At 38.6% G+C, this 72,089-nt stretch overlaps 2 protein-coding genes across 6 annotated transcripts in view; both read left to right on the top strand.

The window, feature by feature from the left end:
- The first annotated feature begins 11,926 nt into the window (after positions 1–11,926).
- DSC2 (desmocollin 2) lies at positions 11,927–45,825 on the top strand. 5 transcript variants are annotated; one of them, XM_021686279.2, is made up of 17 exons: positions 11,927–12,314; positions 19,762–19,846; positions 20,953–21,152; positions 22,099–22,218; positions 23,482–23,637; positions 27,023–27,167; positions 28,109–28,275; positions 32,087–32,221; positions 32,469–32,654; positions 34,166–34,422; positions 34,774–34,916; positions 39,253–39,480; positions 41,464–41,700; positions 42,051–42,175; positions 43,432–43,689; positions 44,359–44,404; positions 44,491–44,581. In XM_021686279.2, the coding sequence occupies exons 1-16, from the start codon at positions 12,246–12,248 to the stop codon at positions 44,392–44,394; spliced, it is 2,547 nt and encodes an 848-aa protein (XP_021541954.1). In that variant the 5' UTR covers positions 11,927–12,245; the 3' UTR covers positions 44,395–44,404; positions 44,491–44,581. The 5 variants fall into 5 exon arrangements, with proteins under 5 accessions (XP_021541954.1, XP_021541955.1, XP_021541951.1 ...); XM_021686280.2 differs by having other exon boundaries at positions 22,108–22,218; XM_021686276.2 differs by lacking the exon at positions 44,359–44,404 and having other exon boundaries at positions 44,491–45,825.
- A 17,126-nt stretch (positions 45,826–62,951) lies between these two features.
- Positions 62,952–72,089, top strand: part of DSC3 (desmocollin 3) — a 48,520-nt gene continuing 39,382 nt past the window's right edge. The window contains 1 exon segment of the mRNA XM_021686075.2: positions 62,952–63,205. Coding sequence (XP_021541750.2) covers positions 63,140–63,205 — 66 coding nt within the window. The 5' untranslated portion in view covers positions 62,952–63,139.

Consider the following 72,089-nt stretch of genomic DNA (forward strand, 5'->3'; position numbering starts at 1 on the left):
CTTGTGCTACATGAGTTTCAATATAAAATGAATTATTTTGCCATTTGGCATACAATCTACTTGACTTCTTCCCTGTGTTCATTGTTTATTGTTTTCTCTCTTCTCCCCACATTGGAGTGTAAGCTCCATCAGAATGGTGCACAGCACATAAAGGGAACTCAATAAATGTTTTTTGAAGAAATTTATTGAGTGCCTACTATGAGCAAGCATTCCAGAACGCTCTTTTCACAAATATTATCTCATTGAAAATATTAACAACATTACTTCCAATTTAAGCATTATTATTCCTATTTACTAATAAGAAAACTGACGCAGATAGAGGTTAGCTGACTCAAATAAGCTCAGACTGCTAGGTTTCCAGAGAGCCAGGATTTAAATGCAAGTCTGAACAATGATTGCACCCTGAACATTCCTCTTCAAATGTCTTTCCATATCCGTAATACAATGGAAAAAAATGTTTAGGACTTCTTAATCCTAAAAGAAAGTTATGCATCCTGTGAATCTAGGTTGCTTATTCAGGACCTTCTCTGACGTAAATTTCAATCCTCAGCTGGTAAATTTCCATGAGAAGGAGGATGGCAAAACACAGTCTTTCTTACATCAGAGCAATCCTCTCCACACCAGCATCTATGGGTTAAGTAGATGAATTGTTTCCACTTAGAGTTGTCCTAGTTGTGTGTATATTGATAACAATCAAGTTTGCATCTCCAGATTGGATGTCTCTTGAATTCCACATCCATATTCTTTACTAATTATTTCCAGCTTTATGGTTCACAGAAATAGCAAACTCAGTATCTTCAAAAGTGAATACTTAATGCCTTCACAAATGAGCACTTCGCTGCTGTCCTTATCTTTGTTACTAATAGTAACATCCACTCATTGTCCAAATATATATCAAATCCAGAATTCTGCAATTATCTGGGCATGTGAAGAATAGAAAATTAATGCACTCCCAGAGGAGACAGATTTATAAATCAAGTAATTACAATACTTGGGTCAGATAACAAATAACAGAGGCACATGTCAAAACCTGTATGCACACAGAAGACTTGGAAGTGCTTTTCCCTACACAGGGAAGTGAGGGAAGGCTCCATGAGCACTGTGGAAGGAGGCATTCTAATAGAAGTGGAAGTAAGCATTCTCAAACCAAACTAAGCCAAAAACAGACAACTAAAAGCAAAAGAAAACAAGCAAAAAACAAGAATGACTGGAGTTTCAAAAAACACAATTTGAAAACCACTATCATGGAGGATGGATTGGAAGGCTCTTAGAGCTGGAAGACCAATGGAGATGGTCCAGATGAGTGATGTGGAATCAGATATAGCAATTAACCCAGAGACAGATGGATGTGAGCGTGAGGCAGAGACAGTGTCTAGGATGACTCCCTGGTTTCTTACTTGAGTAAGTGGGAGGATCATGAAACCATTAACTCCAAGGGAGAGAAAAGCAAAGTTTTGTTATGGAAAGACAATGGTTTTGGTTTGAGACATTTTAAACTTTAAGTATCTGTGGGAGTTCCAGGGAGGTATGTCCTGTCTCAAAGTCGCAAAGGACATGATTGATGCTCCCCACCCCCACCTCCCACTCTTTATTACTTAACATCCAGGTCATCCATCCCCAAATATCGGAATTTCATTTAGGGCAGGGACCACATTCTAAATTGCTTTTTATCTAAGTAACTCATGGTATAAATACCTTTTTTTCTTGTATGAATATTCAAAGCATCTTCTCTTTCCTCTGCTCAGCAAGGACTGCCTAGGCATTTCCCCCTTACACCTCTTTTCTCCCTCCCTTCTAGCATCCCTTCACCCCTACCCTAAACTCTAGGATTTGTTGTGAAAATCAAGCCAACCAGCCATATGCTAGTGAGGATTACTATTAAGTGAAGTAAGATGTATGTGAGAAACAAGGATGTGAATTGTATCTCAATAAATTTGTTCTAAAAAAGGAAAGGAAAAAAAGAGGAGGTGAGAAAAAAAGAAGAGCTCAGAGAATGAGGAGGTAGTTTAATTTATCTTGTGATAGTTGTTGTTGAGAAATAGAAAGAAGGAAAAAATTAAATTCACATTTTCAGGAAGCAACATTACACTGAATACAGGACATCTGGAAGGAAGAAAAGATTGTAAAGATGGTTGCAGGGTATTAAGAATACCTCTTGAGAAGGCTAGAAAAGACTGGAAGTATTTGAACAGGTTGGTGTTTGACTGTGTTTCCTGGAAGGCCCGTTGGGCTGAGACTGGGACTGGTGGGGGGGGGGTAGGAGTGCTGTCACAGTCACTGGTCAGGCAAAGGTCAGGGGAATGATGGCATTGGTGTTTGGTTTTGCTCTTAAATTTATTGAGGTATAATTGACAAATAAAATTTTTTTTAAAAGATTTTATTTATTTATTTGACAGAGAAAGACACAGCGAGAGAGGGAACACAAACGGGGAGTGAGAGAGGGAGAAGCAGGCTCCCCGCCGAGCAGGGAGCCCGATGCGGGACTCGATCCCGGGACTCCAGGATCATGACCTGAGCCGAAGGCAGTCGCCCAACCAACTGAGCCACCCAGGCGCCCAATTGACAAATAAAATTTAAATATACAAAGCGTACAATGTGATGATTTACTATACATAATAATTTATGAAATGATCATCAGAATCACGTTAATTAGCAAATCCACCAGTTCTTATAGTTACCTTGTTTGGTTTGCATGTATGGTAAGAATGCTTTGGGGTCTACCTACCTGCTTAGCAAATTGCAAGTACACAATACAGTGTTGTTACCTATAGTCACCAGGCTGTACGTGAGATCTCCAAAGCTTATTCATTTCATAACTGAAGGCTTGTACATTTTGACTGGCATTTTCGTCTCCCCCTTACCTCTCGGGCCCTGATAATCACACTTTAATCTTCATCAGGTTATCTATCTATATCTATAGCCCTATCTATCTCTCTATCTATCCAATATTGACTAGCTGGCTTCCCCGAAACTGATCAGATGAAAAACCCAACCATAGTTAAATACATGAATCCCCGCTATTACTTTCTCTGGAGCAAGCTCCATAGAATTGTCTATATGGAATACATCTCTGTTGCAAACCAATGCTTGTAATTAAGAATCCTGGGACTTTTTATTTTTGGTTTGAGCCTCATGTTTATGACCACTGTTTATTGATGTTTTTTCATATGCTTTCTACAACTGGAAATTACATAAATCTCTCATGCCTCATTTTCAGTTGTTTTGAAGGATCACAGCCTCTATATGGGGTGACTTCTCAGATGCCCGAGTATAAATTTCAGGTTTGCTTATAGCCAGCATTTTACCTATGCGTATTTCAGAGTAACATCATAACTTGTTAATAATTAGTCTATGGATTACAGGTAGTTTGGTAGTTTGATAGCATATGTATTTGTTCAACACATATTTACCAAGGGCCCACATTGTGACAGGCACAAGTTGTAGCCACTGAAAGTGGAGAGGAATATAAGACCTCATGAAAATGACATTCTTTTTTTTTTTTTTTAAAGATTTTATTTATTTATTTGACAGAGAGAGATAGCAAGAGCAGGAACACAAGCAGGGGGAGTGGGAGAGGGAGAAGCAGGCTTCCCGCCAATCAGGGAGCCCGATGTGGGACTCGATCCCAGGACCCTGGGATCATGACCTGAGCCGAAGGCAGACGCTTAACGACTGAGCCACCCAGGTGCCCTGAAAATGACATTCTAATAGACAGAGATAGACCAAGAAAGCAAAATAAGTAAAATATGAGAGACAGATAGATGGTAGGATGGAGTAGTATATGGAAGACCAAAACTCCCACCAAAGCCAACCAAGAAACCTGGATAAAATACAAAAATTTATCTGTTTTGATATATCAGAAAGTTGCAGAATCAACAAGAGCAAGAGAAGCTGATCTTCCAGAGGGGACAGCACCAGAGAAAGGGGAGTTTATCCCCTGTAAGATAACTTCACTTTTTCCCGAGGGAGCATTTGAAGCTGCTGGACACGGGCTAGCAGCTAAGAACCCAGCCTTGGCCAAAGCAGAAGGCCACTGCCTAGGAAGAGAGAAACGGGGAGCTTTTGGCAATTGCTCAGGGCTAGAGCGACAAAGACACTTGACGGATTGCACCTACCTCCGGCTCTCCCTTTGAGACATTTGCTGGGTTCTAAACCTTCATGGGGTGGGAAGCTAATAAAAGCAAAACCCTCAAAAAAAAAAAAAAAAAGGCAAAACCCTCCAATAAACAGAAAGCCATTTCCACAGTCTCGTAGCTCAAGAGACAAAGACCTGCCCGGGGCAGGAGTCACAGTGAACCCACCAGGCTCTTAGTTAAAATCCACAGGAAGTAATCAGAGGTTTGAAGTTTCAATTAGGGTGGACAGGGAAGGCCCCAAAGAGAAGGGGGCACAAGGGTCAAAAGCTGAAGGAGGTGAGAGAGCTGTCTGAGGGAGGAGTGTTGAGTGCAGAAGTGAAAGCCTGAGGAGGAATATGCCCGGCACGTTCAAGGAACAGCCGAGGGCCCCCACCCCAGCAGAGCACGTGATCGGGGAGTAAGAGTTGGAATCTGAGAGACACATGGTGGAATGTGTCAGCGCCCGTGGACCACTGGACAAACTCTGGATTTGATCTAAATGAGATAACAAGCCTCAGAGGGACTTTTTGTTTTTAATCTTTTAACTTTGGAATCCTTCTAGAGGAGGTTGGGTAGAGAAATGTCATAATCTGACCTATTTATTACCAGGGACAGTCTGGCTGCTGGATTGAAAAGAGACTGAAGTGAGGCATATTGGAAGCAGAAAGACCAGTTAGGAGGTTTTTCAAATAACCCAGGTGGGAGACGATAGTGATCTGGACAAGAATGGACATGGTGGGAAGGGGGAGATGCAGGGTATATTTTAAAGGTAGAGTTCATAGAATTTACTGACAGAATGGATTTCTTGTATAAGAGAAAAAGAGGAAGTCTGCAAGATGTTTTGACAGAAATAATTGGAAAGGATAGAATCACCCACCATTCACTGAAAGGGGAGAGACCGTGAGCATCGTCAATGGGGAAGATCAGGAACTCGGAATTGGAAAGATTAACTCTGCAGTGCCTTCTGGACAACTAAGCTAAAGTGTCACATGGATAGTTAGAGCCTGGAGTTTAAGGGAAAGGTGGGGGATAGAGCTTTCCGTTTACCAATCATCAGCACGGAGATGGTATTTCAAGTCAGAAGCCTGGGTGAGACCAACAAGGGAGTGAGCAGGGATAGAACCAGAAGAAAGGTCTAATCACCGAGTCCTGGGCATTTGACTAGTTAGAGGTCATGCAGGGAAAACGGAATCAATCAGTGAGGCACCGAAGGAAAAAGAGAAAGCAAGTGAAGAATGTGTTTCAAGGACGGTGTGCAAACTCTCTGCAATAAAGACAGTAATGTGAAGCTGAAAAATGACTAGTATAGAAATCTGAAAGTCCCCCCAACCTTTGTAAAAACACTTTTGGTGAAGCAGTAGGTGAGAAAATCTGATTGGAAAGAGCTCAAGAGATAATGAGGAAAGAAATTGAAGACAGTAAATATAAAACATCTTTTCCTAGAATTGTTTTCTGTAAAGAAGAGCTGAGAAATGGGGTGTGATCGCTGGACAGAGAGATGGGACTTAGAAAGGCAGAGACTCCTGCTGTTTTTGTTTTTGTTTTTTTTAGGTTTAGTTGATCTGCTACAAAGGAGGATAGTGATCTGCTACAAAGGAGGATAGTGATGGATTAAATTGATGCTGTTGGAGACAAGGAGCAGAACTACCAGAGCAATGCCTTTGAGTAGGGGGGAGGAGAGGAGAATGGATGCACCAAGGGAGGTGACCTTAGCTGTGAACAGAGGCCGGTCATCCATAGCACAGAAGAAAAGGCCACGTGGATGGTACAGATGCAGGCAGGTGGTAGGTGTGGGGAAGCTTGTAGAAGTTCTTCACAGTTTCTTTTTTCTCTGTGAAATGGAAAGCTAAGTCAGAATGGAAAGTGAGAATCGAGGGGGATATACAGGAGGTTTGAGCAGAGAAAAGGAGGTTTTTATTTATTTATTTATTTATTTATTTATTTATTAAGATTTTATTTATTTGAGAGACAGTGAAAGAGCACAAGCAGGGGGACGGGCAAAAGGAGAGGGAGAAGCAGGCTCCCCGCTGAGCAGGGACCTGGCGTGGGGCTCCATCCCAGGACCCTGGGATCATGACCGGAGCCAAAGGAAAGCAGATGCTTAACTGACTGAGCCACCCAAGCACCCCAGAAAAGGAGATTTTGGGGAAAAAAATGCCAAGGAGAATGGGGAGTGGTTGGGTAGACTAGGCAGATACAGTAAGGCAGCGGGCAGCATTAACTCCAACTTAAGACACTGATCATGACCTTAAAGTGAAACTCCTGAACTTGGGTATGAGTTCATCTTCAGCCACATTCAGAGTATGTGGGAAGAGTAGCTGGGAAGCTAGAGAGTTAGATTTAATTGGGGAGTAACTTTGACCAGAGAGAATCATCTTCTGATTTTGTCTGTTCAACGGGTGTAAAAGGATATTTTACGATTTTAACATGCAGTTTCCTAATTTTTAAAAAATATACTTTGTAAGCTTTGAGATTCCTCTATTGTAAAATACCTGGTCATGCTCTGCCCATTTTTTTTTCTATTGAGGTTTCTGTCATGTTCCCATTGATGTGTGGGAGTTCCTTGCATGTTCTGGATATCATTCCTTTGTCTGTGTTAGTCATAACTAATGTCTTTCCCAATCTATCACCCACGTCTTACCTTTATTCATGGTGTCCTTTGTTGAATTGAAAGCCTGACTTTAATGTAATCAAATATATCTTATTTTATTATTATTCCTATGTGATACATGCTTTTGGGGTATCATTTCAAAAATCTTCCTCTACCTCTGGGTCACATAGATATTCTCCCATATCATCTTCTGTGGACTTTATGTCTTGTCATCACGGGAAAGTTTAAACCATCTGGAGGCCGCTTTTTATGTGGTACTTAGTAGGGAATCAGTTTTGTTTTTCTCCAATAATGATTCAGTTTTCCTAATGCCACCATGAAATAATTTCTCCTCTTCTCAATGGTGTGTGCTGTCCCCATTTTATCAGATATTAAGTTCCCACTTATGCACTGGTCTCTTTCTGAGTTCTATATTAAAATTTAGTAGCATATTTATCTGTTTTTGTGCCAAAAAAACACACCAGAAATTCTTGATAGGCCCATCTCACATTTTAACAAATATGCTAATACATGTCCATCATGCATGAGATCAGATTAGGAACTCTGATCCTGCTAAATTTGATCCAAGACATCACTTTAATAGGCCAATAAATATTAAAAATAGAGAAAGGAAAACAAAGAATTACTGATCAAAAAAGTGCTTTGGCATTACTCATTTATTCATTCATTTACTCGCTCACTCAACAAATACTTACTAGGGGTCTATGGGCGGGGATTCATCATGGATAGAGCTGGAGATGCAAGGTTGAGCCAGAAAAAGCAAGTCACTGAAGTCATGAAACCCTACCGTCTTTGATGAGAAACAAACATTAGTCAAATAATTATTCAAACAAATTTAACGTTGTAGTTGTGACAAGTACTCTAAACAAGAGGAGCTGTTTCATGAGGAAGGCTTGACTTCATAGAGAGAATTTGACCTGGTAGAGAAGAAAATAAAAGGTAATATTTGTAGGGTGGATGGGAGGTAACCAGGCTGGAGAGATGGAAGAAAGTTCCAGGTAGAGGAAAGAGCATGTACAGAGTACTTATGGTAGAAAGGCCCTGAGTGCAAAGGTCTGAAAAAAGCACAGATGTGTTTGTGTCAATATTTAGGAGTCAGAGTAGAAGGAGCTAGCCACGGAGAATGCATGGGCACAGCCAGCAAGGGAAGAAGAAAACAGGACACGTTGCTGTCAAAGAAGCCAAGAGCAAGTATGCTCTAGGCTAGGCTATCTCACGGAACAGTGCATTTCTTGTCTCTAGGTCCTTTTAAGAAGTAGGTAACATTTCATAAACCATGAACAGATTTAACACATGATGTTTATATCGGAGATTTTTTCATCCTTATAGAATGCTGTTTATACATCATTTTGTACTTAACTTGAGACTAATCTTCTCTTTTGTTTTACAAAGGAGTCAGCAGGATGTATATCTCGATGGAGCATGTTTCTTGTCCTACCCAGTTATCTTATTTTTCCCTATGTGTTACCCTTGAGCATGGGCCCTGTCTTGTTCACCACAGCATTCCCAATGCTGAGAACAATGCCTGAGACATAGCAGGTTCTCAATAAATACTTGTCAAATGAGTTAATTAGTAAGGCAAACAAATGAACATTTTGTAGTTTTACATTTTTGTATTATTTGTTCATAGCACTCCTGGGGGCCATATATCAATGGCATCTATTAAAGCTGAAGCAGGTGTCATGGACTGTCTCTGGTCATGTTCAACACGATTGCCTCAAAATTCTTTCATTGGCTTGTTTTTATTGAGGGTTTATTAAGTCAAAAGTACTGTAATAAGAATTGATTTGTGATTTGTTTCACACTTTATCCCTTATTTAGTTCAAAAATATACTTAGAAATGTCATGGAAATTGAGTTTGATTAGTACACTATGCTTTATTGAGACCAATTTTGAAAAGAGAACATCAAAGAAATATGGACAGCATTAAAAAATAAAAATTTTATTTATTGGACAATAAACAACATTAAAAAACTTTCTCCCATTATATAAAAGGATTCTTTTTAAGAAAAAATGGTCTAAATTTTCAGAAACTGCACAACTAGTACGAACTCTGGCAGCTGGCCTTAATGCAGCAGACTTGCTCCATTTGGGTCAGAGAAGGTCTGGGGGTCATGTGGAGGGGAAGGGGGTTGAAGGATTTCTGTGTGATGAGTGCCTTAACCCTGGGGTTCAGCCCTAGACGAGCGTCTGAGGTGAGTACTGGAAGAACAGGAACCAGGGAGCTGTGGTAGAGATGAGGTTGAGTGGGGGTAGGAGTGGGTTGCAAGGATATGGTAGCACAGGAGGGATACCCAAACTAAGTAGCACTTAGGGAGCACTTAGAACATCCTAAGTGTTTCATTTGCTTCTGGGTTCCATTTTGTGCCCTATACCATCCCAAGAGAGATTTGCCCCCAGGCTTATTTTACTAGCAAAGGTGCAATGATAAATTTTGTGGCTATAGAATGTGCATGTCGACCTGCTTCCCTCCAGTAGTGGGAAGACTGGCAGAAATCGTACAGCTCAGGTACTCTATGTACACTTCAGTGAGTAACTGAGATTTTTTTTGGCCACCATTAACATGCTTGCTTTCTGGTTTCTGAAATTAGAAAACTGTGAAGCTAGGCACCATACATGTGCCCCTCTGGACCTGGGGCTGCTGTTTGCTCATCTCTTTCAGGACAACGCTGATTCTGATTTTCCATGTGGAAATAAACATCCATTTCCAGCTAACCTTTTCCAAAAAGCAGCCACAAGAAGTCTAAGTAGTTTAATCTTGGAAGTGGAAGTTACCATATAGACAGCATTCAGTATTACTTTAATTATCTTCCTTAACTGCGACTTCTTTAAGTTGTTCCTGACTTTTGGTCTGGTGCACGCCTTGCTATAGCACACTGGAAAACCAGTTCAGTCAGCAGAGTCATCTTCACAGCCAAAAGACATTCTTCTTCTTTTTTTTTAGATTATTTATTTATTTATTTGAGAGAGAGAATGGGAGAGCACAGGTGGGGGGGGCAGATGGAGAGGCAGACTCCCCGCTGAGCAGGGAGTTCTAAGACACGGGGCTGGATCCCAGGACCCTGAGATCATGACCTGAGCTGAAGGTAGATGCTTAACCAACTCAGTCACCCAGGCACCCCCCCCAAAGACATTCTTACAAAAAATTCTTCTACACCCATTTCATTGTCTTTTCAAATTTATACCTGAACTTTCAAAATTGTTTTATAGAGGAATCCATTTCAGTGACCATAAAGTCTAATCTAAATACATTAAATAAATCGGGCCACTTGTTTAGAGGAAGTTCCTTATATTTCATTCCTTTGTTTAAAAAAAAGTCAAAAAACCCTCTCCCGTCACCATTTTAAGAGCCTCAATTAGGTAATGTGAAAGATGAAAATAAATATCTAAGATGAATTCTTTTCAGATTGCTCTTCCACCCTTTTTTGGAATGAGGAAAAATGTAAGCTACCCTTAAGGCATTAGGGGTTGAAGTGTAGGTAAGAGTTTGGAAATGTCCTATTGTCAAGGACTATGATGATAGCCTGAGTACATTTCTAGAACCTGAAACTAGCCTGTTTCTCTGTCCTCTGAAGAGCTTCATGCTAGAGATCATGATGTCATTAATAGGATGAAGTGTGTTTATGAAATCATTGCTGGGAAAACATGAAGGTTAAAAAACACGGAAACAAAAGCATGTCAACTATTGTCTCATGCCGATGACCCAGGCTTATTTTACTAGCAAAGGTGCAATGATAAATTTTGTGGCTATAGAAATAACAGAACAGCTCATTATGTGTCATTCATTAATAAAATAGAGCATGGGACTAATACATAGAATGCAAGCCATGTAGTGTTTGACATTACTTCTGAGTTTAATTATATGGTCAATATTATAATAATCTTGGCTCTGTGTATAATGGTATAGGATGGTACATGTTTTTAGGAACTGAAATGGTGTGAGTGACTTGGTTGGGCTTTTCAAACAGGTTTCTCCAAACATCTCATAGGAGAAAAACCAAATGAAATGGAACAGACAAGTTTCTCCTTTGTGGTCAGACTTCCCTGGTTTAAGCCAGTAGTTGAAAAGAGGTGCAGGAGGATGCAGTCAGAACGCCCTGTCATTGTTCTCTGGAGAGCACAAGCATACTGCTTTCATATTTTAATCTTCCAGGTGAAGGCCGGAAGTAATTCACCTAGTTCAAGTACATTGCAAACCAAACATAAATTGTATCCCATTTTTTCTTTTCTTACTGCAAACTCCGGTTTTGGTGGTAGGAAAGGAAGAGAGAAATCTCCAGTAAACGTCCAGTTCATTTTAGGAGATAGGTATAAGAAGGTCATTAGATGGCTTTAATTTGGGACAAGGGAGGGTCTTGGAGAACAGCGGTAGCACACATTTAGTTAACGTCTAGGATCTGAAGCGATGCGTTTTCTGTTGTAACTTACCCTTGATGTTGTTATTTTTTTGGAGCCTGGAATCCCTTAATTAATTAATTAATTAATTATTGTCTTTAATTTATGGTAATTTTCTTGCATCACTGCTATATTGGCCATGACATTTCTTTCTTTCTTTTTCTTTTTTTTTTTGATTATTTATTTATTTATTTGACAGAGACACAGCGAGAGAGGGAACACAAGCAGGGGGAGTGGGAGAGGAAGAAGCAGGCCTCCCGCGGAGCAGGGAGCCCGACGAAGGGCTCGATCCCGGGACCCCGGTACCGCGACCCGAGCCGAAGGCAGACTCCCAACAACTGAGCCACCCAGGCGCCCCGGCCATGACATTTCTAAAAGCAAAAACAAGACCCCCAAAGAAAGGCGTGCCACAGATGAAAACCCTGTGTGAACTGCACTTGGATGTCTGCAGTACATTTACTCCACCGAAGAGGCCCTGGAGTTCCTCTGCAGCAGGTAGGCCTGAGGCAGCTGGGACGTAGACCCGACCTCTCCAGCTCCTCCGGTCTCTGACCTCGGAGCCGCTCGCGGGCCGAGAGGGCAGCGCGCGGGGGCGGAGCCTGGGCGCGACAGCGCGCCCAGGCCCGCGCCTCCTTCCCCCGGCCCGCCGCGCCCGGGGAGTGAGTCTCTGTACAGTCAGGGCTTCTGCTGGGCAGGGCCAGCTGCTAATCTTCCAGGCGGACCCGGGGGGGGGGCGGGGGCGGGGGCGAGACGGGTAATATAGGTGGCGTCCGGTGCTGAGAAACACCTAGCGCAGGTACCAGGGTGGCGGCGAGAGGGAGTTCCCACCTGTTGCGCTCTTAAAGAAATGAAGACTTGAGAAAATACCAAGGAGGGGCCGATCGGTGTCTTTTGGGCGCGCCTGGAGCCCCACCCTCGGCCAGAGGAAAAGCCCCTTGGGTGGCAGGCAGGCGCTTCAGAGAAAGCCAGAGGAAAAGCGCCTCTCCCCGCGCGCCACCTCCTGTGCCTCCCACTCGTTCTGCGCGGCCCGCCCAGCCTGCACTCCCGCCGCGGCCTTTGGCCCCGCCGAGCCTTCCCACCCCGGCCTCCGGGCGCCTTTCGGCGACCTGTCCCCGAGCGCTCCCATGGCGCCCGCCCGCCCCACGCGCTCCCGGAGCGGAGCCCTCTGCAGGCAACTGCTGTTGGCCCTCACGGTGAGTGGCCGCCCGGCTGCCGGCTCCCGGGAGGGGGCTCCGCCCGTTGGGGGAGCCAGGGGAAACTCTGGGAGCAGGAGTGGGTGGGGGTGGCGGGCAAAGCGGAGGTTAATGTGTCGCCGGCCGGTTGAATGAATGGAGTTGTTGGAATGGGGGAAGGTTGCCAGAAAGAGGTTCGCGACCTGGGCGCCGCGCTCCCGAAGGGGAGGAGAAGGGAGTCATCCATAGATACAATCAGCGTAGGCAGATAGAGACGCAGACGCCAGCAGCAAACACCCATCCAAAACCTTGGCCTCTGGGGACGAGCGGGGAGTGCCGCTCCTCCGTGCCTCTGCCTTTCGGGGGGAGGGTGCTGTCCACCTCGGGCGCGGTGCCGGGTTTCGGCCGCGGCGGAGGGGAGCGCTGGGCGGACGGGACGGAAAGTGCCCTGGGGTGGGAGGACTACGCCCCTTTCCGGGGCTTGCTCTCAGTGTGTGTACGTGTCTGTAGAGGAGTGGTCTCGACACTCGCGCCTGGAAATGGTAGATGGGCGGGCCCTAGATGACCCTTTGTATAGTTCCCACTGTCAGCGTGTGCGGTTGCTACCCCCTTAATCTTTAGGGAAATGCTCGTCCGATTCTCTTGTGCACAGAGGCATCTGGATTCTTCTCTTTTGCCCTCTCGCTCTAACTTCTTTCCCACTTTAAAGAACACAGTAGCAATGACCTCACCCACCCAAACCTGGGAGTGAAAAGGGGTGGCTTTATTTGGGGACGGACGGTTCCCCGCCCAGGCAGAAAAGCCTGGGATCCCATGGCCGGGGCGGAGAGGGGGGAGGCAGAAGGTACAGGAATTCAGTGCCAGTGGACAGCCCCTGGGAGAGTTTGGGATCAGAGGCTTCCCAGACTGGACTTCCTGAGTCCCGTAGGAAGAGAAAAATTAAATAGACCAGGTGCCAGAAAGTGCTCAACCCGGTAGTGACCTTTCTCGTTGAGCCCCAGGTGTTGGAGCACAAAGTTGCCTGAAGGACAAGGGGACAGACCTGGAGAACAGACAGCAGGAAGATTCCTTCTGGGAGTACTGGAACTGGGGGGATGAAATATTCGGATCATTTCACTTCTCAACCGCTCTTAGTTTACAGTGAATTCCTTAAATTTTTAAATCATGAAATTGTAGTGCTGTCATGACACTATCTTTCTCTAGGAGTTCTATGGACTTCAGACCCTTAGTTAAATTCCCAGGGCACATTAGTGTCATAGAAAGGGCCAGGTGTACAGCAATTAGTATTTTATAGTTGAGAAAACCAAGAATGGAATAAATAACAGTCACAACATACGTAGTTGATGACAAAGAAATGACTTTGGTTAGATCCCTAATAAAGTTGCCACTTCTTTTTAAACCAGTGGCCATTACTCTTTGAAGGAAAAGGGGTAATTAAGCATGGACAGTAATAGGTGTAATTAAGCATGGACAGTAATAGGTATGGGCAATAAATAGCATTGCTTTGCATATGCTTGCACACAAAACTTTCTGTGTGCTCTCAGGTCCTTTGTAGAAGAAAGACGAAGTGAATAAACTAAAGGTGACTTTAGCTTCAGAGCTGGATTGGCCAGAAGTGGATAGATAGCAAAGCACCCCTCATCCTGCTACATTCTAGCTGGAAGGCGCGGTGTGGGTCCTTCTAGCTGCTCTGGTGTCTGTGTGCATATCAGGGCCAAGTCCTGCCAGCCTCAGGTGGTTCTTGTGCTCGTGAGCCTCAAGTGTAAAGAGCATTTGAGTAGAAGATATTATTAAATAGGAGTGAATAATTCCTTTTCACTGGGGGAACACCCTTTACATTTCCTCCTCTCCATGTACCCAATTAATCCTTCACCATTCTACAGAGCAGCTTCTCCCTGCTTCCTACTACTGCCTCGCTACACACGTGTCTTAACCACTTGAACTCTGGTTTCTACCCAAACACCTAAGGAGGCTGCTCACTCTCTAAGGTCATACCGGATCTCCACTGCTAAATATAAACCATTCCTTATACAATTCCACCTTGTAGATTGTGCCTTTATTGAAATTCACTCCCTTTTTTTCTTTTGACCTTCCTGTTCCTGACTACTCAGAATCAGACTCCCTATTCTAGGTCCTGTCGGTGAAATATCATACAGGTGCCTCCTTAGATGAAATGTATTTTGGTAGTTGGGATGTCTTCATTAAACAATAAGTCTTTATATCTACCCAGTATGATGTGTGACACAGCAGTTATTATCTTCTCAAACAATGTTGCTTTTCTTCTTACATCCTGTATTTCAGTGAATGACACTACCATACACCTTGTTGCTCAGGTAGGATGTCTGGAAGCTGTTTGCTTTTCCTTCCTCACTGCTCCCCTCCCCAAAACCATCATTAAGTCCTATTAAATCTACATTCAGAAATACCTTATGGATATCTCTGCTTCTGTCCATCATCTCTGCTGTTACTTTTTGCTATTACAAATAATGTCATAGTGAATAAACTTGTGTATATATGTCATTTCATGTATGGGCAGGTGTATGAATAGAATAGATTAGATTACCAGAAATGGTATTGCTAGATAAAAGTATAAATGACTGTGTACTTTTGGTAGATATTAACAGCTCCTTCACCCCTCCATAGAGGTTGTACATGACTAGATGGAAAGCTGTTTTATAATGGACGTCATATCACATCATTGAGGATTTATAGAGAGTATTATATATAATATATAATGTATATAGTATACTAATATATTAGTTATTATAGTAATATAGTATTTTAGTATAGTACTATACTCAGTATAATATACTATATTATATATTATAGAGCATGTTATACTATACTGTATCATATTATACTATATATGTATATATATATAGTATGAGACTACTTGATCTAGGCAGTCATTTGGCAAAAGATGAAGTCGAACCCATAACTCATGTAGAACACAGAAAAGTCCAAACAGATGAAAGGTTTAGATGTAACATACGATACCATACAGTTAATAGAAGAAAACATGGTGAATTCCTGTTTAAGTTTGGAGTCAAGAAGGCCTATCTATGGTTCACATGGCTTAGATTTCAAAAGCAATTTATTAATATTGAGAAAACCAATTATATCAAATTATGATCATTAATATAAATATATTATAAATATTATAAATAATATAAATCAATTATATTAAGACACACACACACTTGTCCATGGCAAAAATAACAACCCAAACAAAAATATTATAAGCAAAGTCAAAGGTAACTCAAATTAGAAAAAAAAAAATTGCAGATCATATTTTAAAAGGCTAATCTACAAGTATATAAAGAGCTCTTATAAATCAAATAGTCCAACATGAACATGGATATGAAAAAGTCCCATAAAGTACTAAAAATGGCCCATAAAAATATTTCAGCCTCGCTCATAATAAGAAAAGATGTAGTTAAACTTCAGTGACATATTCCTCATTTGGCATACACCCAAAAGTTTGAAAACACACAGCATGGGCAAGAATGTGGTGAAATAGGAACTCCTATAATTGGTGAGTGTAACAAAGTTAGAACATTTATGGACTGTATACAGTTATAACAAATACAAATAGAAACTCTTTTACTTCTTCCTTTCCAATTTGTATGCATCTAATATCTTTCTGCCTATTCATATACAAAATGGCAGTTTTAATTATTGAGACTTCATAGTATTTTTAAATACCTGCTAAGTCTAATATCCTTTCATTGCTTTTCTTTTTCATAGTTTTCCCGTCTATTCTTAGTTATTTATTTTTCCTTATGACCTTTTAAATCAGCTTGTCTAGTTCCAGAAAAAATACTATTAAGATTTTTATTGACATCATGAAATTTATAATTTAACTTAGTGGAAATTGATATATTTATGTTGATTTTTTTTCTATCCAAAATAATGATATATCTTTCTTTTTGTGCGAGTCTACTTTGTGTCCTTCAGAAATATTTTCAGATTTTTCTCAAATAGGCTTTACATGTTTCTTGTTAAGTTTACTCCTTGGCCTTTTACCTTTTTATTGCTTTTGAAAATGATTCCTTCTCTTTCATTATATTATTTAACTTGTATTTATGTGTGCAAAGACTAATGATTTCTGTATTTTAATAGTTGTTTCTGCTCCCTTACTGAAATTCTATAGTAATTATAGTAATTTATAGTATTTTATTAGTTTTATAGTAATTTATTAGTTGATTTCTTTCAGTTTTCCAGGTAGTCATATCAAATGCAAATAGAGATTTTTTTTTGCTTCTTCCTTTCCAATCTATATGTCATCTGATATTTCCTTCTTGCCTAATATATTTTAATGTAATGTTAACTATAAATGATGACCTTGGAAAGTATGCTGTTTCTGAGTTTAGTGGGGCTGCTGCTAATGCTTTCCCATAGATGATGTGATTAAAACATAATATAAAATCATCTTGAAGAAGTACTTATTAACTCCTTGGGGGGCTTTTTTTTTAAATCTAAGGATTGTTATTGAATTTGGTCAAACGTCTTTCAGCATCTATGGTAGTGATTACATGCCAGGCCTTCTTTAATCAGTGGCTTGAGGTTCCCAGACCAAGCAAGTAAGGTGAATGTGGATCACAAATCTGTTCAAGGACCAGTTTGCTTCAGGCTCCCTCTATGGCAAAGGTTTTACATTTGGGGTCCCAGATTAATGTGGGCAGCTCTTCTCTTAGATCTTAGGCAGGCCTGTGCTTGATTTTCTTCTCTTCTATTGAGGCCAAACAACCAGAGTCCAATCTTTTTTCAGATCAGAAGTTGTGTCTGATTACCACTCTGTGTTTGAGCTTGATCCTCAGTTTCTGCCTAGCGATTCTTTGCTAGATGGTTTAGGACCGTTAACCAAAAAACATATCCATCCTTTTTCATTTTGGCATTTTTTCCCCCTGAATGACCTAGCTGCCATTATTGGAAATGAGAGTCGTTCCCCTGATCCATTCCCCACACTGCTCGGACTCACCTTGTTCCAATGGGAAGCTGCTTATGTCGTTTATCTGCTTAAAGCAAATCTTTGGTTTCTTACTGTCTTTAGGAAAAAAAAGATCCATATACTTTGTTAACACTGTTCAGAATCTACCCCACACCTACGTCTCTGAATCCATTTTCTTTTATTTCTTTTCTAAGATTTTATTTTTAAGCAATCTCTACACCCAAAGTGGGGCTCGAACTCACAGCCCCGAGTTCAACAGTTGCATGCTCTTACTGACTGAGCCAGCCAGGCGCCCCTGAATTCATTTTAAACTTTGTCCCTTTTGTGCTGTGAGCATCAGCCTTTTAAGATTTTGTTTTCAGACCCGTGTCATCTCTGGGCTTCACATTTGCCGTTTCTGTATTTGGAACACGGAAGCTGTGTGTCCTCTTGAACTGGCTAATGTACAGCCACTCTTCAGATGACCTCACCTGGCTCTTACATGAGGCTAGTTCCCCCTGCTATCCTATAGCACCCTGTACCCATCTAGTAGAGCATTTATCCTACTTTATTGAAATTACCACTATGTCTTATCCTTGAATTGAAAGTTTCATGAGGATCATGTTTACTGCTCTGTGTCTGGTACATAGTAGACATTCAGTAAATATTAGTTAAATGCAGGAATGAATGGATGTCCAGGATACTGTTCTCTAAAGTATTGAATTAATCCAGCCATTTTTCACCTTCTCTGCTGTTTTCACCTTAGTCCAAGTCACCATCCTCCCTCTCTTACATTTCTGCTGGAACCTCCCAATTGGTCATCTTGCTTCCACTCTTGCTTCTCTGTAGTCTGTTCTCACAGGGCCACCAGAATGAGTCTGTGTAAATGCTCACCACATTATGCCACTCCACAGCTTCTAAACCTATGATTGTTTCTCTTTGTACTCAGAATAAAATCTACACTCCTACTATGGTCTTTTAAACCATATGTGATATGCCCATGACTGTCCCTTTAATATCATCTTGTATCACTCTTCCCTCACTGTGCTTTCCTACCATGACTGCTTTTTTGTTCCTCTAACACACCAGGTAAAATCCTCTTCCAGGGTCTTTGTTCTGGTTTTTCTTCCACCTGGAAGACTCTTCCCCGGTTAGTGAACTGGTTTGCTTCCTCATTTCATTCAGGCTTCTGGTCTTCCCTCTGTCACCTCTTCTGCCTGTTTTATTTTTCTCATAACATTTATCTCTTGGCATTATATGACTTTTATGTATTTATTTTTTTTATGTCTCACATTATAAGGTAATCTCCATGAGGTCAAGGACTTTGTTCACTGTTGAACACTGCCTTGTACATAGTAAGCAACCAGTAAATGTTGGTTGAATGAAGAAGTAGATGCATGTTTTCAACCACCTTGAATTGGACTCTTCACACATCTCATTTTACTCCTGTCTTCTGTAAGACAATACAGCCAGTGAACATTCTTCTCATCTTTTAATTTCCAATCCAAATAGTCTCTTCACTGTGTCCATCCCTAATTTCCAAATGACATGTAATCACTGCCTTGCCTGATCCTCCATATATAACTTAAATTGGATAATTAAATGTATATTGGCATGTGTAGTGGAAATAAAAATGTATATTAGAAATAAAAATTTTAATCCAAATTTTGATTATTTTAATTTGTGTTTATAGACTTTGTAAATATAGTATCAATGCTAGTCAGCTATCTTGCTTTTGGTTAAAAGCCTTTGCAAAACTATAGAATTGTTCAATCTTTCAGAAGCATGCATTATACAGTTTTAGGGGGAACAGAATTAAATTTCGGTGTGTTCAAATATATATTGTATTGGAATTGGTTACCATAAATCACTAACTCATTTAAAAAATTTTAAGTGAAATATTTTGTAAAATGACCTTACTGGTCACTTATGAGAAGATGCGCCTTCAAAATAAATTCATATTTCAAAGTTCTGTGCTTGTTTGTGTGGGGTCATAGATAAGTAATCTCCAAGTCACTCTGTGATAATGAGTTGATGCTTCTCTTTAAAGCATTGGGTTTTTGTTTAAGATACTATTGATTTGGTACCATAGTTCATAGGCAGTTGACTATTAATTGAAACACTTTGCTGACTCTAAATTTGTTTTTGTTTGTTTTTCCTATTCACATACCTGTGCTGCCTTCCTAAGTTTTTCGTGCTCTCACATTGGTTGTCATTCGTTCCTCAGTATACTCACCGTATTAGTCAGTGAATTTACTATTAGCTCCTTTTTACAGAATGGGAAACAAAACCCAAGAGGGTAAGGAATTCTTGGAGTTTACATGCTTTGTGAAGGAGGGAGCCATGACTCTTGGTCTTTTGTTTTATTCTTTCTCTCCATGTAATTTTGTTCTGATTTCTACTGCAGTGTATGTTTTTAAATTTTATTTTGCTAGTTGTATAAACTAATTTATAATTATACCAATTTCTAATTTATATGAATGATGTACAGATTAAAAGGATCTTTTTTTAATGTGTAATACTGATTTGATGTTTTAGATCTTAACATTTACCTGTGATGCCTGCAAAAAAGTCATACTGCAAGTTCCCTCCCAGCTAGATGCTGAGAAATTTGTTGGTAGAGGTAAGAAACTGCTAAAATGTGTAATAGATCTTACTTGGTATGATCTTGTAAAATTAGTGTAATTTTTAGAAGGATAGCTGTATTGGAATTAATAGTTAAAACTAATATATTACATTATCATTTGTGATACACATAATATCATTCCAATAAAAGGAATATTGTCCTTTATTGAAAAACATGATTATATGAAGTAGATAAAAAGGCTTAGTTTGAGTAATAAATAATTATTAATATTTATATTACATGGGGGTAATGGCATATGTTATAACATACTTCTATGAAATTGAGAAATAGTATTGAATCTATTTCTTGAGTTTAAAGGTATTGTTTTTGGATTTTAATAATAAAACATTTTGGTATTTTACTGATACATATTTCCAGAAATTGCTTTTTATCAATTATTATTATTATTATTATTTTGAGTGAGAGGGAATGAGAGAGAGAGGGGGAGAAAGAGCAGTGGGGGGGGCAGAGGGAGAGGGAGAGAGAGAATCTTAGGCAGGCTCTGCTCAGCGTGGAGGATGACGCGGGGCTCGATCCCACAATCCTGCGATCATGACCTGAGCTGAAATCCAGAGTCCCACGCTAAACTGACTGAGCCACTCAGGCGCCCCTTATCAATTAATTTTTTTCACATAACTCAAGCTTACAAGGAAAGAGCAGACCAGTGAGAACACAGAATATAATGACTCTAACAATAGATGCAAAGAGTTAAGAAATATTTTAATTTAATAACTGCTGATTAATTTTCTAGGTTCTGTTTAAGTTCTCTCATGTGTTACGCTATAGCTAATTTCAGTTAATAAAGAAAAACTTCTTTTGGTGTTGGTTTACATATTAAAACACTGGAACTCACATGCCTTTATTTTAGGACAAATGTCTCTTTTTTAAAAGGACGTAAAGGAGGTGTTTGAAGTGACATAGGTGTTTATGCACAATTTAATTAACCATATAGTTTCGTATGTACTTTTAAAAATGCAACATTTACAAGTGTCAGTGTAATTTTAAGTTTTTGGTTCCCCACCCCCAAATGAATAGATTACTGTTAGCACTATATATTGTTTTGTTTTACCTTACAAATGATTGCTTGTGTGTATTTTCTACAGTTAACCTGAAGGAGTGCTTTCAATCTGCAAATCTAATTCATTCAAGTGACCCTGATTTCCAAATTTTAGAAGATGGGTCTGTCTATACAACAAATGCTATTCTTTTGTCCTCAGAGGAGAGAAGTTTTACCATATTACTTTACAACACTGAGAACCAAGAAGAAAAGAAACTACTTGTTCTTTTACAGCATCAAACAAAGGTACACCAAACTATAAAAATGAAGCATAATGAATTGTATTCTGCAGGTGTAACATTACCAGGGAAGATGTGGAATCAGAGATGACGTGGGATAGTTCAGCTTGATGAAGAATGGAAACCATCATGCAACTTAACAGTGTTCAAATGGTGGAAAAAGGTTTTGCCACATCAGTTATTCTAGGTTGTCTTTACTTTTCATTTGGGACATAAACAGAGAAATTGGGAGGCTACAGCATGCGAATTTGAGATTAGACACAAAGAAGCATTTCTTAATCTTTTCCTGTAGAATAGATTTCCAAAACAAATTTTGAAACTCTGTCTATATGTATCTTAGACAGCATAATTTGTAGTCTTAAAAAGTAGATGACTATTTTAGGTTGAGATTCAGACCTCATGCATGCTTATTGGACTCTGACACCAAAGATCCAGATGATTTCTATTCAACCATCGGCCATAATTCAGTGCAGCAGCTTGAGAGTTATCACCATTTTTCTCTCCCCGTTCTGACACAGATTCTCTGTTGGTCCCTGGCTCTTCCTAGTTGCTGGTGAGTGGAAGGTGCATATGCTATATTTAGAAGGCCACTCACTTTATTTCTTTTCCTTGCATCTCTGTCCTCCCATGGTTTTGCATGGCAATATGGCAACAGTAACGTTGTTGGTTTTTATTTTATTTTTTTTTAATTTTGCTTCTAGGCTTCCAATTCCATCTCTCGTTCTTCCGTGTTCGTACCAAGTTATTTTCTTGAGAGTACTGTTGTGTTAACAGATAGGACTGCTATTTCTTTGTTATCTTTTTTGCAGTGTTGACATTTAGTTTGGTTTTCAAGCACCACCATGGTCTTACACCTTCCCGGTTAATCCTCATGAGAGATGTGTCAGAGTTCCAATGTTTGCGAATAAAGTAACCATGGACTTTATTATTTTTTTCCTGTGTTCTAAATTGAGGTGTTAAAGAAGAGGCATTCTAAAGAAAAAGTTCTAAGACGTGCCAAGAGAAGATGGGCTCCTATTCCTTGTTCAATGCAAGAGAATTCCTTGGGTCCTTTCCCACTTTTTCTTCAACAGGTACAATTTACTTTCCTTTCACTGTGAAAGTCTATGGTTTCCATTTTTTTTTTTTTTAATTTGGATGATGAATATAAAGTTATTTTTAAAAACAATTCTGTATGAATACATGAGTATGTGTATTATATGTTTCAGTAAATGGGTATAAATATATATCTGTATACCAGCATACACTTTTTTGCAGTTTTAGTCCTGCAAAGTCCATTTATGAAATTGTAAAACCCATCTAGCACTCTCAAACACATTGTTCCTTAATGAATTTTCCTATTAGCAAGCATGTCACCTGGGCATAGTCTAGAAACCCCTTTCATAATAGATGAAATTGCTGCCACCAGGATAAATGCCATGAAGGGCAAAAGACACATACATCCTTCCCATTGCTTATCCCCAGGTCCACCACTTAAATCGTCCTGGATCCACATTTTCTCTCTCTTTCTAACTTTCAGTAGCAACCCCAGCAAATCTTGCCTTCTTCCACTATCCATTGCCACGACCACTGAGTCCTTGACTTGGGTTTCTTTTCTCTCAGTTCTTGAAATTTGAGAGGAACTCTCCTTTATATCCCACCGACAAATTTCATACAGTTGAGAAAAGAGCATCTCAAAGTTGAGAAAGAAATCGTTTGAAAATCATTGTTAGTCATCCTGACATATAGTCAAGATCTTACTAAGAGGATCAAAACAACTTGGGAAAAAATTTGCTGTTTGAATCAAGTACCGGAATATCACACTTGCCAGGATATTATGTCATTTCTACTCCCCTCATTTCCACCCATCCTTTCACCTCAGCTTCTATAATAAAAGGACGCTGACAAATAATAGAAGCTAATTAAGGAAAGCATTTCCCATGGTTTTTCCCTGTATACAGTAACTTTAAACCTAGTGTCTCAAATGTTATGTATAATAAAACTTCAAGTTTAAAAAATTAATGAAAGGGTAATTTTTCATGCTCTGAATACTTTGTTTTCTCAGACCGTTAAAGTCTTAAATGTTTGGTTCACATAGGTACCATTTAGTGTATTTCTCAGTTATTCGGGAAAACTAAGACACTACTACATTATTTTCCTCATGCCTTGCTCTTGAAATTTCTCAATTATTAGGCTTCCTTATTCTATTGCTGTCTTTTATTCATACATGATAACAAATTAAAGGGGGCAATTACTTATTGCAACAAAAATGGCAACATGATTGCATAAATATATATAGATGAAAGTCTTGCTGAAATAAAAATTTGTCTCTTATGTATATAATATCTACTTTCTAGATTCAATCTGACACTGCACAAAACTACACTATATTCTATTCCATAAGAGGACCTGGGGTGGACCGAGAACCTATAAATTTATTTTATGTAGAGAGAGATACTGGAAACTTATATTGCACTCGTCCTGTAGATCGTGAGGAGTATGAATCTTTTGAGGTAAAGTCTAAAGTTTACATATTGTATTAGTAATTATTAAGCTTGGCTGTTTCATCTCCCATTCTCAATTTGCTTACCTTTTTCTGTTCTCTGAGCTTGTTGTCTCTGCTCTGGCTACATCTGATAGCACAGACTTGAAGCAAAAAGAGCTTTATAGAATAGAGAGCATTAGGTTCTTAGATTGGTCTTGGTATGATAGTTTCACCTTTTTTTTTTTTTACTTTTTAAAAAAGATTTTGTTTATCTATTTTATATATAGAGAGAGCGTGCCTGAGTGGGGAGAGAGGCAGAGGGGGAGGGGGAAGGAGAAGGAAAGAATCTCAAGCAGACTCTGTGCTGAGCAGGGCTCGATCTCACAACCCTGAGATCATGACTTGAGCTGAAACCAAAAGTTACTAACAGACCGAGCCACCCAGGCATTCCTAGATTTAAATATTTAGGTTTGGAATTGCTACAAGATGGCCTTCTAAGTACCTGTGATGCTCTGCTTTCTCTGAGAGTTGTTATGAGAAAAATTGGAGTTGAAATTCATATTATAAAATTAAAAGAAATAAATTGCATTCCACATACAATTTATAGCCATGCATTTGTTCTATTTCTGACTTTCCTTTTTTAAAGTAAAAAATTCTCATGAAGAGAATTATCTAAATATAACTACCAATATGCATGAAATTCTAATTAGTAGTATGTAAGATAATATTTTAGTTAACTGTGCCTGGGGAATTTGGAGTCCTAAGAATCCAAAGTTACTGAAGATCCAGAGAGGGTATTTAAAATCCATGCACTGGAAACTTTCAAACAAAACAAAATAATAGAGAAATGGAAAGATATTCCAGGCTCATGGGTTGGAAGAACAAATATTGTTAAAATGCCCATACTGTGCAAAACAGTCTATGGATTTAATGCAATCCTAATCGAAATACCAATAGCATTTTTCACAGAACTAGAACAAACAATCCTAAAATATGTATAGAACCACAAAAGACCCTAAATAGCCAGAGCAGTCTTGAAAAGGAAAAACAAAAATTCCAGACTTGAAGTTATGTTACAGAGCTCTACTAATCGGGGCGCCTGGCTGGCTCATTTGGTGAAAAATGTGACTCTTGATCTCAGGGTTGTGAGTTTGAGCCAATGTTAGGTGTAAAGATTACTTAATAAAAATAAAATCTTTAAAAATAAACAAACAAAGGGCACCTGGTTGGCTCAGTCGGTTAAGCATCTGCCCTCAGCTCAGGTCTTGATCTCAGGGGCCTGGGATTGAGCCTCGTATCCAGCTCTCTGTTCAGCGAGGAGCCTGCTTCTCCCTCTGCCCCTCCCCCTGCTCGTGCTCCCTCTCCCTCTCTCTCTCAAATAAATAAATAAAATTTAAAAAAAAGATAAACAAAGCTATACTAATCAAAATAGTGTGGTACTGGCATAAAAATAGAGACCTATATTAATGGAATAGGATAGAAAACCCAGAAATAAATCCACAATTATATGGTTAATTAATCTTCACCAAAGGAGGAATGAATATACAATGGGAAAAAGACAGTCTGTTCAACAAATGGTGTTGGGAAAACTGGTCAGCTATATGCAAAAGAATGAAAAGAATGAAACTGGAACACTTTCCATACCATACACAAAAATAAACTCAAAATGGCTTAAATGTGAGACCTGAAACCATAAAAAACCTAGAAGAGTGAACAGGCAATAATTTCTCTGATATCAGCCATAGCAACTTTTTTTCTAGATATGTCTCCTGAGGCAAGGGCAATAAAAGCAAAAATAAACTGTTGGGACTACATCAAAATAAATAGCTTCTACACAGTGAAGAAAACAATAAAACTAAAGGCAACCTACTGAATGGGAGAAGATATAGAAGATATTTGCAAATGACATATCCAATAAAGGGTATCCAAAATATATAAAGAACTTACAAAACTCAACACCCAAAAAACAGATAATCCACTTAAAAATGGGCAAAAGACATGAACAGACATTTCTCCAAAGAAGACATTCAGATGGCTAACAGACACATGAAAAGATGCTCAACATTGCTTATCATCAGGGAAATGCAAATCAAAACCACAATGAGATATCACCTTACAGCTGTCAGAATGGCTAGATTCAAAACACAAGAAACAACAAGTATTGGCAAGGATGTGAAGAAAAAGGAACCCTCTTGCATTATTTCTTTATTTTTATGAAAGATTTTATTTTATATATTTATTCCAGAGAGAGAGAGAGAGAGAGAGCATGAGTGGGGAGGAGGGGCAGAGGGAGAGGGAGAAGTGGATTACCCGCTGAGCAGGGAGCCTGACACAGGTGGGGCTTGATGTGATCACATCTCACGACCCCGAGATCATGACCTGAGCTGAAGTCAGATGCTTAACTGACCAAATCACCCAGGCACCCTGAACCCTCTTGCTTTGTTTATGGGAATGCAAACTGGTGCAGCCACTGTGGAAAACAGTATGGGGATTCCTCAAAAAGTTAAAAATAGAACTATCCCACAATCCAGTAATCACACTGTTTGGCATTTACCCAAAAAATACAAAAGCACCAATTCAAAGGGATACAAGCACCCCTATGTTTATAGCAGCATTATTTATAATAGCTGAATTATGGAAGCAACCCAAGTGTCCATTGATTGATGAATGGATATGAAGAGTGGTATATAAATGCAATGGAATATTACTCAGCCATAAAAAGAATGGAATCTTGCCATTGCAATGACATGGATGGAGCTAGAGAGTATCATGCTAAGGGACATAAGTTAGAGAAAGACAGATACCATAGAATTTCACTCATATGTGGAATTTAAGAAACAAAACAAACATGCAAAAGGAAAAATAAAAGAGAGAGAGGCAAACCAAGAAACGGACTCTTAACTATACAGAACAAACTGATGGTTACCAGAGGGGAGGTGGGTAGGGCGATGGGGGGAATAGGGGATGGGGATTAAGGAGGGCACTTGGGATGAGCACCGGCTATTGTATGGAAGTGTTGAATCACTATAGTACACCTGAAACTAATACAACACTATGTTAACAACTGGGATTAAAATGAAAAACTTAATAAAACAAAACAAAACAAAAAAAACCCACAAAATAATCTTCAAGACTGTTCTGGGAAAATAATAATAAAAGCTGTTAACACTCATCCACAATAGTACAGTACTAGTAAAGAAACCAAAATTATCTACGTTATTATATTAAACATAAAATGCTGTAGTACACCATGGGATTAACCACCTCCTGTGACATTAAGGTTCCGTCCACATCCCCAAACAATAACAAATGGTGAAACTCACACCACCGTGCTGAACAGTCTCCAAATTGAAGCCAAAGGAAGTTGGAACCATATTTTAATTTTGCTTTTTTCCTTATTTGACTCTTCACAGCTAATTGCCTTCGCCACAACTCCGGATGGATATACGCCGGAACTTCCACTGCCCCTGGTAATCAGAATTGAGGATGAAAATGATAACTACCCAGTTTTTACAGAAACAACTTACGTTTTTACAGTTTCCGAAAATTGCAGAGTTGGTGCGTACCTACCTTAACAATGTATGGCAACTTAACATTTTAATTCATAAATTGAATTTCGCTGTGGCCATTGGGAGGCAACATATTCCGCTGGCAAGAGCAAGGGACTTGCTAATCAGGGTTGCTGTGGGTGGGAATTTTGCTCTGCCTTTCACTAGCTGTGTGCTCTGACCTTGGGCAGACTTAATAGTCTTGACAAACCTTGTTTTCCTTATCTGTAAAATGGGTTATGATATGCGAGATTGTTGTGAAGATTAAATGATGCATCGTACATCTGGAATGCCAAGCCTAGTGCCCGAAAACTAGAGAAATTACTCAGTTACTTCCTGTGTGAGATAAAATAAATACTTGTAAGAGAAAACACTCTAAGAAGAATAAGTCTTTGAGCAATTAAAGTCTTAGCCTTGAAGAGGTCTACTGATATCCCATACTGATTAAATGATTGGCAGTACTCTGAGCATTATCATAAAGGTCATTGAGAGTAATACAAAGGTTTTCTCAATCTTATGTCAATGGACCTTATCAGCTGGAAGTCAGAATGCAATTTTTGAGTCTTCCAGAAAGATCTAACTAAACCAAGAGTTTTGGACACATTTTTGACGATTTGATCAATGTAAGGGCAGACTTAGAAATAGAAAAAAGTTAAAGAGTAGTTAGAATTCTTTAGTCTAGAAATACAATGGCAATGGATGGATATTAATAACATTTATAAAATTATACAGTAAATACGGATATGGTCACCAAATTCCCAAATGTTAGAATGCTGGGATATATTTAAAAATGATACTTTATATAGAAGTCTGCAAATGTATAAAAACTACTACTCAGCCATATAATTAAGTGGTCCAAAAGCTTTTTGAGGTAGATGGAAAGGAATGAAATAAAGGGGATGTTGAAAATGTAAAAGTTTTGGAAATTAAAGAGGATTTTTCAATATGTAGGTTCTACCGTGGGACAGGTATGTGCAACTGACAAAGATGAACCTGACACGATGCACACGCGTCTCAAGTACTCCATCATCGAGCAGTTGCCAGCATATCCCATGCTGTTTTCCATGCATCCAACTACAGGCGTGATCACCACATCATCATCTCAGCTAGACCGAGAGGTAACACCAATATCAGAGCAGACAAAACCTGATTGTCACATCGCCATTGAATCATATCTGTATATATCTTGTATAGCGCCTGTAGATGTGTTTGTGAAAAGCATGTTGTGAATCTAATTTTAGAAAAGTTATTAAATTTGCTGATGGAGGTCATTAACCTTGCAGTGTGCTAATTTTGAACTGCTCATTTGTTCTCTCTTGAAATGTATGTTTTATAAAGTCAAGTTACCTAATATTAGCATTTTTATAGTATAGTAGTAAAAACAGGAAATGTCAAATATGAAAAGTGAAACTTTTGGAAATGTGCAGGCATTTGTTATTTACAGATAACAATGCTTTTTTTTTTTTATTGCCTGTATCATCTCTTCTCTGACAGTCTCATCTACATTCTTCCCCTTATATAGTTTAAGAGAAAATTTATTTCTCTTTGATCTCTAGTTTACCATTTTCAATCTACTGCTTGAAATCCTGATTTGGATGTTTCACAGATACCTAAGATGCAATACATGTAAAATTGAACTCTTTTTGCCTTCTGAACATGCTCTCCTTGCCATGTTTTCTAGGTAAAATGACATTAATACATTCTTTTCCTGTTGATAATTTTTCTCTCGTCACCCTGAGTTCATGTTCTCAGAATTGTATTTAATGTCTCCTCTTGCTCCCTTGTTCAGATCACTTTCCCAAACATGGTGCTGTTACCTCCAAAATGACCTTGTATTTATATTCTGTCCATTTCCACTGCAGCTATCCTAGTTTAGTGAGTCATTCACTTGGCTATTCAACTATTACCTCTTCCACCAGGCATTTATTCATCTGAATTCTTAGAGAGTTTATCTGGCCTACTTACTACGTTTATAATCCTTAATCTTAAGGTATAGTAATATATGCTTGTCAGGTATTTGATTCCTAAAAGTTCATACCAGATTCATTTCATTTTCCTCTCTTTTTTCCTCATGGATTAGAGTAGTGGTCCTCAAATTTTCTGGTCTCAGGACCTTTTACACTCTTAAATATTATTGAAGATTTCACAGGTCTTTTGTTTATATGGGCTGTATTTATTGATATTTATTCCATTAGTATTTAAAGCTGACAAAAGTTTAAAATATTTATTTATTCACCCATTTAAAAATCATAAATATATTACACATTATCATAAATAACATTTTTATAAAAAAACAATTACACTTTCTAAAACAGTAAATAATTTACTGAGAAGAATGACACTATGATGTATTTTTCCAAGTCTCTTTAATACCTGGCTTAATATAAGACTGGTGGATTCTCATATCTCCTTCTGCATTCAGTTTGTTATAATATGTAGCTTTAGCTAAAGTATATAAAGAAAATCCAACATGAGATGAAGTTAGAAAAGAGAGGAGTATTTTAATAGTAATTTTAGGTCATTGTGGCTACTCTTTTGATACTACACCAAAACTTGACAATTTTTGTTCCATAAATGTTAGTTTCATAAATGTGTTTTTTGCAATGTGCACTCTAAAGCCTTATCAAGGAGCTTTCATACTTTGTTATATTAAATCCATTGGTCTATCTTGTACTCTGGACAATTTATCCATGTATAATTTTGTAACATCATGTGTTAACCATTTGGAAAATAGTGTTTTACTGAATTATGTAGATCTTCCAGAGATTGACACATTTCATTAAGCAATACAGGAAAAAAGTCACCTTTTCACCTCCCTTGATATCACAGTGGTTGATAAAAGTTTTCCAGAAGTCTCATTTTTGTTTGAAACTCCAATTTATCATTGACAACAAATAATTGTCTTCCTTGAAGTGACAGATTCACTTTATTAAGATATAATGTCTTCCAAATACACTAGTCTGAATAATGATAGATGTCTTTCATGTAAAAATGGTATTTTGTGCAGTAAAACCCCCCAAACAATAGCTAGTTTAGTTCTTAAATAATCACACAAGTACTTCCCTTGAGAAGAACATTGTATGTTATGTAGCAGAACTGCTTTATGCATACCTCCCATTTCTTCACTAGACTATGGGTTGAAATTTAATAAAATTTGGTAAAATTAATCATTTTTACTGCAGCTACAAGGACATTCCTAAGTGAAATTATATTTTATTTTATTACAATTGTATTTATTTTATTCATAAATTCATTTGTTTTTACTGTATGTGCCAGTGAAGAGTACAGTATCATTTACAGAATAAATGAATGAATGAATTGCTGTTATAACTCCAGAAATCATACAGATTTTTCATGGAATTTATGTGCTCGGGAAAAGCAGATTATAGACCAAATCCTCTTTTATCAAGTCTTGAATAGCTCCTTCTACTAAGTCAGTTGAAAACATTGGACTAATGAAGGTGTCTTGGAGTGTTACCCAAGAGTGCTCTGGAGATACTTATTGATGCCAGGATTCCAGCTTTCATCTGTTCCTTTCAACCCCTTACGCTCTTTAAACATTACACTTTTTCTTCTATCTGAAGATATCACAAGTTAATATTTAGGTCCCAAACTTCATCTCTTTCTTTGTTTTATTAGCCAGTTGATTATTTTGAATAAATCTTAATTCACTACAAACAAAATATGTATTCTCTCCTTGAAAGTACACTAGCATGAGTTTTTAAATGAGGCCAGTATTTTTCAGCTCTGCATATGTGACTGATTATGAGAGAAGAGTACATCAGGAAAATCATATGTGTAAAAAGCATAGAGATAGAGAAATTTTAGTTTTATTTTAGGTAAGACATAACAGACAAGAAAGTTTAAGAAGTGATGGAGTTGAGAGAAGGGTAAACATTCTTGGTAGAAGGGCAGGATGGTTTTTTACATATTATTTTGTCTTATGAAAAGAGGTGAATTATATAGGAAAGGTATTAGTATCATCGTTTTATAGAAGAGAAAACCTAGCTAAAAAGACTTTTCCAACTGCCAGAGAGATTACATTTGTTATTTTTAGAGTTAGGAAAAGAACCCAAGGCTCCTAAAATTCATCCAGAATGCATTATTATTAGAATTGCTTTTAATCCTTTCATGCCTTAATACTTATGATAAATGAAACCGTTATGAGGAGAAACACATTTTTTTTTGAAACTAGCAATGAGCCTTCTACAGTCCCTGATGAATGTAAAGCCCTAAGAACCAGATTACATTTTCCATAGACAGAAAAAAAAATTACAGTTCCAGATCTTTTTATAAATGTAAATATTCAAAAATCTGCCTTTTTAGGGGCTCCTGGGTGGCTCAGGCGTTAAGCGTCTGCCTTCAGCTCAGGTCATGATCCCAGGGTCCTGGGATCAAGCCCCTGCATCGGGTTCCCTGCTCAGTGGGAAGCCTGCTTCTCCCTCTCCCACTCCCCCTGCTTGTGTTCCCTCTCTCGCTGTGTCCCTCTGTGAAATAAATAAATAAAATCTTTAAAAAAAAAAATCTGCCTTTTTTATGGGAGGCTATTTTACTTTATTATTCAAGACTGGTGTAAGAGTCACTGCCATATATTTTTCAGCCTAAGAATGTACTTTGGATAGGAGATAAAAGATTTTGATTAACTGCTAGGCAATTTAAAATGTGCTATGGCTACCCCTTCCCTTTCTGGTGAGTAAAACAAAAACCAATTTTTCTATATTCTATATAAAGCAGCACTTTAAATTTGAGAAACTACTCTATTTTCATAAATTAATAGAAAATTACTAGTGTGAGGAGATTTTTTGCCAGTACATGAAAACTGTGAAATTTTACTTCTTAAATTTTTAATGCAAGAAAAATTACAGAGTGTAAAATAAGATTTCAATTACAATGTTGCTTTCACTCAATAATTAAATTCTTTCTTTTCAGGTAACTGATAAATACCAGTTGAAAATAAAAGTACAAGACATGGATGGTCAGTATTTCGGTTTGCAGACAACTTCAACTTGCATCATTAATATTGGAGATGTAAATGACAACTTACCAACATTTACCCGTACTTCTGTAAGTACATGATAGTAATAAAAGAAGAATGTAGGACCCGGTGTTAATTGCTAAACATACATAACTCCAACCATGCCTGCCCCATTATTTCAGATGCAGTGTCCCCAGTCACATGACAGTAAATTGGACTTAGGGTTTGAAATCATGTAAACATAGTCCTTGGAAATTAGAAGAACTGAGTTTATTTCCCACAGTGCTCTATTTGTGACAGTTACTAATTAAGGCTTTTTTGTTTTTATTATTTTAGTATGTGACGTCAGTGGAAGAAAATACAGTTGATGTGGAAATCTTACGTGTTACTGTTGAGGATAAGGATTTAATGAATACTGTGAATTGGAGAGCTAATTATACCATTTTAAAAGGCAATGAAAATGGGAATTTTAAAATAGTAACAGATCCCAAAACTAATGAAGGAGTTCTGTGTGTGGTTAAGGTAAGAATAAATTAGTAAATTAGTTATTTGTAGCTTATAATATCATAGATTAGCATACTAGAGCTTAATGAAAAGAAGGAATTCTGGGTAAATATAAGAATAAAATAGATACATAGGTAAATATAAATGCTATGTTCTCCGTAACTATAACAGGATGAATATATTCAAATTGGAGAACCTTTTATAAAGTCTTGGTATTTAAAATAATATTATATATGTGTGTGTGTGTGTGTTCAATAGTATCCACTTTGTAACCAACAAGTCTTAACAATTAAAAAACTGGCACAGCTTTGATGCCCATGGGACAGTGCCAAACTTTCCTAGCCCATTCTTTCTATAGCTGAGTCAGGGAGCCTTCACTTATTTCCTGAATTTCCCAAATGGTGAGTTATTCCTGGTGAGACCCATAGGGACAGCATTTGTAGATTTGTTCATCTATATCTAGCACACATTACAACCTTAGCTTCCTTCTTGGTTGAGGATGGGAATCCTCAACCATTCAAAGATGCAAATACTTGTGAAACCTCCTTCTAATACTATTCTGCAGCATCTCAGAAGACTTCCCTGCCAATTCAGAAGCCAGTTAGCCCATAAAGCCACCTGCTTTGGACACAGTCATAGTCTTATTTCTGCTGCATCTTTAACTAGAACATGATTCTATCCTGGGTCCATGTAGTTTCCCTTTTGTACATATTCTCAAAGAGCATGCATCAAAAATGACAAATCCTTTTTCTTACAATGATGAAAATTAAGTGCAGTTTGTAGGTTAATTTCTATGTTTCAAAATAGCAAAGAAATGTCTTTTGAATCATATCTCTTGCCTCATCCAACCCCTGCCCTAATCCTTGGTATTCTAAGAAGCAATTTTATCTCTGTGAAGTCCAAGACCTGACAAGATTTCTGTCTTGCAGGAAATGGCTTTACCTATTCTCATTACAGCTACATATCAGGCAAGATAAAATAAAAACCTTCCATTAAATTTGGTACTACTGGTTCTTTAAAAAGTAACTGGGATGGAAGAGCTAAAAAAGGAAAGTGTAATGTCCATGAGCTTTCTATTTTCTTCTCTGTCCTCTCTGAGAAACATTTTATAAATTTGACTCACATTTTCCATCCCAAACCAGGTACAAATAATTCTATTCATTTCAGAAGGATAGGATAAGCTGACCCAAAATGAATGGAGTAGTAAATAACCGTTGATTAGGGTATGGAGGTCCTAAAGTAATTTCTCAAGTGTTAACCTTGAAACACCTTCATTAAATGCTTTTTGAATTCATTATCAGGACCTCTGATATTACTCACAGTTGAGAAACATTTTTTGTTTTGTTTTGTTTTGCTTTTCTGGTTCCACCCAAATACTGAATCAGGTGGATTCCCCTCCTCCAACCACCACCTAGTTTCTGGGTATATATTTAATATTCTCCTGACTATTCTCAACACTAGTTACGTATGCCAGCATGGCCAAATCCTAAATGTCTTGATCTGATTTTCAACACACTTGTGTTTTGTAGCCACTGAATTATGAAGAAAGACAACAGGTGAACCTACAGATTGGTGTAGTTAATGAAGCTCTGTATTCTAGAGAGGCTCATTCACGATCAGTCATGAGCACAGCAACAGTTACTGTTAATGTAAAAAATCAGGATGAGGGCCCCGAGTGTAGCCCTGCAGTGCAAACTGTTCAAATTAAAGAAAATGTGCCAGTGGGAACAAAGAGCAATGGATATAAAGCATATGACCCCGAAACAAGAAGTAGCAGCAGCATAAGGTATCCTGTTTTAGTTAACTCCAAATTTACCATGTTTTCAAAATTCATAATTTGTTGGGGCACCTGGGTGGCTCAGTCGGTTGAGCCACTGCCTTCAGCTTGGGTCATGATCCCAGGGTTCTGGGATTGAGCCCTGCATCGGCGGGGGGGGGGGGTGTCCCTGCTCAGCAGGAGGCCTGCTTCTCCCTCTCCCACTCCCCCTGCTTGTGTTCCCTCTCTAGCTGTCTCTCTCTGTCAAATAAATACATAAAATCTTAAAAAAATAAAATAAAATTCATAATTTGTTTTGATGCCAGAATTGTAATTTAGCCTATGATACAGTTTGTTATTTTCATTCATCATTACTAATAGGTATAAGAAATTAACTGATCCAAAAGGGTGGGTCACAATTGATGAAAAGGAAGGATCGATCACAATTTTCAGAAACCTGGATAGAGAGGCAGAGAGCATCAGAGATGGTATATATAATATCACAATTCTTGCGTCAGACAAAGGTAAGAACTTTGTGTTTAAGCCCATCAATTTCCGCCTACTTATATCCTCAGTTTGTAAACCACCAACATCGACTTGAAATCAACTGCATATATTCTCAAAGTGTATTTCTCTCCAGAAGACATAGAGCAATTGAAAGGTTTGCTGTAATTTATTAACTCATGGCTGCTTTCTAATAACACCCTCAGTTTTCTGTAATTATAAAATAATTTAGTAATAGAAATACCGGAGACCATAATTTATTAAAAGTAAACAATCATTGAAAATTGAGAAAGTTACTTTAATAAAATTAGCTTCAATTTATCTAGTCATGTTTTTTAAAATACTCGCTTTGGCAGGAAAATTCATTACACGGAGAACATACTGATTACTCCCATAGTGCATTCCTACAAAATTGTTCTATCTTTTTACAGAAACTCTCAGTATATTGGGGATTAGAATTCTAATTAAGGACATTATATAAAAATAATCATAGTCATGATTAATGGTATATTATAAAATTAGAAAGACAAACACTGTGAATCCATAAAACCATATGAAATGTAAAATGTTCTGTGAGTCCTACAAAATGGAGAGGAATATGAGCACAGTGGTTATATATGAGATCCATTTAGTGCATAACATACATTTGATCTTTGTGCATCCATAAACTAAATATGCTAACTACAGCAAACGTAAGTTATTACACTATGGTTTACAACATTAGAGTTTAGAAGCAATCTTGGAAGATGTTTTAGGTATTTCAGTTCTCTCTAAATGAATGAGAAATGGTTCCTATCCATTGATTGAATCGGTAAGGTTGTAGTTATTATTAATTTAACTTTGATTAATTAAAGACTGTCCTTTAAAGGCCTCAGTTTCCTTTGTCCCTTTGTCAGGACATGCTTTTTGGTCAAAGGCAAATGAAAAAGAAGAATAACATGAAAATCAAATCTGGGGGCGCCTGGGTGGCCAAGTCGTTAAGCGTCTGCCTTCGGTTCAGGTCCTGGTCCCAGGGTCCTGGGATCGAGCCCCGCGTCAGGCTCCCTGCTCTGCGGGGAGCCTGCTTCTCCCTCTCCCACTCCCCCTGCTTGTGTTCCCTCTCTAACTGTGTTTCTCTCTGTCAAATAAATAAAACCTTTAAAAAAAAAAAAAAAGAAAATCAAATCTGTTCTTTTTACATTTTTAACAGTCCTTGGCAAATGGCTTGTTGATGGATCAGATAAATTTGTTGTCCGGAATTAAGTGATTTGGGATATAATTTTATTCTACATTCTCCTTTGCTGCAGAAGAGATAAAATAATTGAGAGTTCAAATATTTGTATGGAGTTTAGATGAGCTCAATCATCATTGTGGAATAGAATAAATGTGTCATGGGGCCTTTCCCATTCATTTCTGTTGAAGAGGGTAGGGGCTAAATGTTACAACTATTTTATGAACTGAGATCATACAAAAGGGTTTTGTTTTTTTTTTTCCTTGTTTTGTTTTTATCTTTTTCTAAAATCTATGCTGGCTAATTTCATTTGGACCCTCCCAGCTGCTTCCTAATGAAAGATGCTCTCTTGGGAGCACTGACTTCAGGTCCATTCTCTCTTCCCAACTTCCTGCTTCTCTACAGCACTTGCTTTCTCTTTCTAAAACTCTTGCAAGGCTTCTGTGTGTAAATTTTTCCACACTTTCCTCTGTGGTCCATATGCTTTCTGGTACTACCTTCTGCTCTCCTGAGCCTAGCTATTTCTTCAACCTTGGGTTCAATTTCTCTCTTCTCAATGTTTTCTCAAATTGAACTCTCTTGGCAGTGTCATTCAGCTTTAGGTTTCTATGTTTGTTGTATTATTCCAGCTTTAGGGAGGAGTGTGTTTTCATAATTTTTGAAACATTGATCAGGAGGTTGCCATGCAGAAAAATCACAAAACCATGGGTAGTTCACTTTCCATGACTTCATATTTGGAATTAGTACTTACTCATATAGAATTGCATTAATATTAGAAGGTGAGCATTGCATGCCTACACTCTAATGAATTAGAGTATTATTTATTTAAACAGCAGATTTAAAAACAGCCATGAAACACTGAATTAGATGTCTAAGATCTTCGGTTTAAATATTGTACACCGCTACGAATCACAATGCCTCGAAAAATGGAGTGAATTGCACAACTCTAAATGTTGAATGGAAGGGAAGTTCAGGCATTTAGCACGGTGGTAAAAGAGCAGACATCGTAGAAGTCAATTTTTAAAGACAAGGCGATCCATCAGATTCAGCCAGTAAGCCATGTGCTTTCAACTCTGTGTGGACTCCAATGGCAAGAAATGTTCGAGATATTCCACAATCCCAGTTTTCAGAGAGAGCCAGAACATAGCACATAGGGTGAGGACAAGAGATTCTGAGATGTGAAATTATTCTGCCCTCCAAAAAAGTATGCCAGGCAGGTAAAATACAGGTCCCCCTGCTTCCTTTGGCTCCCTCTCCTCTCTCTTTTTTTAAGTTGTCCAAAGGGAGAGATCATTGCCTTGTTTCTTACATCTCATTCCTTCTCTCCTGGTTCCCTTTTCTTCTTGTTGGTGTACATCCTTTACTAGTTCTCCCAGTGGTGTGGTCTAGGTGATAAACCCTACCCATTTTATTCTGAAAAATATTTTAATGTCATTCTCCTGCTTGATCTGATCATTTGACTTAATGTAAAGTTTTGAGTTAAGTTCCTTTCCCTCAGCACCGTGCAGGTCGTACTCCATTATCTTCTGGTGTCTCATGTTGCTGAGGTTTATCTACTGTCAGTCTCATTCTTGTCCATTTGTAGATAATGTGTCTAGGTAACTTTTTTGGCTCCCTAGGTTGCATTCTGTAGTTTTAATAGAATGTTTATGGTGTGAGTTTATTTTTATTTATGTAGCACTGCCTTCAGAATATATTTTTAAAAAAGATCCATGCTTCTCTTTAATTCTGGGATATTCTCAGCAATTATCTCTTTAAATAGTGCTTCCCTGCCATTCTATTTATTCTCTTCTTCTGGAGTCCCTATTAGAGGAATGTTGCTGTTTTATTTCCACTGGAACTTAAGCTATAATTTCATTGTTCTTTCAACAGTTACCCTTTTTTATGTCTTTGGAGATACTAAATACACATGTTTCAAAGATGTCTTGCATAGAGTGAAATTAATCTTCTGGTGGGTGATTTTGTTGGTTTTCTTTGTAGCATTGCTCTTGCTCCTTCTGGAATTTTGATTTGCAAACCTGTATTACGTATGAGGTGTTCGGTTTGCTTTCTGTTTTTGGTTTCTTCCTCTCTCCCACTATACCGCATAGCAGTCTCATAGTTGCCTCCATCTTGTCCTTTTCTGGGTCTCACATTTCAGAACCAGGTCTCCTGGCCCTTGATGACACCTCAGGTATCGCAGGTCCTGTCGCCTTGGTCGAGACTGTAGGGCGGTGCCTGGTCTTCCAGCTTTCCCAGGTTGGCAGCTTCATGTAAGACACAGCCCCAGACAGCATAGGTTTGTTTATCCTCTTGTCCATCCTTGATGTCCCAAGGCCTCCTGATTAAGCAGAAAGAAGTGATCTAGACACAGAAATCCTGGATTTGTGTTCAGCTTCAGACTTCACAACTGTGTTACTGATCTGTGGCCTGGACCCACATCCACTTCATCTTTGAAGCCCCTAGATTTTCCGGTACGGTGCCCTGTACAAAGTAGTTATTCAGTAAGTTTTTATTAAGTATAGAGACAGATGCATTCCTTAGGCTACAGCCACTGTGATGAGTTTGGTTTACAAGTGATTTTCTGCTTCTGGAATCTTTTTACCCTTCAAACGTTTCTATGTACTGTTTTTTCTCATCTTCCAAATCCATATCTTCTACCTTTCTATTCCCCTGCTCCAAAACCGTATGCACTTTCTATATGCATATCCTTAGGCTGGACTTTTAGCTCTTCTCTGTGGTATCAGTTCCAGCCAATCTGTCCATCCCCCTCCTTATGTCCAGAACGTGGATGTGCATACTGTGCTTTCCCACCTTCTCAAGTCTCCTTGTGCATGTAACTATACGGCAGTGCTCTTGGTCATATTTTCTCCTTTCAAAAAATCGGTCAAAACTAACCTCCATGAAAGTTTCCATGTCTTTTGCAGCTATTTAGTGAATGAATGACAAATCGAATAGCAGTTATTTCAAATAGCACAACCTATTTGAAAGTGATCATTTTTTTTAAAAAACATTCTTTAAGGGCATAGCCTGTGACTGTGCTTGTCACTGCCATTTATATGTTACTGGTGCCACATCCATATTTAAAACTGTTTTTTTCGATGTACAGTTTCCTAGTGAAAACCCAGAACATTAAAAAATTCTGTTTTTTTCATCCGCTTTTCTAGACGGGAAAACATGTACTGGGACCCTGGGAATTATACTTCAAGATGTGAACGATAATGGCGCAGTTATTCCAAAGCGGACAGTAGTAATCTGCAAAACTGTCCTGTCATCTGCGGATATTGTTGCTGTCGATCCCGATGGGCCTACGAATGGCCCGCCCTTTGACTTCAGTTTGGAGAGTGATCCTGATTCAGACTTAGAAAGAAAGTGGAGATTGACAAAAATTAACGGTACGTGAATACTAAGTTGATACCAACTAAGTTCTTAGTTTGTGCTTCTGACTTTAGCCACGAGAGGATCTGTGTTGACGAGAATGACAAAAACGAACGGGCTCTCTCCATGCCAGCTTCATCGCTCCCTACCTCGGCTCTTAACAGTTCAGTGCATCCTGTGTCTCCTGAAGCCCTGGTCACCCAGCACTCCAGCCTTCACGACTCACCACCTGCTATAAACTGAGGGGGTTTGCCTTTAAGGTGTCCTTGAATGTGAATTTCTACCCCATGCTTCCAATGAATATTCCTCCATTTTCTTTTATGACAGATTAGAAAACAAAGCCAAGGGAAGGGGAACAGGAAGGGAGAAGGAAAGCGAGGACACACAGAAGCTACAGTGACGTGTTAAGGCCCTGTGTCCTGAATCCTGCTCTGTGAACTGACAGCATTTTCAGAACTAACCTTATTTTTAGATTTTCTCCTTTCTGCTGATTTGGTGTCATAACATCATTTCTTTTTAGATTGTGTGGAAGGAGGTAGTAATTTTGTTTAATATTCCTGCTTCATAGAGTAAAACATTGGCAGGATTACGTCAGTCAAAACTTTGTTACTTTAAAGTTCTACTCATCTGTGAAATAACCCAAAAGTCTGGGAAACACCAAGTTAAGAAGAACGTATCCCAAAGAGTCTTTGAAGTCAAATAGGCTGTGTTCAATGCCGGCTCCCCTGTTTATTAGTGATATAAATATGACCATGCTGTTTATTTTCTTTGGGGCTTAATTTACTCATATGTAAAATGGGATTATTTGGGGGAGTAAACAAGATAATGAATGTATCAGGCCATGGCACATTATGCATCGGAGTAAACAAGATAATGAATGTATCAGACCATGGCACATTATGCATCATAAATTTTGGTTCTGCTAGTCTTCTTCTTATTTTTTACACATAAACTTACCAAGTTAACCATGCTTTCTTTTAAAATGGACTTATTCACTGATTTCTTTTTTTTTTTTTTAAGATTTTATTTATTTATTTGACAGAGAGATAGAGAGAAAGCACAAGTAGACACAGTGGCAGGCAGAGGGAGAGAGAGAAGCAGACTCCCCGCCGAGCAGGGAGCCAGACATGGGGCTCGATCCCAGGACCCTGGGATCATGACCTGAGCCGAAGGCAGACGCTTAACGACTGAGCCACCCAGGCGCCCCTATTCACTGATTTCTTTACCCAAACACCCAAATTTATATTTAGAGCTTCAAACACCCTAAAAATAAATGAGACTGTCACCCTAGGCCAGTTAAATGGGGAGGGGTTATTCTTAGGCATGGGCATGTGGCATTTATATTCAGAATAGTATTCTGTCTTTGGATCTGTACCCGAGACTGAATTAGATATTGACCTGGATATTTTCTACCCTTCACCTAAAAAAATACATCAAAACTAAAAAGTATACAGTTGGTCCCAGGGTCCTATAGGACTGTGAGACGGTATAGCATCAGGACAACTCATGCTTGCCACTATGTTCAAGGTCAGCCATGTTCTAAGTTGTCAGAATCAGTCTCTGACAGTGGGTCACAACTGTTTGTTTGGCACAATATATGAAAACAGAGTAAGGGGAAACATCCAGAATTTCAGATTCTGATGAGCCATGTATAAAAGCAAATTGCACTGAATGGTGATATTAAAAATTTTCAAAGATATGATAAAGACCAATGTCTTGGCGCGCCTGTTACTTACGATAAGAAGGGCTTGTTTATGGGCAGAAAAATATATTATTATGAGAGCCGAAGGAAGTTTATGTGAGAGGCAGCAGAGAGAAACTTGCATGTGCAGTATGTTTACCGTTGCTCTAGATGAGAACTCGTCAGTCCGTTCACATTCTCAGTCCTAGCAGTGGTGCCTTCCCATCAGGAAGATCCGTTTGTCAGGAAATATGGCGAATATCCTAATGCTAGGAGAAATTAGTGACATTCTCTATCATTCAGTTTTATTTTCTTTCAGATACGGCAGCTCGTCTTTTCTTTCAGGAGGACCTTCCGTTTGGAACGTACCGAGTACCTGTCAGAGTCACAGATAGACACGGCCTGTCACTCATCACTCCATTGAATGTTATGTTATGTGACTGTGTTACTGAAAATGACTGCACGCTTCGCACAGATCCGAGGACTGACCACGGAGAAGTGAGACTTGGAAAATGGGCCATCCTTGCAATATTGTTGGGCATAGCCTTGCTCTTTTGTAAGTCCTTCACCAACTCGAATAATAGCCTTTGCGATAACTTTCAAGACACATTCTTAGAATCAGCATTGCTCTCTGTAGCTGTTCATTTGTGTATAGTTCTAGGTCTACTTAACACAACATACTGAATTTATATATTGAAAGCACTCTTCTCATGTTACCTCAGCATAGATATAAAATTCAGCGCAGAAACACAGCATTTAGCACGTCTTCGTGGCATACCTGGTTAGGTCAGACTTTCTCCACAAGCCATTGATGTTTTCTGGAAAGCTGTCTTTGTATTAATCATCCTAAATTCATAACTCTACATTGTTTTATGATCAACTGAAGTAACTTCTTCCATTCTCCAGGTATCCTATTTACCTTAGTCTGTGGGAGTACTGGGGCAGCGAAGCAGCCCAAAGTATTTCCTGATGATTTAGCCCAGCAGAACCTCATTGTGTCAAACACAGAAGCTCCAGGAGACGACAAAATAGTAAGTAATTCATTCTGTTTTAAAATAAATGCAGAGGACAAATTGGCCTAACCAACTATAATTATCTTTTCTGAGAAGAGTTCTTTTGAAATCAGGTAACTGACAATATAGAAAATTTCATCGGTCCTCTGGACTAGATAGAACAATGTTGATTCTCATGGTGATATATGGCCTTTCAATGTGGTCATGTAGTGTTACTTAATAGTAAAAATCCTTTAGCATCTCATTATTATTTCTACTTAAAATAGAACTTCAACTTTAGGTCCAGACTTTTTTATATATTGAAACTGCTGTTTGTGTTGTAAAAATATTTCATTTAATTATTCACAGATCATCAGCATAATTATTTTTAATTTTTTTTTCTGGCAACAGCAATAAAATGACTGCAAGCTTTGATCAGTGTGGGAAGAACTTTAATGGAGTCTTTCTGGTTCTAATATGGGTTAGCAAGAAGCCTGAGGTCAAATACATGAAACGGCAATGCTAGCAAGTGACTACAGAACTCCAGCTTTGATTTCTAGCCTAGTACGTGGATGAGGAACATGTAAATTTTCTACAGAAAGCATAATGATGATAAGAACAGGAAAGATTTAGAAAACAAAAGTGTGTTGACATCTAGGAAAGTATTGAAAAAAATAAAACTTAGGGTTTCCTACAAAAACACAGCATAGAAAATCAGTGACCAGAGCTTTGGTGTTCTTATTTGCCCTGCTGATTTATTTTTCTTCATTGAGATGGCAAGGATTTATTATTGCAGCTAAGATTTTTATGGCAACTCTTTTTTCTGTATTTTTGTTTTAGTTGAAGGGAATGACAGTAGACACTGAATAAAAATACCGGTCCCCATTTCTGTTTCTGTTCTAGTCTAGTCCAGTCCTTCTAGGTGAAGGGAGTGCATTTAAACCAAGCAGGGTAAATTCACGTGAGATGTTGATATCGGAATCCTGATTTTGAGCCTTGAGATTTCGGAAGGATTTAACAGATGACATTGTACAGTGTTCTAAGAAGTTTTTTGAGAAGGAATATACATTCAGCTTTCTGATTTGTCTCAAGGTATAGACCGCTTGACATCTGCAGTTTGCAGATGCATTGGCGCTGCATGAAGTTCTGGCGTTACAAAAGTCGGGTATTCAGGATTGCTAAGACAGATTTAGTTCTCGCCCTCAGGGAGCTTACCTTCTAACACAAAAATGTATGGCATTATCTGCATGTTGTTGTTGTTGTTTGCCTCTGTATGCAAATTGTTTGCATTTCAGTGCCCCACGAATGGCTTCACAATGCATACTGTGGGCAATTCGGCTCAGGGAATTTGTGGCACCCTGGAATCAGGAGTGAAAAATGGAGGGCAGGAGACCATTGAGCTGGTGAAAGGCGGACACCAGACCCTGGAACCGTGCCGGGGGACCGGGCACCATCACACCCTGGATTCCTGCAGGGGAGGACCCGCGGAGGTGGACAACTGCAGATACACCTGCTCCGAGTGGCATGATTTCACTCAGATCCGTCTTGGTGAAGTGAGTTTCCCTGAGGGTCCTACAAGTTTATTTTGATCTCTTTTCAGCTTTCTCAATTATTTCAATTTAGTGGCCTGACTCTTGTTTTCAGTTAATGATTAATCTATTAATTGTAAAGTTGTTGTTCCTTAATTTTGATTTAGTAATGCTCAGATATTAAGAGGACATTTACTTTTCCTCTCAGTTTGTTTGGTTTTTAATTCTTATGGAAACGATGTTAGGTGATATTTATTTATTTATTTATTTATTTATTGGACATGAAATGTCTTATTTGGTATAAGAACAGTCCCAGTTTATGTGTTTTTGTTTTTAAAATATAGAAGTTATCTGTGTGATGATATTTAAATTATTTTTTTTCCATGACTTTGTGTGAATATTTCCCATGTGACAAATTGAATCTTAGAAACCAGAAGCGTGGTACGAGGCAATTATAGCCTTATGGTCACTAAGCCTATCTGGAAAGATCTCAGCCCACATCAATTTGGGCTCAGTTTAATGGGTGCATCTCACTTTAGACATGATTTTGAAAGGGAAACTAATGATTACCTAACATGAACCCTCGTATACTTGGGTTTGCTGCCACATATGTGAGATTTTAGAAACATGCTGTAGAGTGAATTTATAGATGATTTATGATACAGACCAATCATGTGCATTTTTTATATGTAGGAATCCATTAGAGGACACACTCTGATTAAAAATTAAACAATGAAAGGTAAATCAAAGCAATTATTTTTATGTTAGTAAGTTTTGGTATTTAAAATAATAATAATAAAATATATTGTGTTTCTCCCCTGGCAGAAGGTGCAACTGTGTAATCAGGATGACAAGCATAAGCATGCTCAAGACTATGTCCTTACGTATAACTACGAAGGCAAAGGATCGGTGGCTGGTTCTATAGGTTGTTGCAGTGAACGACAGGAAGAAGATGGGCTTGAATTTTTGGATCATTTGGAACCCAAATTTAGGACACTAGCAGAAGCATGCGTAAAGAGATGAGTGTATTCTAATAAGTCTACAAAAGCCAGTGGCTTTATCTCCCTCCCACCTGTGCTTTTTTCATTACAAGCCAGGAGTTTTGAAAAATAAAAGATGCTGTGTTTCGGGTTTTCCCCTCTTTATTTCCATGGGATCTCTTTAGCCAAGTGGGTATTTACAGAAAAATGCTGTATATACGTATACAAATTTCCCAGGTTTTACATAGTTATTAATTAGTTGTCTTCCACCCAAGGAGACCTACAGATAGAAAAATTAAGGAAGTCTACATTATTGTTTACATTTGGGTATAATGACAATAGCCAATTTATAGTGCAATAAAATGTAATGAATTCAAGTGTGTGTCCTACACTGCTTAAAGTATAACCTGATAGAAAATTGTAGAGAACTCGCTTTAACATTATCTTCACTTACCTAATTAATTTTTTGTGTGGTGCTTGAAAACTGCTGTTCTCCTAAACATTATAAAGTGTGTATATTACATTCTTGATAATGTTTTATTCTTATAACATTAACTTTCTTTTTAATGCAAAGGAGAGTCCCAGCCAGGCATTGACTGGTAATACAATTCCATTTTGGTGGAGTTTAGTTTCTGTGTTTCATTCTATATAAAATCCTGCACTGAATCTACGTTTCTCTGTTACCTACCTTGTCAGAGAAGTTTAAGTTTAAAAACTGCTTTAAGAATGTATTTTTACTTCTGCAGAGTTTCGGTCCTTGGTCTGCCTCTGTCTCTAATATCTCTCTCTCTATATATTTCTCTCTCTCTCTTGATCTCACTCTCTCTCTTTATTTTTTAAATTTCTTCTTGGGTTGGAGAATCTAAATATTTTGAAAAGCCATCTCTCTGCTCTTCTAAAGCGAGTGATTCTGTTTATGTTTTATGTAAGTGTATTATTCTGTTTTTTTTGAAATCTCTGTAATGTTGACGTTATTGTTTCAAGTATCTTGGTCATTGCTTCATTATTTCCTCAACAAAGGAACTAACTTTGCCATTGAAACTAAAAATAAGTCATGCTTTTATTAGATGCAACATTCTGTGTTAACAAAAGGGTATTTAAAATTGGAATGTGGGGCGCCTGGGTGGCTCAGTTGGTTAAGCGACTGCCTTCGGCTCAGGTCATGATCCTGGAGTCCCTGGATCGAGTCCTGCATCGGGCTCCCTGCTCTGCAGGGAGTCTGCTTCTCCCTCTGACCCTCCCCCCCTCTCATGTGCTCTCTCTCATTCTCTCTCTCAAATAGATAAATAAAATCTTTTAAAAAAATTAAAAAAAATAAAAATAAAAATAAAATTGGAATGTGGATAGTATATAATAGCATGTTTACAGTTCATATCTTCAATGCAAGGGTATAGTTTTTAAATGTGAAATAATGATGGTTTTTGAAATAAGCTTTGAGGTACAGGGATCGTGAAAGTTCTCCAGGAATAAGTATTTTATAACTTTTTAGATGAAACGACTAGTCGTATCTATGTGTTTGAGAAGTTGTTGCTTTCTTTTTCATATTTTAAGATTACAGTTTTTAACAAATGTAGAGTGGGCCAAACTATTTATATTTTGAAACAATAAGACAAATTAAACTAAACAGCCAACCAAGTTCCAGGCCAGGTTTCACAGCTGATTTCAGTCAATGAAACACACATTTTAAATGTGTTTCTGATAGTAACAATTGTTAATACTGTGCCTATCTTAAATTCACAAGTTTGGCTTATAAAAATTATTTTTAAAAATTAACATTGGGTAATTATTCCATAGTCAATTTATCTTTTTAATAGTTTTATTATTGTTCAGTCAAAAATACTATTTCCCAAAGTTATTTTAAATAAATCATGTCTACAATGTTGTGTGTTACTAGTTATGAGAAAGTAAATCAAGTAGTTTCAAAATATTAGTGTGAGTTTGTTAATCATGTGTCCTTATAAGATTATATTTGTCTTACTTTGAGAAGTGAGTCTATTCTTTAGAATCGTGTTCTACATTTTTCAGAATTTTAGAGTTTGATGTGGAGAGATCATTGGTCCATTGTTATTACCACATGTATATAATTTTGCTATTCTAAAGGTTGTCATGCTATGGGATTTGGTTAAGTTGCATAGTTTCTCTGTGTGTGTGTGTTTTTTTTTTAATTTCATCATGAAATGGGGGATGATAATATAACTCCTTTCCTAGGGTGGCTGTAAGAAATTTGAATAAAAAAATGGTTTTTAAGCATGAAATTCATATAGAGTTGTCCACCTAAAAGGCACTCCTATAATACTAAATGATTTAAAATGTCACTTATACACCTCAGTTCATATTAACAAAGATCAGTTAAGAAAATAGGATAACTGAAAGCTGTTTTGTTTTGCTTTACATTAGAATGTTTGTCAATTGAGAATATGTCTCTTCATAATGATTACCTGATGACTGGGTCTTATATATCCAATTGTTCATAACGAATATTGTAAAGATTTTTGAAGCATCTGCAAAGGATTGCCTAATTTGAAATACTATGGAACTGTTTAGTTCCAATTGGATGGAAAGCAGAACATCTACTTAAAATGGGCACTAATTCTAAAACCCTATAAAAGTTATATATGCTTTTTTTTTTTTTTTTTTAAAGATTTTATTTATTTATTTGAGAGAGAGAATGAGATAGAGAGAGAGAGCATGAGAGGGGGAGGGTCAGAGGGAGAAGCAGACTCCCCGCTGAGCAGGGAGACTGACGTGGGACTCGATCCCAGGACTCCAGGATCATGACCTGAGCCGAAGGCAGTCGCTTAACCAACTGAGCCACCCAGGCGCCCAAAAGTTATATATGCTTAAGACTCTTCCTGCCATGCCCTTCCTAGGCTTCTCTCCCAGCTGGAAAGGTTGCTTGTCTCAAAGACAAGAAATGGCTTCCCTGGGGAATTTAAGACTGTTGGCTTTCGTCAGGGTAACCCTAAAAGTACAAAGACTCCAGAGAGTGCCTTGATGCAAATCCCAACTCCACCCTTCCTAGCTGTGGGATTTGAGAGGTCACTTAAACTTGGAGTCTAGTGTCCTCTATTATATGACCTATATTTGAGGGGGTTGTAGGAGTCCATTTCATAGTTTTGTTGTCAGAATTAAAAGAGTTAATTCATGAAAAGAATTGGCACAAAAGGAACACTCAGTATACATTAGCTGCTCTTATTATCGTAAGAGAAGAGAACGCCTTAGTTGGGATAATCATAGCTTCAGTCTCAAGTCTCACTGTGCCTTACAGCTGACATCTTGCCATGATGTTGTTCCCATTCATCTTTCCCGAAAGCCTAACTAGCATTTTACCTGTCATGGCCTTTAGGAACTTCTTGACTCATAATTGTTTTCAGGTCTCTCATTATTGGTATTCAGGAAGCTACATCTTGTCCATAGACCACAGATGAGTGTGATAAATCTTGAAACTTAAATGAAAAACAGATACAATATCTAGTCACTAGATTTTGCCTCCTTGAGGGATTTCCCTAAGAAATGGACAGAGCTACTTCAGCAGGGATGTACTGTTAGTTCAATACAGTCTGTATTTGGGGTATCCCTGAAATAATTTTCTGCTTTATTTTTTTGGATCCCTTATCTTAAGGCTAGTTTTTATCTTGTTCCTGATTGTATTGTGCAAAATTCGACTTTGACTCTAGGCTTTCTCTTTAGTCCCCATCTCCAGCTTTTTCTTGGGCTCCACACTGAAGTCTTCACACCAGACTTTGCCCTGGTCAACACCTTAGGCAGCAACGTACAGGAAATCCAATGATTTTTCTTCTCTGTGCCTATAGAGAAGATTTTTCACTTCCTTGAGTAACTGAAGCTCCAAGAGGTTACATAATACCCATGTAGACATCATAAAACTCAGTTCCTTTTTATCTTGTTTGCATAGCATATTGTTTGTTGCCCCAAACTGCCCGACTTTCTGAGAATTTTAATACAAGTTTATTCATTCATTCATTTGCATACAGTCATTTAATGCCTTCCCAGCCATGCAAGGCCTTCCTAATAAAGACTGTGCTGGTATGAGAAGGTACAAGATGAATTAGCTACTCTCCCCACCCACACACTCTACTGCAAGAAAAGATATGATGTAGTTTTGAGTGGACGTGACTATGGAATGGTCCAATGCCTGTAAAACGTATTACATGATACCTGGCACATGGCAAGTGCTCAATACAGGTAAAAAAAATTCCAGATGATGCAAAAGAACTCTACTGTTCCAGTGAGTGAAGTTGTGCTTCCATTACTTCCAAGCCAAGCGTTCATGAGCATGAGGACCCTACCTCTATTGTCCTCCATTCCTCTTCATATGTTCGTCCCACCAGTATCCCATCTCAACTCCTCGGCATCACTCAGCTCCAACAATGGTTATGCCTCCAATCTCTTCGCTCTTCCATCCTTCTCCCTGCTGTCAAAGAACAAAGGGAATCATGGCATTCTCCTGCCTAAGGGCCTTCGGTGATTTTAGAGGATAAATTTGAAATGCAAATCACATTCAAATACCAATCCTCTTGTACCCCCCCACATACATTCTCTATCTTACGCCTTGCTCATAATAGCGCCTCCTTGTGAGTATCTTTACTCGTTATCCACTTCTTTCTTGCAAAAATATGACTTAAACCATCTCTAGCCATATGACATTTATCAGTCTAGAGCACATTGCTGTAAAATTTTCACTTATAGGTATGTGTGTATGTGTGTATGCATTCATACATTCATGTGTGTGTGTGTGCATGTGTGTGTGTGTGTGTGTTTTCTCATATGAGAAACTTATTGAAGACAAAGGTGTCCCCATTTGTATGCACGTTGAACTGCGGCCATCAGTGCATTCTGATGAGCCAAATTATATTGCCCAGGTCACAAAGGGAAAAAAAAAAGGAAGATTACAAATTAAGTTATTTGATTCCTAGCAAAATACCTAACTTTCCCTTGACATAAATTTCCTATTAGAGATGTGATGCATATTAGATTCTGCATTGAATTCTTTTTTCAATACTGGGACATTGAGTACATAGAACAGCAAACATTCACATTCACTACTTAGAAAGTGAGGAGGTGAGGTTTTGGAATCCTTGGGGTGATGGGAGTGACAGATACCATCTGTACATTGTGGTTCAGTTTAGCTAATTCCTTCCTACCTCCAACAATTGCCTGACATTCTCAGAACTAGCTACACCACATTGAAATGTAGTTCTCAAAGGTTCTTGTTCATCTTCACCACTGTGTGCCCAGCATATAGAACAGTAGACTTTCCATATGTTTGTTATATGAATGGATGAATGAATTCACATAGGTACTGGACTGAGATTAGATGGCAGCTTTGCTTAAAGAACCATTTTTTTCCAGGGCGCCTGGCTGGCTCATTCGGTAGAGCGTGCGGCTCTTGATCTCGAGGTCATGAGTTCAAGCCAGTTTTTCCTCAGTTGAAACTCATTGACCAATGTGGAAATCTTTTTTGTGGCCATCTTTTCATTATTAGCATGTTCTAACACTAGTGAAAATAAGTTTTGCTAAAGGGCTAATTACCCTCCTTTTCCTGAAGAAAAGCAACCAAGAGCCACTTGTATCTTAGAAATTCAAGAAATGATTCTTATGGGTTTGCCAAAGCCAAGTTATTTATAAACTGTTGAGAGTCAGGCCTTGACTCAAGAAGTATCTTGAGACATCAGAAGCAAGGAAAGTGCAGATCTCAGAGCTTCCTCCGACGACTCTCTGTAATAGGACACCACGGTGCTCAAATGCATGGCCAGAAGGAAATTGGGAGAGGAAAGGAAAAGTTGCCTGTAGCTGCGAGCCTGGGAGCCGGTGACTGTACTGCACTGTGAGCTGATAAGGTGGCCTGAAGATAACACAGAAGACAGAGACGCCTGTCCTGCTGTTTTAAGGAACAGACCCACCCAGTGAATGGTGGGCAAGGCTTAGTAAATAGCCAGTCAGCTATGCTTCTGGGTTTTTGGCTTTTGGGAATCGTTCATATGCCTTCTTTTATTTCCTCTGCCCCGGGTCTGGGTTTCAGTCTGAGAACTGAAGTCTTAGAAAGTGAGATCCTGTTTTTCCTTCCGAGGTGGGTCCTCTGTCCCCACCTTCCCCTGCCCCTGACTACCCACATAGATACAGAACAGTGTAAGTCAGTTTTGCTTCACTTTTTAAAATAGAGCAAATAAATGCATCATTCAGCTGCATTTTAAATTAAACACACAGCATAGAGTCTTCAGGTAAAACAAAACAACCTAGTGTTGACAAGACAGGAAATGTGAAGAAAACTAGTGCTCTGTTTATAACTAGTGTAGTACGCAGAACACTGAGCTTATTTTATTGAAAAAGACCCACATCTTATTTTATAGAGGAATATTGCTGTGTCACGTCTTTGGGACATACTCTTTACTTTCAAACCCATTGGGTATGATTTAAATTCTAGATCTATATGAGACTACAGAGAAGAATCTCACTGGTGACCGTCTATTGGTAGTGACAGTGCAAGGAAAAGTCAAGGGCTGTTTTGTGCCACTCTAGTTCCTTTAGCTCTTGTACCTTTTTGCCCCAGCAGGAAATCTGGGCATAGCTAAGAGTTTAGAACTGTAGAGTTTCTACTAGCTGCCTCTTTTTGTTGTTGTTATTATGGTAGGATACAGAAGAGGACACAGCAGAATATTGTTTCTTTTGCAGTTGACAAAGATTAGAACAAGTCTGCTGAAATATTTGCACTATTTTTTAGAGTGTGGTTCACAGACCATCTGCATCCAATCACCTGTCATGGTTGTCCAAGTAAAGGTCCCCTATGGAATCAGAATCACAAGGATGACAGGGAGGAAGGATGGCAGCCTTCACTTTTCAGTAAGTTTCCTAGGCCACTGGTGCATCCTCTAAAGGTTGAGAACCGTTGATAGGGATTTACTGATTGGGTCTATGTGATGGTTTGGAGATTTAGGACACTTAAGTATTTGCAGCTTCCTTCTTCATATAAGATGCATTAAATGCTAGAATTGTACCAAAGAGTTGAAACACACTGATTAGTAAAATTCTACACTTTCATTAAATGAACCATTTCAGATGTACTCTGTATTCCATGGTTCCTACTCACTACATGGAGGTGAACCAGAGGCATAATCTTAAGATAGGATTGTGGGACCAGGACAGTTAGTAAATACTCAATAAAAATTAACTGATTTCGCTACATGAATGTGGCTATCCAATAAGATGCATCCAAATTATATTGTGTTTGTTCCAAAAACAAATCGGGATTGTCAAATCTCCAGAGACAAATAGGACCAGAGAGGCCTACAGCATGTGCATCTGGTGACTCTGTCCATGAGGTGGCAGCTCTTTGGCAGAACTATGCCATGGTGTGGGAGCCATGTCAGGTAGGGTGACAGGGAATGAGTTCATAAGATGACTATCATGGCCAGGACGTTCAGAGTTTTCAGTTTAAGGAGTGTTTCCATGGAAAGGGGGCCAGTTCGAAAATTTCTAGGAACCAAAAACATGAGGGGAACTCATAGGGAATGAGAAGTTCAGAAAGCCAGAGGTGGAGGGCAGGGGGTGGGTGTCAACATACAGGCTTCAGTGCAAAATTACCAGTCAAATCAGAAAAAACGACTTTATCCTAAAGAAGTAAGATATGGCACAAAAATCCCATACACATGCAAGGATGTTTATCTCAGTGGCATTAAATATGTGGATAATTAGAAATAAACCAAATGCTCCATGACAGGAAAGTAAATGATTTATAATATGTTATTGTGATACAATGTACAACGATCGAGGGTAATGTATATAATGATCATAGAGACTGACTTCCTAGTTAGGAAGACATGAATTCAAGTTGTAGCTTTGTTCTCACTAACAAGGTAAACTTGGAAAGTCACAGAAGCCTCAGATTCCTTACATACAAAATGGGGACAAAATAGGAATAAATGAAGAAATAGATATAAAGATTCTTAGTGCTTTGCGCCTGAATATATCAATAAATGGTAGCTACTGCTATTTTTATGATAATGATGATAAGGGAATGTCATGCAATCATCTTATTTTGAAGACTAATTAAGGGCATAAAATATAGTGTTAATGAAAAACTAGAGTAATTGTCCAGATCAGTATAATCCTAAATTCATTTAAATATCAGAATATATGTAATGTACTAAAATATTGAGCAGTAATCCCTGGGTGATAGGAATGTTTCTTCATTATATGTTTCTGAGTTTCCATTTTACAATGAATATTATTATTTATAAAATCAGGGGGAAATTAAAAGAATGAAATTAAGAGCAAAAAAAAAGCTTTAGGATTTTTGAAGATTTGCTGACCTGTGAAGAAAAACTGTAAATCTCAGCCTTACTATGTCAAGCCTACAATGAACTTCTTATATTCATAGCAAATGACTGAATTGAAGCAAGAAAAAAAATTCATCAGCTTACATTATTATAATTACATTTTAATGTTTTCTTTTTACAAAGTTTTTTAATAAACATCAGTTAAATTCCTCTTTTTTGCATAACACATATAGAAATCATATAAAGATCATTTTAAAAAACCTTCTACATAATAAAATATTTCTAAAGCTCTATATGATTCATTGCACATAAGGCTTCAGAAAATAAGCTATAGGACAAGAAGAGATTTTGGATAGTTTCCTAGAAATCAGAACAGGATTTAACTTACAGATACAGTTTTGTTTTTGACAGTTATAATTGAGCATACCATTTCTTCCAAGAATGATAATAATTTAAACCCTGCCAAAACATTTTAGGTTTAAGCAGAAAAGAAAGAAAACAGCTATTGCTTTCAACTATTTTGGTTTTGATTAACTGGCTCATTTATCTCTATAAAAGGAGTAGGAGTCTAAAATTCTGGGGTTTTATCTCAACCTTCTTATCTTCAGGTAAGTCACATAACTCCTTTGGGTATAAATCTTCAGTAAAAAGAATTATACTAGATTCATCATAGAATCACTTTCAGTTATAATTTTCTATGATTCTATGTTAATTAAATATGAGTGAAATGGTAATTCGGCAGTAGTAAAACTTTGATTGTAAACTTTTCCCAAGTTAAAGAGATTGCATTTTGAATGTCTGTGGTATGTGGGGTTGTACGCCAGAGGCGGGACAAGGGGGCTTGGATTAGTTTGGTTTTAGCTCCATACCTACATGAATCTGGTAAGTGCCCCTGAGAAAATGTCTCTGGAGGGCAGATGCACAGATCTCTGTCTTAAATCTGGGACTTTCGATGCTTCAATTTGTATCATTTGTCTTCACTTGGAACTGAATTCCTCAGGAAGCTCCCTTCTGCTTTTTTAGCCTGAGCATCTTTAGTAAAGTTGCCAATAATATTTTTGGCAATTTCTAGTCTCTTGTAATTTAGACAAAGTTCTTCTCTTGACTCTCAGCATTGTATAGGAAATTTAAAAAGGCAATATTCTATCATTTGTTATTTAGTCATTTTACATGTTTCCTTTAAAGGAAGTCTTACTAAGACTTGTAAAGTTGACTGCTCAGAAAGGAGGAACTGAATGGCCTCCCAGCAGATCTCCTGATGTAATCCAGGGCTCCCTGTGCTAATGGATGATATTGTAGAGAAGGATGACCCTACATTAAAAAGCCATCTTATTTGAGATAAGACAGAAGTTATATATAAATGCCATTTGCATTTGAAGATGTTCAGTATTGGAACATCGCATCTAAATAGTGCTCTAAAGTTTTTGAAAAGGCATGTTTGAAAATGAGATTCATTTTGTTCACCTAATGGTTTTCTAGCATGCTAGTACAATGCTAGGATGATGTTTAACACTATAGATCAACTTTCATATTTTCTTTTATTGCACACTGAGAGCTATGTAACTCCAAAACTAAAAGTATGATACCTTGCCTGAATATCAAGAAAGTCATGAGCAAAATTCAGGACTCAATGGTAGTAATTGACCCACTTCAGTTGCTTTACTGATACCTGATTTTTTGTATCTGCTTTATATAATTTAATTTGATAAGCCTTCTTTTTCAAAAGTGGGAGGGATATAAACTTGAATTAAATAAAAAAATGCTTATCAACTCTCTTTTCTTCTGATAATATAAACCAGCAAAGAGAGAAGAAAACACTAAAATTCTAACACCTGTCTGTGAAAGTTCTTATATTTTAAGTAAAACAAGTCATTATTCTAATTATTAGTAGGATAAATGAAAGACGCCAGACACAAAAGCAAAGATCTCTGCCTCCCAGTATTCATGCCCTCCTGTAATCACCTTCTGTTGCCTTTAGAGTATCCCTGGTGACTTATTTCTAGCCAACAAAATTAGACAGAGGTGCAAGAATGTCATTTCTGATACTGGATTACAAAAAGACCGTGGCATCCGCTTTGGTCACCTTATCCTTCTTGCTTGTCCTGAGGGAAGCCAGGTACCCATGTTGTGGGCTGCCCTAGAGAGGACCATGTGGCCAGGAACTGATGTCTCTGGCTAACAGTCATCAAGGAAACCCTGTCAAAAGTCACAGTAGTGAAGTAAGACACAGATCCCATGGAACCTTGAGATGGATGCAGCCTTAGCTAAACACCTTACTACAGAGTGTCTGCACCAGAGACAGCCAGCTAAGCCACGTCTACATTCTACAGAAATTGTGAGATCACAGGTTCTTGTCTTAAGCCACTAAACTGTGGAATAACACAAAAGTGACATCCAACAGATAAAAAGTGGTGCAGTGATAGATAACAATGTGTGATGGCAATACAGTGTGTGATCTGATTTATGTGAAATTACAAGGAAGTCAAAACTACTCTGTGACTGAAAGCAGAACAGTGGTTGCCTCTGCGTGGGATGGGTATTGGCTTGGGTGAAAGAAATGTTCTGTATCTTGATTTGAATGATGGTAACACCAGTACATATATATATTTGTCAAAACTTACTGAAGTGTCCATTTGAGGTCTATGAATTTTACTCTATGTAAATTATACCTCAATAGAGAAAAATAGAAGGGTCCAGGAGCATCATTGTTTGACCAACTGGGGAGGTAAATTGGAACCTCCTCAGGTTGGTATAGATCAATTGCATAGTTGGATCAAATGGAAAAGAAAAAATCTTTTTAAAAATTTTATATTTTTACAAGATGGAGAGGCCAGAGATTCTAAAGTGACATAAGACAATTATGTCAAACACATTAGCAAACAATTTAAAACTTTACTTAGAACCTCTAAACAAATGGGGCTAGAGTACCCAGGTCAGGCTGACTTGTATTTTTGTTTTGTTTATTTTTTTATTTTTAAAAAAGTAATCTTTGTGCCCAACATGGGGCTCGACCTCCTGACCCTGAGATCAAGACTCATATGCTCTACTGACTGAGCCAGCCAGGCACCCCTTGAATTCTTGTAATTTTTGAAGTGGTTTTCTTCATTTTACTAATATTATGTTGTTGCCCAAACAGTCTCTTTTGTTTTGCCTCAACAATGGCAAAGTACAAAGATTTGTTGTGAACTAAAGAATGTCGCCCCATTTGTTCAAAATTAAAAGAAGTAATTAAGGGGAGAAATGAACTAGAGGCCTTTGGACAAACTTGGGGAAAAAGACCTGGTATATTCCTGGCCAATTGCCATAATACAGTACTTTCTTCTAGAATAGATGAATTTGGAAAACTGTCACAGGAGAGCCTGGTAGAGCAAGGCTCAGATGACCTTATTCTCAGGGGACCATTTATATGTTATAACAAGGGAACATGACAGAAAATAAGATGTCCTTTGTCTTCCATTATGTCATAAAAACTTGTGTGTGCTTATCACTTATCACTTTCCAGGATCTCTGGTGAGAGAAAAACCTGACTCTCAGTGTATCAAGTGAGAAAAGAAAAGTTGAGATTGGGTAACACTGGTGTCAATTATCTTGGAAATATTACAGAAAAACAGGTCATCATAGAAGAGAAAAGATCTCAAGGCCACATCCATAGTGTTTGTCCCTTCCCAACTTCTTCTTGTCCACCCATCCTGGATAAGAGGAGTGTGGGAGACAATGGTCTCCAGTCTCTGCCTAGATCTTTGGAGCAATACAGCAGTTGAGATCAGATAATTCGTTAGATGGTTGAGAACCTGTTCCAGATAATATCTGATTGCTACTTAATGTTCTCTTGAAGAGGAAATAAAGAAGTTCTTATGGATGCCTTTGAGTTTGAAATCATTTATTCTGACATTTATAAAAAATATTTATTACTTTGGGTGCCTGGCAAGGAGATTTTGGCCCAAGATTCTCATTTTAAAAGTAAAGTATTATAGTTAAGATTAGACCTCCTCTGACCACCATCTGAACAGAACTTGGAATCTGGGAGAAACAGCCAATTTTATTGAACATGTTAAGAACACTGTAAAGTTAGTAGAAAGTGGGGGGTGCCTAGCTGGCTCAGTGGGAAGATCATTTGACTCTTGATCTCAGAGTCATGAGTTTGAGGCCCACACTGGGTGTCGAGCTTACTTACTTAAATAAATGAATAAAATTTAAAAACAAAGTTAGTAGAAGGTGACAACAAAATAGCTTTCCTGGTACATGCCCATATGCCTACTAGGAATATTACTAGCCCTTCAGTTTTTGTGTTTTTGTGTTTGTAAATGTTTGGGTAAGACCCTTGCATTAGGGTTGTTTAGAGGAGTAAGAATCTGGCATAACCTTACATAAGTACGTGCAAGTTAAGACTCCAGTTTACCAGTTAGGAACGTGAGTAGCTTATAACATCGAAAGGCAAACACAAATACGACACTTGAAAACAATGCAAGAAAAGAACCAATTATTGTGGTGGCATTGGCTAAACAATTTAGTAAAGACTAAATAGCTCATTGGTGGAAAACCTCATCTAGTGACAGAAGGGCTTGCGAAACGGGGCAGGCTGAAAAGAAAAGACAAATCAAGAATAATAAATCTTGAGTAAGTAAAAATAATGAATAGATAATTGATAATCAATAGAACAAATTAATAACAATAAGTCCATAAAAGATGAAGTAAATTATTGAGTTTACTTTACTGCCTATAGGGAACTGGTGGGAAAGGCTGCTTTTCTAGTCCTGAGCTAGTTGATAGGCATTTGAGCTGGGAGATATGCTGCTTCCCCAAGCTGGTGTTGAGGGATGGTCCTCCTAAATGTGTGGGAGAAAAGAAGGCTGATGGGGCAGTGAATCAGAGGATGACATGGAGATAAATGACACATGGGATCTGAAAGTCAGCCCACTCACATCTGTAAACCTTCTTGCTTGAGCAATGCCCTTTGAACAGACAGATGCACACAATGAGCTCCTGGGGACATGAGAATGTCCAGGAGAAACTACAGCCTCACCCAGTGGGAGGAGATTTCCACTCTGAAGGAGACTGAAGTGAAGAATTATGGAATGATTCCACAATGAGAGGGACTAAAATTTCACCCTGAGTCAGGGCTTTGTTATATTGTTTTTGGCCAGTTCCTGGAGGAAGTTATCAACCATACAATGGGGTTTTGTATTTTGTGTGGAAATCACCATTCCTTCCAGTCCAGTGAGAAGTCGCTAGAAGACCACTTCCCGCCTTAAAAAGGCCTGCTTGTAGAAGATATTTGTAAGGGTGTTTGAAGATTTTAGTGGAAGAAAAGTAAAACCATTATAAAGTTCTTGCATCATTAATGAATAAAGACAGACTAAAAGGAGGCTTTCTGACCCTAGCACATTCTAACTGGATTGGACGATTGTCATGGTGTCATTTATATTGGATAATTCTGAATTTGAGAAATGTACAAGTGTCTGAATTTTGTATGATTGTTGCCAAGGTTATAGTGAAAAGCGATACCTCTGTAGATGGAAGTGAGTTTTCTCCTGAAGGGAATGTATAGTCCCTCTTTCAATTACTCTGGGTAGAAATTAATCTTTGAATGTCAACTGAGGACCTGATAGACCCAACATAGAAAAGTGGAAGGGGACCCTTCTCGGCTTGGGAGGCAAGGGTCATTTTGGTCTAGATGTGAGGTTCTCTTAGCTGCCTGGCGCATGTTCATGGGGGTGGAGATAGAACTGGGAGGTGTACCTGCCATGGGAAGACAGGAGAGGGGGAGGCAGACAGATTCTGGGATGGCTCTTGTCCTGGGCAGCAGTGTAATATTATAGGTTCTTCTCCTCCTCCTCCCCTTTCTTCCTCCTTCTTCCTCCCCCTCCTCCTCCTTCTTCCTCCCTTTCCTCCTCCTTCTTCATCTTCCTCCTCCTCCTCCTTCTTTTCCACCTCCTCCTTCATTTTCTTCCTCCTCCTTTTCTTCTTCTTCTTCCTCTTCTTCAATATTATAGGTTATTCTTGACTTCAATTGTCTATTATTCCAAGTCTCAGCAGTCTTTTTAAATGACCAAAAAGTCAAGGCTGTTCTCAGTGGCATTGTGGGAAATAGTGGAGGGCCTCTAGTCATACTTCAGGGAGATGGTACAGGAAGAGCAGTGTCTTTTCCTGGAACCTGAGTGGTAGTAGCAGAGGTGGTTACTCTTGGAGGAAAACGACTGCTTGGTTCCCAAGTAGAAGGAAAGTGTCTCTCTGAAAGAGCAAGTGGGTAGGTTAAGGAGAGCTAATTTCCAAAAATAAAGTCTGCACGGCCTCCTGGCATTTGAGTACACATCTGTACAGTATTCCTCACTGCTGATCCAGTAAGTAATTTGCCCGATTACTGCTTATTACAGCAACCATTGATTCTAAGCAGTATTCTCAAAGTGCTTCTGACCTACTGTATCATGGTGGAACTCATTTTATGTCTCAAGAAGGACTGGGCGCCTGGGTGGCTCAGTTGGTTAAGCAGCTGCCTTTGGCTCACGTCATGATCCCTGAGTCCTGTGATGGAGTCCCACGTCGGGCTCCTGGCTCAACAGGGAGCCTGATTCTCCCTCTGACCCTCTCCCCTCTCATGCTATTTCTCTCTCTCTCTCTCTCTCTCAAATAAATAAATAAATAAAATCTTTAAAAAAAAAAAGGACTATTCAAGACCAATCTTTTACTTGGTTTTAGTTTAAGCTTCTTTTCACAAATTTCTCTTTCCTTATTAGCAGGTTCGTTCCAAACATCATACAGTGGTCTTGGTTGTATTTTATAGGTGTGTGTGAGGAGACCCACACTTGCCATGTCACCACCCACATAAGCCACAGAGGTGAGACCAGCACCTGTTGGCATTGAGTTGTACAAGGTAGGTTTCTCAGTGGGCTGGGGGTTAGCTCCTGCCTCTTAAGGTCATTACCCTTTCTGTGGCCAGAGGTCCTGCCTAAGTACAGACAACTCTTCTTAATAATCTTAGGTTTACTTTCTACTGAAAATTTTAGGATTTACTTGGATTCCTGAAATTTTGTACTTCAGCCTAAAATCACTTCCCATTTTGATCTTTTATTATTGCTGTTCTTACCCTTCAAACTAAGAACATAACAAGGGAAAATAATACCTTTCCTTCCCATTTTTGTACACTATTCTTTTAGGAGTGATTTCCAACTGCTTTGGCAGTTTGGGAAATGGGGTATTAAAATAAAGACATTTCAGAATAACTCTTTATGCTTTATGATGTCTCGTGATGATTTAAAGTTAACTTTATAGAAGGATTCAGTTCTCACTATCCTCAAACTGAGGCTTGTATTTTAAATAGATTTTCAACAAACTCATTTCATATTATAATTTACATAGGAAAAATAAAAGCAATTTTAATTTATCCTCAAGTCACATTTATATTATAATTTTAACTGCCTATGATGATTCTTCTAAACTATAAAAATGCATTTTTCATTAGAGCTTAGTCTAATCTACGCATGATGGACAAGCACATGCTATAGCAAAACAGGACACGCCAACTCAGTAACTAAAACTACACCCAGTTATTCAGTATTCTTTTTGCACCGAAAATTTGCAGTATAAATGGAAAATATCCCCAATATGCTTTCTTACAGGATTTCTGGAAAGACTCCTATAACTTTTATTTTGTAGAAGCTAAAAATGGAAGCTCAGAGTAACTGTTCCATAGTCAGTAGGCTCAGCAATCTCCTCAATTACACAGTACGGACTGAAACGATAATAGCTATCTTATGGTTTTAGTCATTTGGATGACAGTAATAAACAGGTCGGACTCACTCTAGTAGATAAAATTGAAATCATTGAAAAGCAGGGCTACTTAGAATAAAGAAAAACATTTCAAAGACTTTTATTCCCTGAGTACTAAGGGAAAGCTGTATGAAGACATAAACAGGTTACCAAGGAAGTTAATGAGTTCATTAACTCACCAAAAGTGATGACTGTGTAACTGCAGTTAGTAACCATTTTTACAGATTGAGTGGAAGGTTCTTCATTTTTTCCAGGATGAAATTCAACTCCTCAGCCTGGTTTGTTATAAGCCTATCTTTCTAATTCCCAGTCATAGAACTTCTGAATGCCAGGCTTTCTGGAGAAACTCCCTTTCTGTTTCCCTGATGCAGGAAGTTGTTACAAGGCTCTCTAGTGCTTCAGAAATGCTGTGGCCTTTGTCTGGAACATGCTCCCACCCTCTCCTTTTCTCTGTTGGTTCTTATCTCAAGCATTAGTGCTCAGCTCTGGATTCTAAGGGCCCAAAATTAAGGTGTTGGTCTATTTGATTTCTGATGAGAACTCTCTGGTTTGTAGACAGCCACCACCTCACTGTGCCCACACATGGAACAGAGAAAGAGAGAGAGGGAGAGACTGAGACAGAGAGAGAGGAGGGGAGCTCTTCTCATAAGGACGTAATTCCATCAGATCAGGGCCCTACCATCATAACCTTGTTAATGTTAATTACTTCCTGAGAGGCCCTGTCTCCAAATGCAGTCATATGGAGGTTAGGTCTTCAACATATGAATTTTGAAAGGACACAGTTCAATCCACGGCATCATCTCTGTTACAGGAAAGCCATGATTCACTTGTGTTTCTAAAGGCTGGCTGGGGCCAGAGGAATCTTTGAGAGACTTTCCCTGAGGTCTTTCTTGTGTGGGATGAAAATGATTGGAGTGGAGAGAAGGTTGGAGACCTTGCTCTGAAACTGGGAAAGCTCTTTCATATGGAGGCCTCCAGAGGTGAGACAGGATTTCTGATGGGTGCCTTGAATGCCTCAGAGATGGGACTGGATGCTGAACTTACTGTCCAAATCCTAAGAGCCTGTGCGTTTCAGGGAAGCCCCAGACTTCAGTCAACCAGCCTACTGGGATGACCAGGCCAGGATGAATGAAGGCCATGGCACCTTCCCTGATTAATCTGGACTATCTGAGGATTCTGACGGTGGAACTTGTACATGGACTTTGAAGAGCAGTGACACATCTAAGAAGGAGTTCCTTCCGAATCTGCCAAGTGGGGGCTTTGAGGACACAAAATTTCATCTAGAGAGAAATAAAGGAATTTGCCTAGGTGTTGCTGTAAGTGACCTATCAAAACATTTACCATGTTGGGCTATGATGCTTGCCTTTATTCCCTCCTAGACTTCGGGTTACTTGGGACAGGAGCTGCGTTTTGTACATTCTCTTTCCGCTAGCCCTTCACTCAGTGCCCAGGCAACTGAGCCTTTATACGTGTTTATTGAGTGATATTGAGTTGCAAGCCTCAATTTAGAGTAGAGGGTTTTGTGTGATAGATTTTCCTTTTACAGCAAACTGAAAAATGGCACCTTAATACAATTACCATGTAATTACTAAATCAACAATTTACATATAAGAACAAATTCTTCCTTAGAAGCTTCATATAAGGTCACAAAACTGGCAGTAAAGAAAGCTCTGAATGTAATCACTCATATTTTAGGTACTTAAAATGGCCAGATACCAGAATTTCTTCTACTTGGTTTTAATTTCTGGTATACCCAATGCCAGTTTATTCATGCCACTTGGGATAATTCTCCCTCTGTCCTTTATCTTACCATGTTAGTCAAATTTGGAAAGAATATATAAATGTTGTATTAACCAAGAGACAGGCCCAGCATCTGACCAGGAGCTGAAGGGAGTCTCCCCGATCCAATCACAATGGTGTTCCTGGCACCCCGGAGCGCCCGTGTTGGGACAGGGATCCCTGCAGGCAGACTTGGGCCCTGCAGCGGGAATGCGCAAGCAGCGCGGGTGAGGGGTACGCCCCGGGACAATCTGGGAGGCCGGGGCCAGGCAGACCGAGGGCCGGGCGGGAGCGCCGCCGGGCAGACGAGGGGCGTGGGAAAGCCGGCAGAGGGTGGGGCTGGGACCGCTTTCTCGCGAGCCAGCACTCGGCGCGGCCGCCGGGGAGCGGAGGGGCAGGCTAGGGCAGCTCCCCAGCTCCCCGCGTGATGAAACTTGACAAATAACCAGGAGGGGCGGCTCGGCGTCTCCTGGGTCCAATCCCGTCTCAGGAGCGAACACGCTCCCGGGCAGGCGAGCCTGACTGAGGCCAAGGAGACTTAAAGAGGAGTGGCAGCGAGGCACGCCCGCACCGCGCGCGCCGCTGCACCTCCGTGGGCTCTCACCTCTGGCTCCCGCCCGGCGCCCGCCTTCCCCCTTCCCTCCCTGCGCCCCTATGGCCACCGCCGAGCCTCGGATCCCCCTGCGCGGAGCCCTCTGCAGGCTGCTGCTGACCCTCGCGGTGAGTGGGAGCCCGGGCAGGAGCCGGGATGGGGAAGGGCTGGACCCGCCCTGGTCCCGCGGGGAAAGCGGAACCGGGGCGAAGCGGACAGAGAGCTGACGGCCGCGGCTCCGCGGAGCCAAATTTGGGCCCGGACCGGTGAGAGCAGAAAACGATCCTTGGAGGGACGACTCGGGACTGAGTTTTGTCTTTGGGACATCACGTCCGATTGTCTGAATTACGAGTGGCGCTCCGGCGTGGCTGCGCTCTCCCGGGCTTCGCGGGCGCCTGGGGCTCGCCCTCTTCCCCCGGCTCCCCGGGCTAGCTTTGATGATTGGGGCACATCTGGGTGGAGAGGGACGAACAGTACTTGGTCAGGTATTTCAGGATCCCTGAGTGAGTAAAGCAGACGTGAGATGAGGTTCAAGAGGCTGCCCCACCCCAGGGTCCCCTGGGATGGGGACGTTAGTGAGTGGAGGGGCTGCAGTGGTGTCCCTGGGTCCCCGCGTGGAATTAACTCTGAACACCGGCTTCCAGGTTTTCCTTCTGCTAAAGGTTATTCAGAGCTCACCCACGAGTCTCCTGGCCGGAGGCGAAGTGTGCCTGAGGCACGAGGGCGTGGAAAGGCTGGATCGGGACTGGGGTTGGGCTCGGTGGTGTGATGCGGGGGAAGGGGGCTGTTGGGGTGGGGCAGAGAGGGTAGAGTCCGGGTGGGTGGAGGGGTGGGATAGGCGTGGGTCTGGGTGGTACTTTGTCCGGCTCCGGGAAGCCGGAGCCCAGCTTCGGGTCTTCTGTGCCCTGGAAACCCGCGACTCAGGACGAGATTCGCCTGGAGAGGAAATTAGGGACAATTCTCTGAGAATTTGGGAGACATACAGGGAAAAATCCGGAACTCTGACGGCGCGATTACGCGCGGAGCTTCAGAGTTGCCCGGGGTTGCGCTCGGGAAGTGCTGTGGAGAGGAGCCGCAGACCCGCATCCCCGCATCCAAGGATGGGCGTGGGGTGCGGTGCGGGGAGGATCTGCCTAACTCAGGAGTAGGTTGGCGCTGGCTACATGGATTCCGCTGCCCCCCAGGCAGGGCGAGTGGATGGAGCAAAGCTTTGTCTTCTCTTCGAATCAGCGAGTTAGAAATATTGGGTTGGTGTTTATGATCTAAGATATGTTTATGGACAATGAATTGTACAAATGAGGGCGTTGATCTGCAAGGCAGCCGTTCCAACAAAATGAGCTGATGAAATGACTCTACAAATGAGAACTGGCCTCAAAGTGTGCTCTTTTGTGATAAATTTGGAAGAGTTTCCAGTTTTTATGTTTAAAAGTATGGATTTAGTGGTTTGTGTTTTCTCTGCGAAAGGGATTGGAGAATGGAGAGAAGAAACTGCAGAGGTGCCTTGCTCCCGAGATCTCCCTGGAGGGGAGGGTGTGGAATTCAAGCAACTGTCACGGTGACGGGAATGGAGGTGCAGGTGTTGGGGTGTGGCAAGGCAAGAAAGTGTGTGTTAGTCCATACGGAGATAGCGTCAGCTCTAGTATTAGACATACTCGTTTAGGATTATTTTTAAAAGAACTTCCTGAAGTTTAGACTGAATGGGATTTTCTGGAGACTTGAATACTGGAGAGTGTACATAGAATAATTTCTTTCATCCAAAACCCCCAGTGCCAAATAACTTCAGTTTCTGCCCTGATGGGTAAATGAAGACCTCTGTTGACCATATACTGTTGGTATTTCCCTTTGACTCATAGGACTCAGTATAGTATTAATGGCATAACACTTTAGAGACACAGTTTTCGTTTTATAGATACTTTAATGGATCTCTCAAAAACAATTCCTTGTTTGAAGTGAGAGCTCTTCAAAGCAAGTCTTTAACACAAAACTGAGATTTTAACAGGTTAGCCTTCCCACTCAGCTGTCCCATAAGCGGAGGCATTTCCCACTTGCACCCTTCTCCTGCATCTGCATCCCTTTCAGAGCTCTCTATCCTCAGTACAGTCTACACTACTGCCACAAAATAAATTCCTAATGACCACCCCCCCCACCCAACACACAGGGGGAAAAAAAAAAAAAGAGCAGAGGAGTGGGGCGGGGACTGGAAAGTAAACATATCAGACCATCCCACTGCTGTTGAAAGTACTGAATGTCTCTTAAAATGTTTGTCCTCTGAATGTAACAAAAATTGAACACGAATTTGCATTAGCTCAGTTGCTCAGCTGTTATGCCACATTATAAATAACAGTACCTTTCAAATATGTTTAATATTGTTCACCATACTAAATCCACTTTGGGAATTGTTATCTATTATATATTTTAAATAGTATGTTCTTGGGCACAGTGAATCTTTCATTTTCCTGAAAGGACTCTTCAAAAGGAATTAAAATAGTGTTTTCCTTTCTAGCATAACATACTGTTTTCCCTTGGAGGATGTGAATCCTACCTGCCACCTATGCTGACAAATGGGCATTCTCGCTTTTCAAATTTTATAGCATTAATTAACAAGAATAATGTGACTCCTTTAGCAGACTTTTTGTTGTTGTTGTTGTTCTTGATAACATTTGACATATTAATCTTTTAAAAATAAGAGTACAATAATTGCTATTGATTTTTGCATTAGTGACAAAAACGCCAAGGCAAACAAAGGAAGTAAATGCGAACTGGTTAATTTTAAAACTACGATCCTAAGAAAGTCAGAGTTTTGGTATATATTTGATGGGTGCATTATCAGCTAGCCTTTTAAAAGGAGATTTTGTATTGAGATAGAGCTAGATCCTGCAACACCTTCTGAATCACTAAATATATGTAAGCCTATGCACATTTTTTGGTCCTGTTGTAATCCCCTTGGCAGTTAGCATTCCATATATGGAATCTGTGGTCACCTGTGGTTAATCCTGCTTTTCATTTAACTAGAATTCCTATCTTACAAAGAGTTTGGTTAGAAAGAAATTTATTAGCATGATCTAAGTCCCGTGAGTACAGAGAGGTCAATCTTTTGATTTACCTTTGAGCTGGTAAGAATTTGAAAGGTAATATTTCCATTTTGCAGAAGGCAGGTGTCTATAGGAGAAATGAGAAATTTAAAATTTCATAACTATTATGCTCAGCTAAGAAGATCCTATTTATTTTTCAGACTTTTCATAAATTTCCATTGTTTAGCTTCTTTTTCCTTTGTTGAAAAAGGGTGTCATTTTAGAAAGCCTACCTGTGTATTCACAGTAAAACTGTACACAGGAGAGAAGTAAAACAATTTCAGATAACCGCTCTCATTTTCACTCTCCTTTGGCATTAGATTTTCTTATCAGGATTTAATTATTTGTATGATAAACTTTCTATCACAGAATTAATAAAATTTGAATAATACTGTAAGATGAATCAAAGTAATTTTTCCCAGACCACATGGACAATACTTGGTTATCATTTTTTAAAACTCAATTTGCTACATTTTAATGTAAAGTTCTGCAGCTCTAGGCTTTATAAATCAGATATTTAAATGATTTTCCATTCAAAGAGAGTCTTTTATAACTCAAATAGTCAATCTGTAATTCATTAATCTTAAAATTATTTTTGGAATGTTGCTTTTTTTTATTGGGCATTCTTTTATACAAAAGTTATTTTTAAAATACCTTTAAAGGTCATTAATTCACCATTACCAATCTAATGGTGTCTTTACATTTTTATTTTATTTTCAATAATATAGCCAATCTCTACAAACAGAATACCAAATTATAATTTCAAGAAGCATGACATAAACTGAAATCTACACATGAATATGATCCCTTTCAAAAATTATATTAATGAATTAATTATACATTGCAGTGATGTACTATATAATAATGAATGTGAATGAACTACTGCTGTATGCTCAGCATGGATAAATTTCACAAACATAATTTGAGCAAAGAAATCAAGTAGCATATAATTAGCATATGACTACATATATGTAAAAGCCCCAAATTGGCAAAAAAACCCCTGTATCTTCTTTAAGGACAGATACATGAGATAAAATTAAGCAGAGGCAGGGAAATACATAATTAACACAAAAATTATCCATTAGTTTTAGGGGTTGTGGGAAGGAAGAAAATGCGCCTGAGGAGAAGTATAGAGAAACTTTGAAAATAGTAGTAATATTTTATTTCTTAACTTTGAAAGTGAGCACCCTAGTGTTCATATTATTATTTTTTAAAACATGTATGCTATATATATAGCCTTTTGTATTTATATCTTACAAAGAAACAAGCAATACGGAGCATCAACAAAACCAAAAGCTATTCTTTGAAAATATACATAAACCCTGCTAAGGTTGAACAAGTAAGAAATAGAGAAAGCACAGATAAAGCAATATTAGGAATAAAAGGAGGCGTAGTCATAGAGAGGACAGATGTTTTAAGTAAATATTTAAGTAAATATTTATTTAAAGTAAATAAAGATAATAATATTAATGTATTCAGTTAATTTGAAAACAGAACGAGCAATTTCCTACAAAATACAAATTACCAACTGGCTCAAGGAAGTATACAAAACCTAAATAGACTTAAAACCATTAAAGATATTGAATTAAAAGTTAAATGTCTTGACATACAGACACCTTCATATCCATCAAGCCTAGGATTGTGATAGGTAAATTCTTCCATAATTATATGGAACAGATAATCTCTCCCGTATATAAATTGTTTCAAAGAACTGAAAAAAGTGAAATTGTTTTTAACTCATTTTATAAGGATTGTATGATATTGAAGAGTAGTAGCCTGATTTCACTTATGGACATATATTTGAAATACTAAAATAAATAGCAACAAACCAAACCAATAATATATTTAAAAAGTTATCATGTCCGGGGTACCTGGGTGGCTCAGTCGTTTAGCAGCTGCCTTCGGCTCAGGTCATGATCCTGGGGTCCTGGGGTCGAGCCCCACGTCCGGCTCCCTGCTCGGCGGAGAGCCTGCTTCTCCCTCTCCCTCTGCCTGCCACTCTGCCTACTTGTGCTCTCTCTCTCTCTATCTTTCTGTCAAATAAATAAATAAAATCTTAAAAAAAAAAGTTATCATGTCCATGTAAGATTTATCTCAGAAATGGAAAGATGGTTTCCTATTACCAAATCTGTTATTGGTTTTTTTTTTTTTTTTTTTTAGAGAGAGTGAGTGCGTGTGTGTGTGTGTATGCGTGCATGAGAGGGGGAAGGGGCAAAGAGAGAGGGACAGAGAGAATCCTAAGCAGGCTTCATGCCCAGCACGGAGCCCAATGTGGCTTGATCTCATGACCCTGAGATCATGACATGAGCAGAAATCAAGAGTCAGTCACTTAACTGACTGAGCCACCAGGCATCCTAGAAAACTATTATTGTATTTTAACATAGTAACATATTCAGAGAGAAAAACTATATGTTTCAAAATAAGTGGAAATTACATTTATTGCTATAAAATATTCTTAGCAGACTAGGAATGTAAGGGAATGAACTTTTTTTTTTGTCTTAAACATATTGAGGCACACCTAACAAAAATTAATGAATGAAAAAAGACAGGAAGAGGGGCGCCTGGGTGGCTCAGTCGGTTGGGCGACTGCCTTCGGCTCAGGTCATGATCCCGGTGTCCTGGGATCGAGTCCCACATCGGGCTCCCGGCTCAGCAGCGAGCCTGCTTCTCCCTCTGACCGTCTCCTCTCTCATGCTGTTTCTCACTCTCTCTCTCACAAATAAATAAATAAATAAAATCTCAAAAAAAAAAGAAATGTTAAAAAAAATTTAAAAAAGAAAAAAGACAGGAAGAAAGAAAGAAGGGAAAAGAAGGAAGGAAGGAAGGAAGGAGGAATGGAAGGAAGGAACTCCTAATGAATGGTGAAATGGTAAAGGCGTTATCTTTAAAATTAGAAACAAATCCAGAATGGTCACTATAGCTGTTCCCATTCAGCATTCTACTGGAGGTCCTAACAAGCACATGCATCAGATAAAATATGTAATAGCAATAATGAAAGAGGTTAAGGATTTAAAGAAAGAAATCTAATTGCCATTTTGCCAGCTTTAGGATTAGCTACATGGGAGATCCTACACTATCTTCACAAACTACCAGAACTAGTAAAAGTAAGCAAATTTCCTGGATAAAAATTGTAGAAAGATTTTTCATGGAATTGGTCAGCTGATCATAAGAATTTTTTGAAAGAGTAGGAGGCTAACAAAGCAAACATAATTTAAAGGAAGATAATAGGGATTGGGGTCACCATAACAAATACTACAATCTATAATAAAGCTATATTAGTTTAAACAATATAGTGTTGATGTAGAGATAAACACATATACTGATGAAATAGTGCAGAGGGCCCAGAAATAGATTCTATATTTGGGGTCCATGCATGTGATGTATGCAGCATTATCATTGTGAGTTAAGAAGGGAAGAGTTGCTCAGTACTGATTCTATATAGTTGCCTATCCATATGGCAAATGATAAGATTAGATATTTATAGTGAATCACATACAGAATACATTCCCAATGAGTAAAATATTAAAACGTTGGAAGTAACTTTAAAATTTTTATGAGAAAATACCAGATAATATGTTTATGACAGGGTAGAGGGGGAGATATTAATACACAAAAGTATAAACTAGAAGAAATGTTTAATGAAATTGACTACTGGGTGGCTCAGTCGGTTGAGCGTCCAACTCTTGGTTTTGACTCAGATCAGGATCTTGTGGGTCTTGAGATCAAGCCTGGAGTTGGGCTGCACACTGGTGAGGTGGGGGTGGTGGTGTCTGCTTGAAGGTTCTCTCCCTCTACCCCTCCTGTGTGCTGTCTCTCTCTCTCTCTCAAATAAATAAAACCTTTAAAAAAGAAAACTAAAGGAAATGCTTGATAAATTTGACTACTTTAAAACTGAATTACTGTTTATCCAGAAAGATACCACTAAAAGAGTAAAAAAGTAACCTACATAAATCTATAAGGAAAATATAATTTAAAAAGACAATAAATGAAATGATTAAATGAGAGGAATGGATGATTTACAGAAGGCAAATGGCAAATGAACAGAAGAAACAATATTCAGTCTCACTAGAAATTAAGAAAATGCATGTTAAAGTGAATGCTATAGAATGGGCAAAAATTAGAAAAGCCAAGTATAATTAATTATAGTAGAGGATATGAGAAACAGAGGGATCTAATATTCTGGGGACATTAATATAAATTGATGTTAGCACTTTGGACAGCAACTTGGCAATAGTTAATTGAATTGAAGTAATGTATTTCTCTTCTAATATTCTGCACCTGCAAAGCTGTTTATTGGAGTGTCATTTGTAATAGAGAAAATGGAAAACAAGAATACAGTCTAAATGATTATCATAGGGGAATGAGCAAAATAAACTGTGGTGTAGTCCTAGAAAAATCTTAAATATATTGTTGAGTGAAAAATGCAAGTTGCAAAAAGATGCATGAAGACACATACTGCATACAATATCAGCTTATATTTTATAGGTGCATACATATATAATAAAATTACAAGAACCTACGAGGAGTATAAATGCCAACTTAGAAAAAACTCTTCCTTGAAGAAGAGAAATGGAAATGGAGTAGAGCATAGCCAGATGTGTAAATTTTAATAAAAAAATGAAGCAACAGGGCACCTGGCTAACCCAGTTGGAAGAGCATGAAACTCTTGATCTTAGGGGTCATGAGTTCGAGCCCCATGTTGGATGTAGAGGTTACTAAAATAAACTTCAAAAAAAAAAAAGAAGCAAAAATTGTAAAATTAAAAAATCTGGATAGGCACATGCACATTTATTATAATATGTTCTGTTTGATTTAAATATTTAACATTTAACTTCAAATATTTTTTAAAGAGTTGTGATTAAAATATATTGAACATGGCTTTCTTTTGATAGGTCAGAAATACCAACTATAGAGTTCAAACATAGTTGGACCAATGGGTGCATTATTAAATAAAACCATTTTTCACCCATGCTGACAACTATATTCTTAGGGACAATATTCAATTGAGCATACATCATATGGTTGAATTATTTTTAGAGCAAACAACTTAGTGTTTTATTGTCAGGGCAATCTGATTATGATGCTGTGAAAATGACTTTTTTGCTTATTATATTTAAATTAAACAACACTATTACATGTTGACCCTATCTTTGTGTTGTTTTCCTTACTAATTCAAGCAAGGATAAGATAGATCATACATTGTAGTTATATTGCACTAACATATTAGTATAAGATTTGATTAAGCATATGTATATGCATATATGTATTTATAATTTGTTACTACCATGACTCTTAATTTTGTGAAGGAATTTGTTTTACATTTGATTATGTCAGAAGTGCAATACTTCTTTGTGGTTATTATCCAATTTTGTCTTGCTGAAGTTACTTATGTGAATTTGTAAATTTGGAAGAGCTTCTCACTGCCAATTTGTAGAGGTGGGTGTGCAAAGAATGATTTTTATATCAATGACAATGTAATCCATTTTTTAAAACTGTTTTTTTAAAGATATAATTACATTCCATAAAACTCACATATGTTGTGCACAATTTAATAAATTTTAGCAAATTTACAGAATGCACAATCATTACCACAATCTAATTTTAGAATATTTCTATTAACCTTAAAAAGAAACTTCATGTCCATTTATGGTCACTTCCCATTCCTACACCCAGCCCTACACAACTACTCTAGTCTGTTTCTATGTATTTACCCTTTTTGGACATTTCATATACATGAAATCACACAATATGTGCTCCTTTGTGTCATTTCTTTCACTGAGCATAATGATTTTTAGGTTTATCTGTGTTGTAGCATTACAATCAGTTCCTCATCTCTTTTTATGGCTAAATAATATTCCCTTTGGATGTATCACATTTTGTGTATCCATTTGTAAGTTGATGGCCCTGTGGGGTGTTTCCACTCTTCCGTTATTGTAAGTAT

This window comes from Neomonachus schauinslandi, chromosome 14, assembly GCF_002201575.2.
Source record: "Neomonachus schauinslandi chromosome 14, ASM220157v2, whole genome shotgun sequence".
NCBI lineage: Eukaryota > Metazoa > Chordata > Mammalia > Carnivora > Phocidae > Neomonachus > Neomonachus schauinslandi.

Excerpts from the sequence above, each read along its gene's own strand:
- DSC2 (XM_021686276.2), top strand. The coding sequence starts at position 12,246 with ATGGCGCCCGCCCGCCCCACGCGCTCCCGGAGCGGAGCCCTCTGCAGG. Across the intron at positions 12,315-19,761 it reads AACTGCTGTTGGCCCTCACG|ATCTTAACATTTACCTGTGA; the intron begins GTGAGTGGCCGC and ends TTGATGTTTTAG. Across the intron at positions 32,655-34,165 it reads GAGTTCTGTGTGTGGTTAAG|CCACTGAATTATGAAGAAAG; the intron begins GTAAGAATAAAT and ends TGTGTTTTGTAG.